The 72,089-nt window shown below is 33.8% G+C and overlaps 1 protein-coding gene across 1 annotated transcript; it reads right to left on the bottom strand.

The window, feature by feature from the left end:
• Window positions 1-41,880: 41,880 nt before the first annotated feature.
• LOC149083402 (uncharacterized) lies at window positions 41,881-58,352 on the bottom strand. The gene is made up of 7 exons (XM_089236684.1): window positions 58,190-58,352; window positions 55,476-55,538; window positions 46,994-48,517; window positions 44,007-44,190; window positions 42,915-42,978; window positions 42,494-42,620; window positions 41,881-42,092 (listed from the first exon to the last, which is right to left on the bottom strand). Exons 2-7 carry the CDS (start codon window positions 55,531-55,533, stop codon window positions 42,082-42,084), a joined length of 1,968 nt encoding a protein of 655 aa, XP_089092810.1. The 5' UTR covers window positions 55,534-55,538; window positions 58,190-58,352; the 3' UTR covers window positions 41,881-42,081.
• Between the last annotated feature and the right edge of the window lie 13,737 nt (window positions 58,353-72,089).

The raw sequence follows: 72,089 nt of genomic DNA, 5'->3' as shown, positions 1-72,089 counted from the left end.
CATTGGCTTGAAAACGTGTCGCGCGGGCTACTGAGCGATCTGTAAATGTGCCATAGGCCACTTAAGTGTAAATGTGCCGGAACTATGTCGCGGGTTAATCAAGTGATTTGTATATATGCCGCGGGTTACTTAAGTGATCTGAAACTATGCCGCTGGCCCTTTGAGTGATCTGGAGCGGTGTAGTGGGGTACTCAAGTGATCTGCAAATGTGCCGCGGGACACTTAAGTGATCTAGAAATGCTGTACAGATCACTAAAGTGAACTGGATATGTATTGCAGGTCACTTTAGTTATTTGGATCTACACTGCGAGCCTCTTAAGTGCTCTATAACTGTGCCGGGGTTACCCCACTCATCCGTAAGTATACCACGAGCCACTTAAATTATCTGTGAATGTCCCACTTGGTTCATTTCTACAAAATTAGATTTGAGATCACGTGCCACATCAGATGACTCGGAGAGCCATATCTGGCCAGTGGGCCATGGGTTAAGCCGGTGTGATGTATACCCTTCGCATGATCATCTGTTTTGCTGAAATAAATCTTTAGCATGTTCGACGTTGCAATATAAATTCATAATGGGGGGAGTTTTTGATGACGTAAAGATTCGCTATGTGTATTTATATCCAAATAACATTAGCCCATACAGGGTTAAGTAATTAATTACGTAAAAATATTACTGTAATACTTCTCTAATAAAAATCACCTTTAAATGTTGTTATATCGTTCACACAGTCCTATTTTTAACATCAAATACTTCTCATTTATTCCAATGAAAGGGATTTAAGAAAATAGTTTTCTCTAACGGAAAATTCACATTATTTCCTGGGAGAAAAATTTTAGCCATAATTCAGAATTCATAAAAATATCCTTTAAATCTTTATAAATACAAAATAAAATTTGAGGCATTCGAAATGCATCAGAGAAGATCCATTATAACATCTCACAGGACACGTATCAGTGAGTACTGTTTTGTGTAGGGTATATCTAAACTTTTGAGAAATCTTCATCATCTCGCCATTGTTTCTTTCTCTTGTATATAAAAGCTTTAATATCTTATTGTTTCTTTTCCAGTTATTTCTTACTTCATTTCCTTTTCTTTTTCGTCCTCTTTTCCGTCATTTCGACATCCACATTTTCCTTAAAAAGATATTCTCTTATCTACTACCATCGCCAGCAGCTAAAAATATGAAAAAATTGAAAAAAACAAAAGGCATTTATTTCCATAAAATTTTCGAAACTTTCTTCTTTTTTATGTGTCAGCTTGCAAGTTATTTCAAATTCAAACAGTTTTTTCTTTCTTTCTGCTCTTATATTCTTATAACTTTTTTTTTTATCTCAACTTTTGATCCTTTTTTTTTCTCTGTTATAGTATCTCTTTTATTCTGAAATGATCTTTTTTTTTTTTCCTTTCAGATTTTTTACGCTCTTTAAAAAAGGATTTACATTACATTTTCGTTATTCCGATATCATCACTTTTTTTTTTTGTTTCTGTTCTTTGAAAAATGAAGAAACAAAATATGTATTTTTTTTTACAGCATGAAATTTTTTTGAAATGTGATTATCTGTATCGGAATTACGAGATGATTATGTTTCATATTTTATGCATTATTTTTTTTCTTCTTCTTTCCCTTTCCTTTCATTTAGATATGTCGTTATTTATGTCATATAATTTCCATGCCGTGAGGTGAATTCATTTCAAAATAAGAGATGATCTTGTTTAAATTAGATATCAGTATTTTGATAGGTGTTTTTATTTTTTTTTCCCCTCTCCTCAATGTTCTACTATGACAGTTCACTAGAAAATTAGTTTCCTAGCTATCGCTATGTTTATTTCGAGACCATAATCATTGATGCTTGCGCAATTCGCATCTGATGAAATCAGTTATTCTCTAATACACGTCGTACTTGCAGGAATTTTTAGAAAATTACGAAAAAAAAAAATGTAATTAATGAATGTTTTCTTGAGTGATATTGTAATTATTTTTCGATATGATAAAATGTATTTTTGATCTTGATTAAAGTTAATTGGCTAGTTCTTAGGTATTTTGAATCACGAATGTCTCAAAATAATGAGTAGTTTAGGATATGATTCAGACTTATTTAGAAATTTATACATAAATGATGTGAAACGCGGTTTGAGGAGTTTTTTTTACAGTTCACTTGTTTTTTTGAATTTTTATCTCAGAAAATTATGCAGATGTTCTATTTTGATATTTGATATACAGTCGACGCCCGTTATATCATTTGTTATGTGACCGTTGAATTATAATGACCAGTAAAGTAAATCCCAAAAGTTTTCCCGTTCATTCTATGTTATTTGTCACCCAATATAACGACGAACAAAGGAAATCCATTCCAATACAACGTCCGAAATCAGCTCTGCCCCGTCTTATTAACAAATTAATAGGATCCGTCCTGAAGTTTGTTTGAAATTTGCCTATGGTATAGGAGTATTCAGTATAATCTGCTGATAATGGCGAGAAACACAATGGGGTGAGTGATAAATACCTGTGTAGGACTGTTGCATGCCTGAACATTCGGTTTCTCTAAATCCATGTGGAGAAGAAAGGATATGAAGGGTTCTCACTAGTTGAATTAATGATGTAATATTCAGACAAGCGAAATTGTTTTCACACTGAAAACCAGCACTTTCTTGTTTACATTCATTCAAAATGATTGTCTAAAATTATCGCTACGGATACCCTTAATCTGTACGTACATACTGCGTGTACGCAATCAATTATTGCAATTTCATTATTATTTATTAACCTCATACATTTTCATTGCAACTGTTTGCATTATAACATAATAAATAATATAGATTATCATTCCCGTCCAAATATGTAATTCCCTCTTCTAATTTTTTTATTTCAAACTTTCGATATATCAACCTCCCAACATAACGTGTTTTTTTTTTTTCGTGGGACAATTGTTAAGGGATGATTGACGAAGGTTGTTAAAACGAGTGACAACTGTACTATCAGTCAATTTGTGACCGTTGAATTATAATGACAGGTTACAGTTTCGCAACTTTTTTCTCCAATACGTCGTTTTCCTATACTCTGAAATGTTTGTGAATATATCCTCAGTGTTCTTAACTTCCCTATTCGAACCCGGGTCCTCGCGATGCGAGTCCATCTCTATGACTACTCGACCACCACAGCCGCACAATGATACCTCGGCTAACAAAGATAATTCTTTCCGGAATCAAGTTCGTTAGCCGAAACGTGATTTTCCATAGGTCCCAATGTAAAATCGTTTAATTCGTTCCAGAAGCGGCCCAAATTTTCAAGATAAGTTTCATAAAACGCTAAAGAGACACTGTAACGTAATACAAATATTCTGACCGAAGGCTAACATAAACAACTTCAAAAATGGATGAAGGAATAGTGATACCAAAAATATATTTTATTTTACACTATTTAGGCATTCGAGTTCGTGAGCCATAGTGAAAAAAAAGTGTGTGTGATGCGATAGGTGATTAGTGAAAACTCATACACCTCTCTTTCGCACACACACAGACATGCAGATATAAAAGATAAGTTCTTAGGATGTCGAGACTTCCGTTTGGCATTAAGTCTCACCGTATGCACTGAAACCCTTCACAAGTCTCATTCTTTCTCTCACTCTCTTTTTTTAATTTTTTTCTCTTAACTTAATCATTCATGTTTCATAAAATGGCTCGAGATCTTCTTGAAAAAGAAAGGTGTATTTGGGAAACAATTTTTAAAGAGATGAAAGTGAATTCATCTGGCTCGAGTATGATCGTTATTCATTTGATTCATTTTGATTGGCATGGAAATTTAGCTCACGAACAGACTGTTTTATGTTAGCATGTGCATCCATATCAACTTAAACGTTCAAATACAAATACAAATACAAATACAACGCCACAACAGGCAAATTGCCCAACGAGGTGGCTGACTGGCTGACTTAAGAACATCATGGATCCCCGAGGCATTTTTTGGAGGCCCTACCTACTACTGCTACACCACACATGCACCCCCCCCCCCCCGCGGAACCCCCCAACGAATCGGTACATGCGGGAATGTGCGTGTACGTGTAGTGCAACCTGACGTAAAGTTTGTTTCTGTGTAATGCTTGTTATGTGTAGTGCTGTCATCTGCCCCCAGTTTTTCTAACTATGAGTGAAGTGTTATGGTTGAATGATTTACCGTTGTAGGACTGTTGCTCTCTGTGGCGAGACTTTTTAACGGGGAGATCGGCTCGCATTTGCGCCTTGAAGTTGGGAACCACAGAAAACCAACTTCAGCCGACCAAAAATTCGTTAGCCAAAAAATTCGTAAGCCAAGGTATCACTTGTACTTCAATCAAAACTACCTAGTTAAAGTGATGGGCAAAAAATTGCCCGCGGACCAGATGCGCCCCATGAAATGGTTTTATCCGACTCGCCGCAGATTTCAAAATAATACTGCAGAAATTTGCAAGTTCAGTGTTTTAAAAAAATTCATTTAAACGGATGATTTTGTTTTCGTTTTTGAATATGGAAAATATACAGTGAAAATTTAAATTGAAATTGATTTTAAAAACTTTTGCATACGTAAAAAAATTACATTTATGCAATAAATATGTATAAAATTGTTAAAATATATTTCTTTTTTTTTCACAGTTGTAAAGGATAAACCATTGTGTCCCATTTGCAATGAAACCGTAGCAGAGTCCAAATAATACAACACATTCCGCCACTTCATTTCGAAACACAAAAATTCCAATTACCATATTCAGCACCCCCCCCCCCCGCATTAGCCCCGGCATATCGGGAAATGGCAAGGGAGACCAGTAATACCAGTATGCTGTGAATACCCGTACTTCATAGCAATCCGGGAAATTCGAGTCACACAGATGCTAGAAAATTCTTAAACATCTTTATTCTAAAAAACCATTGAATTGGCTGAATTCATACAATGACGCTTATTGAACCCTTGCTTTTCCCGGCATGCAGTGAACGGAACAGATCCCAACATTCTCAAAGTAGGTGTGATATCCCTCGAGTTTTGCGGCATGCCAGCTAATATGATATAAATCAATGTGCGAATATGTCCAGTCTGCCAACATTTTTTCTTTTTGTTTTTTTGCCCGGTGGTAAAAAAGTTTGCTCCTCACTCACCTAGTATACTTTACAGTGCCAGGTATAAATAAAGACTGATTTTAATAATATCAAATATCAATCCAGCAACGTCTTTGAACAAAATTAAATGATAATTCTTCGCATATAATCGTGAAGATTTACAGCTTCTTTTAATGAAACTAATTTACTGTCGCAATCTAGAAGAAGCAAAAAGAATGGATACGGGATAATACATGAAATTTTTCTCAGAAGAAACAAGAAAGAAAAGGGAATCACCTCGGTAGGCACACATGGAAATTACTCTTTAGCCTTCAACATCTGCCTTGGTGTAACTCGGTGTGCTGAAAATACGCAACAGCACCATACGGCTCTCACCTTTTGCTTCCTCAGCACCATCTCCTTGCATCATTATCTCTCTTTCTCCTGATCTCTCCTCTCAGTTACTAAAACAAAGCAAGTCATCTTCTATTATTGCTGACGTTACTACAGAAAAGGTAAAGAGGGGTCGTATCATCATCATTATCTCAGTTTATCTACTCCAGGCCGAAACATGCCATCATACGCGCCACCGTAGTCCATGAAAGAGAGAAAGTGGTGATCACAGAGGAAAAGGTTGTGTGTGTGTGCGTGTGTGAGTGAGTGTATGTGAAAAGATGCAGTTTTCGGGATGTTTCACTGTATGAAAGCTCTTCAGAAAAGATAATCTCGGCAGCAAATGGTAGGTGGATACAGTAGCTCATTATGATTCAGGTCTGCTCTTAATCGTTCCTTGCTTCGTTAAAACTAATAAAAGGTGGAAAGGCTCGGAAAACTCCCCCTTGTGATATTCGAAACCTCGGCAGAAGTATTTCCGGGGGTTCGCTAAAGTGCCAGACCAAATAACACCCGTCTATTAGTCGAAGGAAAAGGTTTGCCATAACGTCATTCCCCGTTTGCGCCTTTTATCTGGTAGTTATGTTCGAGAATCACACATGACGCATTCCAACGAATAAATATCTCAAACACAACTAGCTTCTTTTTGACTCGTTTCAAGTTGAAAATCTTCACGATGATTTGCATTATTAAGCGAGAAAAAATTTCGAAAATCAAAATTAAATATTTTACGTATCGTTATACGTATTTCACTTATCGTGTACATATAGGACTACTTTATTTCTCGGATTCTAGGTTGATATGATATAATATCTATACCAATTAGAAGCTGACTTTAAGTTGCTGTTATTTGTAATTAGTTGACGTCACTCAAAATGACGATGAAGAAAAAAAATAAATGATGAGAATAAAACGTCATATACAGGGTGCATAAGTAACAGGATTCATTTCATTTTGCAGGCGAACCGATGATCCTAGAGGCACACTTCAAATTAGAATTCGGCAACACGTCAGTGTCATCTAAAGCGTACATTTTGTAGCTCCGTTAAATATCAAATACAATCGATAATCTTGTTGATTGTATTTTGTTTTTTTCCTTTATCAAAATTTTTTGTATTTTGTAAAAGATCGTTTATCAACGAATCAACGAATGAATCGTTTATCAACGGGAAGCTGACAGGGCTCCATCTTGACACCTTCCTAGTAATTCGTATCGCGAGGACCGGGGCTCGAGACACGGTCTCGAACCTCACTGTCATCACGGTGGTGGTCGGAAGAAGTTGGTTTTCTATGGTTCCCAACTTCGAGGCGCGAATGCGAGACAATCTCCCCGTTAAAAATTCTCGCCACAGAGAGCAACAGGACTATAACGGTAAAATCTTCAGCCATTACACTTAACTCATAGTCAGAAAAATTGATGGCAGATGGCAAGCGTTACACAGAAACAAACTTAACGCCATGTTCACAACACCGACAAACTCGTTAGAAGTTCCACAGAGAAATATGGGCGAAGTGCATGTGTGGTTTAGTAGTAGTATCCTTCCTAGTATGTGATGAATGATATAGTAGGTTATGAATGTCTTTATTTATTTATGTTCACATGTTTTATTAGGGACCCCGTAAAAAATCCCTAGCCCATGGGACCGTGAAGAGTCTTTTATCCTGGTTGCGGGAGCTTTAGGTGGTATAGTGGCAAAGACTAAAACCGTGCAGGATAAATACTCCGAACTCATTGGAACCCCATCTGGCCACTTCAAAATATCGAGCGTGGGAGAACAGAGCGTCGTGACAAGTGCACTCTGGAGATTGCAGAAATATGTCTTGACTATCATAAAAGAAATTTCCTAGACGGTTATTCAAGATGTCAGACATGCTTTGCGAATCTACGCCACTGACTTAACCAACCATATTCAGTCGTATTTATTGTTTTTACCCTGTAGAAGAGGATATGCTATTTCACTAGGGCGAGCACAGAATAATTATAACGCTAACGAATAACGAAAATGCATCAAAATATTTTCAAACATTGGTGTGGAAAATCGTAGAATTTAAAACAAAAGTTACTCTTCCGAAAATACATAAATATATGTTTCAAGTGTTTTAGGGAAATTCTGTCTTGTTTTTTTCTTCAACAGATGCATATATGCATTGCAAAGTGCTGAAGAAAGGTCCATCACCATTCCCATGACCAGAGAACTTTTTTTTCCCTCTATGGCAAATAGGCTATCCAAATTCTGATCCAGATTCTTATATTCTTTTCGTTCTTCTTCTAAACAGGAGTGGGGGGGGGGGGGAGAGGAGAAAAACTTTATTCTACAAGCATTTTCTTTCAAGACATTTCGTATTCTTGTTCTTCATTCACGATATATAAGAAAGAAGAAGGCTGTGCGAAATAAAATAAAATATTAAAAAAAGAATATTTCTCCCTTTTCCTACAATGTATTCTTTTTTTCCGGCCCAACGAAATTTCCCTAAGCTGTCGTCCCATTTCCCTGTCATCATTTTCCTTTTTCCACGATATTTCCATCCTTCTTCCCTTAGTATTTCTTTATATCCCGTGTCTTATTCTCTCTTGCACCAGCCAGCCTTTCTGACACAAGCTTCTATCCCTGGCCTAAGCGCACGTATGAGGCCTACGTGGAAAACTGAGCCTTGGATGGTGACAGGTGGTGCTGCAACAACACGTTTTCCTTATTCCGACATGTCTATTCTGGTATAGATCCGAAAAAGAAGAATCCAGTTGCCCATGTTTTATTTATTTTTTCCATACATCCGAAAACTCTACGTTGATAGTAGCAATATTCAAATTTCATAATTAATGTGAATCATGTTGAAAATGACCGGGAAATTTTTTTAGCTGAATTTTAATTCAATTTGTTACTTTGAATTTTACTTCAACTGTCTTCGCCGCAATTATTGAGTAGTGTTTATCAAAGTTGGCCTGGAAAATCAAATGAATATTTTTTGGTTATACATGATACATTATACGTATTAGAGAATAATGAATAACTTTGTGAAATAAAGCATACAAATGAAAAATATTCATTTGAGTTTCAATTTTAGATAGATTTTCGAATTTATCAAAAATTTATAATTTTAATACAATTTTTAAATCCACCAAAAATTTTTAATATTGTAGTTTAATTTATAATATCAAGATTTACAATTTTACTTTAATATTAAAAATCATCAAAATTTACTATTTTGAAGATTAATGTATTTGAGTTTAACTTCCAAATTCATCAAAATTTACTATTTTGAAGATTAATGTATTTGAGTTTAACTTCCAAATTCATCAAATTTTCTAATTGTCGTTTAATTTATAATGTCATCAAAATTTACAATTTTAGTTCAATTTTAAAATTCATCAAAAATTTCAATTCCAGTTTAGTTTTTAATTTCACTAAACACTTGCCAATTAAATCAAATTTCGAAATTCATCAAGAATTCGTAAATTTAATTTAATTTTCAAATTCAGGAAACATTTCAATTTTAGTTTCATTTTTGAATTCATCACAAATACTCAATATTTCAGTTTAATTTTTAAATTTACAAAAAAAGTTCAAGTTGAGTTTTAAAATTTTAGTTTTTAGATATACTGTAGTTCCATTTATAAATTTATCAAAATTTTTAAATTTCTTTTATTTTTGGATTCGTTTAATATTGTGTTGTTCAAAAATACATTTTATTCCATAACATAACTCAATTTAATTTATTTGTCCCCAGTCAATTACAATAATACTCTACAAATTAGAGTTACAATTAAATTACATATTTTACAATATTTGAAATAAAATGCAAGAGGAAAGAAAAAATATTTGAATGTACCCGGTAGAACAGTTAATTCATAATGTGATGAAGGAAGCTGGGACAGGGAAGAGAGCTGCAGCTAAAAGCTAGTAAAATACTCTCGATCCTATGACATCTCTGTTCTTGCGATACACATAAATCTTCTTATTTCTTTTGACCTGGAAGAAAGATAAAAAGAACGAAGTATATCAGCCCAATAGGTGAATATATTTATTAATTAAATTAAAAAGTGAATTATGGAAACCAAAAGCTGATATAAGAGAATTTCATGCTATGGTTTTATTTCACTTTAATTCAATGACAAATTTTTAATAATATAGGAGGGAGAGTAAAAGCTAGACAAAAATAAAAATTAAAATAGAATGTACACTTGATGTTAACTAGCTACATAACCAAATTGAGTTATTGTTTCCATTTAAATTTACCTGCCGAATTATTTATTATTTGATATAGAAAATTTGATATCAGGTTAAATTAATTTTTCATTTCATAATATTTGTTTAAATTTCATTTATTGTCTTCCCATTCATTAATTTGTTAATGTGACATTGCTATTGCAGTACTTTATTAACCACAGTTAATGAAACAGAAGGAAAGTTGCTTTCACCATCAAAGGAGTTTATCTGAGTTTCTGTGAAAAGTTCTTAATTGGCTACAATTATGAAGAATTCTACTCAAACATGTGAATATTTTAGTGATAACGCATGGTTATCAAAATTTATGTTCTGAAAATAATTTTCCCCCTGCATGTAAAAAAATTACATGCAGTAAAATAAATATATATATATATAACAAATCATGTTACAAAAAACACAATTACTATACATACCGTGACTGATTTGATTTAAAATTGTCTTCTCTCATAATGGCAATACTTAAAATAACGAAAATGTAATTCATTATCTAATCAAATCCACTCATATGGCATGGCTATATATTTCAATAGCAATTATTCGTAACATCGGGAATATCCGATACCGAATACAAATAGCAGTTCCTTCAATATCTATTAACTTTCTGGTTTTATCTTGCTGTTAATAAACGACGAATTGATGATTTGCAAGTCAAGAACCTGGAGAAATATTGAATCAAAAAAAGATATCCTCTTTTTCCTGTCTCCTGGTCGTTTCAGATGCACCATCTCGAAGTGATAAAACGCTGCCATCACAAATATATCATTAGCATTTAGAGCACCGAATCTCTAGATATCACATGTTCTTATTAGTATCCAGCGCACACTTTCTTATTCCCTTTCCCCCCCCCCCCCTTCTTTTATGTGTTGTTCGTGGGTCGGTCGAAATGCCTCGAGGAATCATTGTCATCAATCCTGAAGGTTTTCCCCGAGGGACTTGTGCTGATGGCGGATTCGTGACGTACCGAACCGTTTGTTTCTCCTCTCCTGATGATAAGTACTCGTATCTACTTTTCTTTCTCTGCGACCCTATCAAGAAGAGCCCAGTCCATTTAATTCGATTCTTTGTTGGTGTATATTTTTTTCTTCCTCTACTGTGTCTGTCCTCTATACTCATATCCAGAATACCAAGAAGGAGAAGAGACGAAAGAAAAGGAAAGTTATTATGCTAGTGCCACAACTTGTCAGCCAAGAGTGGAAGTTGCCAACGATAAACGCATTGCTGAGTCCATTCAGACGAAGAAACGGCCTGTTTTTTTGCGGTAGTTATTTTGTATCTATTTTTTTTCTCCTCTTTTTTCCAGTCTTTCGTTTCCTAGCAAACGTTTTTCCTCTTTTCATATATTAAACCGGGAGGACGGGCACCATTTGTAGAGACACAAATGCTCACGCGGGGTTAGCAGTGCCAACTATATTTAAGATTTAATTTCTTTTTCATATTTCAGTTCGAGATTGTAGTGGATACTCTGATCAATATCATATATTATCGAAAAACAAATATTAATATCTATATAAAAATACTTTTAACTGTGCAAACCTTTCATTAACCACATTTACAGCCCCTTGTGTCCCATTATAAATGGTATAATCTCGAGTTTTTTTCATTTCACTAGTAGAATTATCAATGGCATCATCATCATCATTATACATAATAGATGGAAGATTTTTTTCTGAATGAGGAATGAATCTAGCTGCTGTTTTCCGCAAGTATTTTCATTTTTTTCTTAAATTACATTAATTTCATGCAATTTTATCAAGCACGCAAGCTGTCTTTATTGTAATTTTTAGAAACTTGTAAAAAATTTAAGTTTTGAAGACATGCAAAGTTTTGTACTGGCATAGGACAACACACAATCAAATGTATGTGGTAAAAATTTGAAATATATATCAATGGAAAATAATACTTTTAATCATATTTCTACATAAGAAAGTTGTTTGCAATGTTGAAAGGTAGGACACCTTAACTATTCAGAATATAATTCTAATCATGTTTAGCAATTATTTTCCAAAAAATAATATTCGTTTCTAAATTATTTAATTGAAATTACATCAAACTGAATTATTGAATATAAATTATGTTTCAATTAAATGATTGAACATTAATTATATTCAAATAAAATGTTATCCTGGAAAGTCGCACTTACGTTAGGCTCACAAATATTTAAGGTCTCGAATAAATTCTTAAATGATTGAAAAATTCATAAAAACGGAAGGTATTGGTGTATTTAATGCGGTTTGCGAATAAGTTAGTCTCACGAAAGGGCATTTGTTTTGTTACAGAAAAAATCTGGTTCGAAATTTCGACGACAGAGAGAGAGCTGCATGAAAGCAAATTATAGGTGATATGATCTGAACATTTATTCAATCTCTTCTGTGTCTAAAACGTTCGTAAAGCTTCAGCAGGTGATTCGTGGCTGTGATAAAACAACTTCAGCAGCGGTGTAAAGCAATTTAAGTGTCAGTAACAGGGAAATTTGGAATTTAGTTGATAATCGCATACCCTGCATTTTGTTAGACTCTTTGTTGGGCATTGCTTTCGCGTAGCGGTCATTATCGACAAATAAATAACCTAATAATTATTTTCTGTACCAAAATAATGTTCTTGCGTGTGAGAATAAGTTATCACAACCCACATTCAAATACACCTATTCCTTCAATTTCTATTTTTCTTTTTTAATTATTTACGAATTTGTGGGACACCATTTATTCAAATTTTTTTCCCACATGCTGAGCTTATTTCAATAAATATTGTACACGTGTCATGAATGTTGGAAAAGACAAATGTTGGGAAAAAAAGAGTTTTCTGCCCAATTTTTCTCATTATATTTATATTCTACAGGTTCTCAGGATATATCAGTATGTTTATAAAAGTTACTGTTGCATCTCGTTTTTTCTTTCTTTCTTTTTTTTTGTACCCACGAATTACACACATCAGAAACAAAACTTATTCTATGATCACTGGATACATATTTACCACAAATTCTATCGAAGCCACTAAAAAAAACCTATAAAAAAAAAAAATAATGACTTCGCTCGACTCATTTTAGCCGATCTCAATGAGTTAAATCATTTAGAATTTTTCAGGAAAGCCGACATTTTAAAAGTTTTCAATGTCGATTAATAGCCATTAAAGAACCGAGGGAAAACAAAAAAAAAAGAGAAACAATAAAAACACTTCAGTGCAAATATCAGAAATCGAATGATTGTAATTTTTTTAAAAAATCTTATAGTAAATTACCTACTATTCTTCTTTTTTCAACTTCTGTATCAGCGTTGTAGATATAGCATTTCAAATAACTTAGCGGGTTCGGTCTCTCTTCTGTTAATGTGAGGGTTTCCATTTTCCGCATCATTTAACCCTTATCCGCCTTCTCTTTCATTTCCGTGATTTTCCAATACACCGAAAACACTTAAAACGCGCTCCTTTTCTGATAATGACCATACGATATTTTATTTTTTTTCCAAAAAAGCACTCGATTAATGGCCGCGAGCTCTTCCCTCCTTTATTACGAGGCAAACGAGATGCATTCAGCAACGTGTTAAAAGTCGTTACTCTCTAAATGCATAACACTCTCTCTTCTCTCATTCAAACACACTGTTTTCGACGATTCTCCCTTCATAATAATTTTCCAAACGTATGAATATTTTTCCCCGAAAGAAAAATGTGATTACCACTCTACTTACGTAAGCCACGTTATGTGTGATGTTTACGGGGAGTGGAGGCGCCCCAAAGTGGAGATAACTTTTGAAACTGCGTTCGAGTTGAGAGCTTCAATGTCCTCGCAAAATATGTGAATCGTATTTTGTGAAATTTTCCTCTTAATTTATGCCTTTGAATTTTTCGCTCATACGAATTCGTATCTTTTCTGTTTTCGGCGCAGGGTCTAAAATAACTCTTAACGAGCTCTGTGGGTACGACAAGCCATTACGAAGGTGTTATCGCGTTTGTTCGTTTCCAAGGTACTAAAGGACGTTAAGTGTAATTGTTGATCTTATAAGTATTTGCTTGTTTAGGTGTTAGGTTCAGTTCAATTGGAGAGAATGTCTGTCATAAGTTATATTTTCATCGTTCAAATTATATAAATTACGTGTTTACATATAAAGCAAAGATCGAATAATGTTTAAAAAATTAATGATGTTCACCGTATTGATTTCGCCTATAAAATATATTGATAAATTTTTTAATGCAGGGCAATAAGGAAACTCCGTATGCCACACTTTACTGGTGAACCGTTGATCCTAGAGGCATACTTCCAATTACAAAAATATCCAAATAACATGTAGACCTTAGTTACGCCAGTCATATTAGAAAGGGGTTTCGTAATTATTAAAATATAAAAGAATAACTTTTCATACGGAAATCCTATCCTCAAATACCTAATTAGAAAATGTGCCTTGTCTGTTCTGCCCTGCTCTTCTAAGACCCACAAAAAAAATTACACGTTTCTAAGTGCAATATTCACAGAGATATTTGAATTCTAATATTTGAGAAAAATTGGGAAAGAATATTTGTCTCAAACGTTAAATTTTATATTTTAACTGTAGAGCCCCTTTCTAATATGAATGACGTATCTGTGAGATTTACACGTTATTTGGATACTTTTTTCAAATATGGCATATAAACTTTGCTTACTACCCTGTAAATGGAAAATTAGTATTAAAATTAATTATTACGAAACCAACACATCACTATCAGATCTCATTAAAACTCCATCGTTGTTTTCAGTCAGTTTATGATACAAGATTACATTTTGAACCTGACTCATCAATTTGAATTAAACCTTATAACGCGTATCATAGATTGAGGTGTGCTATATTAGCTGACACATCTCATGTCAATATCAAAACTATAAAATGTTATTAAAGCAAGTAATTATTTGTCATTTAAATTAAATTCTGAAACAATATTTAGACACGTTAATCACTCAATTTATAGCAATATTTTTTTTACAGATATGAAGTCTTACTTTAACAAAAAAAACATACAAACAAGGTCGAATCTGGTGAATCAAAACGATACGATTGTAATTTGATACGAATGCATACAATTACATGTAAGTAAACAAAGTGGAAAATAGAGGTTGTTCATTTCAAAAACTTAAAAAAATACACTCACACAATTTTATTCAGAAGAAAATTATTAAAAAGCATCTTATCAGAGTGCATATTAACGTATTATCTCCAGGAAAACACTGCTACACAGAAACATATGTATCGATAATAGAAAAAAATGCTAACTTACAAACACATGGGGTGGTGAACTATCTATCTATCGTAGTGCTTAACAAAGTAGGTGAAATCACCTCGGCTCGGAGATGCTGGAACGAATTGAAGGTGTTAGAACTTACAGATATAATATAGGATCCTGTGGGGTGTTTTTAGGGGAAAAAAAAGAGAACACTGAGAAAAAAAAAATTCCTAATTTAAGAAGTGGGGATTAACTAGGAGGAAAAGCATACAGTGGATTCCGTTTATAACGTTCCCACTTATGGCGTTTTTCCCGCTCTGTTCAACTCATTTTCGTGGTCCCACTGTTAACTAATACTCATCTAGATTTAGAGAAAACGTGTTTTTTCCTGTTTACAACATTTTTCATGATGGCTTTTTAAAGGGAAAAAAATTTTATAAGCGGGATCCATTGTATTTGAAATAATATGCTGTGAATTAAAGCGAATTTATCATGGTCGGCAATAGAGCTCGCATCCATGTTCAATTTTGGAAGCAAAACCATTTCAACTTGAACAGTGAGACAAAAGCTTAACGGATTGAGATTAGAAAGCTGCGTTTCTATTAGAAGTTCCTTTTTGGTGAGACCAAAACAAAAAAAAAACCATAAGAACCTAGGTGAGATCTCTTCCAACATAATGGCCAAAATCGGAATTAAAATGGCAGCACATGAAGCTTTGAAACCTTCCTATTACTGTTTCTGCTGTATTCTTCATGCAGAGATATGATGTGATGTTGTTTCTAATGGGCTAGCTAAATCAATAACACGCAGCAACAAAATTAAGCCAGCTGACTAACTAAACACGACCGTGTTTATTCCTTCCATAAATATCTTCTTTGAAGACGATGGTGAATTCCATGAAAATATTATGACACAATGGATTTAAACTCTGAAAAGTTTATTCGAAGACCACGAAATATCTGTAACCTTGCATTGGCTTCCTCCAAGTTCCAGTTCAAATCCTATCGAAAGCCCATAGGACTTGTTAAAGAAGAATTTGGGAGAAGTCATTTGGCCCATTTCTTCATTCACCTAAGATGTAGCGAAATGTTGATTAAGAAAGGCCAAAAATAATTTTATGTGGAACTATGTAGGAATTATGCTGTGATAAATTTGAGCCATTAATATCTACTAAGCTGCAAATGCACCTCGCAAGTATTCTTCTGAAGAACTTTTAACGATTTGGTACATATGCCGTGCTATGTTTTTGTGTTTTTGAATACGTATCTTTTAACGTGAATTTTGTTTCCGATGAATGCTTGCTATGTGTTTAAGAGAGAGAAGTGCACATATCAATATTCCGAATTTACAACGAAGCAGGTTATTTTGTCTGTTGTAGTGTGCGAAAGAATTTTATTTTTTAGGCCTGGTTTCACTTTGCGTGAAGCCTTTTGTAAATGAGAGATCTTCTCACTTTCGCTCCTGAAAAATGGAGAACCACAGAAAACCAATTTCATCTGACTACCACTATGCCATCAGGAGAACTCGAACCTGAATCCCCGTGATGCGAGTTCATAGCGATGTCGCGCAGTGACGACGAATATGAGCTGTAGATAATACTGGAAACGATTTAATAAAGTATGACTACATTCGGATTTTCTATACTCGGTGTGGTACTGTATATCTTACGGTAAATGCGATAAATTTGTTATTATGCATGATCACCAATCTTCTTGGTAAGTTTGATAAATTTGTCACTTTTTCCGGCGAATACGTATAATATCAAAGCGTTATTGTTAAATTTGATAAAAAAAATTAACACTTTTACCGGTGATTACCCATAATACCCAAATGTCGTTGTTAAATTTATAAAATACTAAAAAAATTTGCGTAATGATAATTAGATAAAAATGGTACGTAAATTCGGGGTGCTATCGAGAAATTTGTTAAATAAAAGTTTATTATATAAGGATCCGATTGTAGAGTTCGTCAAATAGGAGTCCGATTGTAGAAATCATAAAATGAGAGCTTGTTATATTTGGGGTGTGAGTGTATACGCCTAAAACTTATAAAAATTCGTTACATCAAAGTTGTTGAAGAAGAGTTCGTTACATCGGGGTGCAATCGCAAATTTTTTGAATTGGGGGGGGGGGGGGGTTGTTATATCGCGGTCGGATCTCAGAATTTCAGAATTTGTCAAGTAAGTTATTTTCGTTGTGTTCGGAAATATCCGTTACATCAGAGTTAATTATATTAGGTTCAGACTTTGGCTCACAAGTATTGTCATCTAAATAATAAATCTTATCACGGCAATAAGACTGATTTATCATATTCATCAATACGAAATGGCGATTATGCATAATACCGGCAAATGCGATGAATTTAGAACGATTCATCATGTTTACCAACTACGCTTACCATACATAATTGCCGGTAAAAGTGATAAATTTGGAGAAATGGTGGGCGATCATTGCTTAATAACTGGTTATTATGCATAAAAACCGGATTTATCACATCTACTGTAACATACACCGCAATTCTAAAAGCTTTGAAAATAATCGTTCTCTATTGAAACTTAGCATTCTGTATACATCACAATATGGTGAAACATAAATCTCATTCTTCTTTCTCCGAACTTTTTCCTTTCTTTAGAACTTTTTTTCTTCCATTTCAATATCTTATGGCTTCCCCTAATTAACCTTCCCAAGAAAGATGAACTCCCTTTCTTTATACTTCTTCGATATATTTCTTTATTTTCTTTATCAATATATTTCTTTTCCACTTTCCCTCTCAAACTTATAATCTTACGTGAAAGGAGCTCTTATATCTTTCTTCAAATTTCTACAAAGAAGAATGGGGGGGAAAGAAACAATGATTAAAAGTTTCAAATTTTCTAAAAAGAAGTAAAAGCAGAAAAATATATTTTTTTTAATAATCGAAAAAAAAAAAAAGAAGATTGAAATCCGAGATAAAAGTTTGAAGATACTTTCGATACCTTAGAGGCAGTCAACGATAATCACAATAAGAAAGAAAACTAAAGTTATCATAACGATAATATGGCAAGAATAAAAGAATGATGATTAAAGTTTAAGAATTTTAAACAAAATATTTTTCTAAGAAAAAGATGAGTTATTTTGGGGAAAATACTTATTTACATTTTCTGAAATAGTTTTTATTATGAAAGTTTTTTGAAAGTAATTTGAAAATTTGAATCACCGTTCCGAAAGAAAGAGGTTTTTTTTCCTTTTCTGACAATGCATAATTAGTTTCTGATATTATATATTTTTAATGCAATTTAGGTGAATGCCGATTTTAAATAATAATTTTTAAATAATGTCCGATTTGTGTTATGTCTCTTTATATTTTAGTTGTAGTTATGTTATAAATGAAGGATTAGATTGCTACAGACGCTCAATTTTTGTTTGGAATATGGTTTAATACTATGTGAAAGACTCAGAAATTCAATTTGTAATTCGCGATCTTACTGAAGTCATTGCTATTTTTTTTTCTCATTCAGTTTCGAGGAATTCTCACTTTGAGTGCTTTTTTCCATTTAAAAGCTATCAAAATTTACGAGACAAACTCATTTTAGCATGTATAATCAATCTAAAATATATATCATATGTCAAACTTTACATTTATAGTATTTGAATTGTATTTATTGAATTTATGTTACAATTTACCCATTAGTTAAAATTACTATTTAATAGAGCTATATCTGTTTATTGACTATGACCTGTCTTTAATGATTATGTATTTTTCGTTATACACCTGGATGTTGGGTTTCTATCGCCAAGTGGATTCCGAATAAGGTGTTAAATCGGTTAAGTAGGTTAAACCTCTCAGCTGAAGTCTTATTTTTCAGCCAAAATATTCAAACACACACACAAAATGTACAGTATTTCTTTTTACTCGAATGCAGCAACTTCCAAAAACAAAATTTCATTCTCACGTAAACAAAAATGCAATAAATATTTGTTATAAAATGCTCAGAACCAATTTTGAAGAGTTGAAAATCAATTCAATTAGTCATATAACATTAGCGTAGGAACCACAAAACTATGATCGCTGCACAAGCGCTAAAACTATTTTATCCTGCGTAATCACACTGCGGCGGATAGGCCAAGAAATACGGTGAATAATACTTGCTGAATAGGGAATCTCTGTCTTGATTTTCATGTCCACCTGTTCATGCGTAAGAACCATGTTCGTATTAAAAAAACTTGTAAAAAGCTTTATCAACGATCGGAATTCGGTAATGGTATACTTAGTAAACAGTATATTCTGCATGACGAGGAAAATTAAATGAACTGCCTTAGTGAAAACTGTGCTGAGAATTTCGACGGCGTTCATTGAATATCCAACAGAGATTGAAACAAATCAATTGCACGGATTCTATAAACTTATGCTATTGAATTCAAACCTTCTTTAAAAAACAGAGAGAGAGGAATAGATATTTCTGATAAGATTCTAAAATGTGCAAACTACTACGTTCAAAAAGTTCCGAAACTTATTTTATTACAGAATGAGTACAGATGGAACCTGTTTAATTGGTGTTTCATTCGAAGTAACTACCCTGTGCAATTATACATTTTTGCCATTGTTCATACAAAGATGTATGTGCGGATTGCAATCCTTTTTTTTTTGTCACATCTTCCAGTGTCTTCGCTTGTCGCTCTGTGGTCGAGTGGTAATAGCGACGGGTTCGCGAGAACTCGTGTTCAAACCCTACCGTCACCACAGTGGTGGTGGGCTGAAAGTCGTTTTCTGTGGTTCCTAATTTCGAGGCACGAATGCGAGCTGATCTCCCCGTTAAAAAGTCTCACCACAGAGAGCAACAAACCTACAACAGTACAAATATTCAAACATTATACTTCCCGTTGAATTTGTAATATAGATGCTACCATTAAAAATTCGCACGCAATACTATATGCGCAATCAGACTGTTAGGTACATATACACGTCCGTCACAATTCAATCGGTAGTAAATTGCCCATGGCGCTAGACCGGAATTGTGCTTGGTGTGAAAGAACGAAAAAAAAGGTTAGAAAAATTGATGGTAGTAATACCATACATAATAATCATTATACAGAAACAAACTTTATGTTAGGTTTACAACACGGACACGCCCATTCCAACATGTGCCAATTTGTTAGAAGTTCCGCAGAGAAATATGGACGACTTGCATATCTGGTTTATTAGTAGTAAGAATAATAATGCCTTCGTTTGCTCGCTGCATCTTTTCGGAACTTGAAAATCGCCGCCCCTTAGGAAATTCTTTATCCGAGGAAAAAAGAAAAAATAGGATGGGACAAGGTCAGGGGACTAACCTGGTTGTGAAAGTATCGGAATGTGATGTTTTGACAGGTAAATATGGGCCTGTGAGTTTCCTTAAACGTTTGCATAATTTAGAGAGATACAAATGACCAGTTCTTTGGAAGCATAAGCTGTGGGTGCTCTATCACGATAATGCGCAAACAGATCTCTCCCTTGTGTCAATATACGTCCCTCCCAATATATGTCCATTTTCGACGGGACGAGGGGGAGGGGGCGTTTTATATCGAGCGTCCACTGTATCATTATTTTTGGAGGGAAACACTTGGTGCATCTGCTCATTGAAACGATAAATCTATAAAATTTATTTTGTCTGTGTGTATTTTCTCTACCCAAATCTACAATTTTTGACCGATCTTCGCCAAATTTTGCATATATGTACCAAACGAGACCCGATTTGAACGATGGGCTACTTTAACATTTTGTCAGAGCTAGGCAAATGCCCGAAGTGGGTGAAAAACTATCCGACAATATTTGATCTTGTTCCTCACCAATGACTTTTGGAACGTTTACTTTGACTACCGTAGTTCCTTAAGAATTCTTTTCAGACACGTATATGCCTTTACAATGGTTGTCACTTCTTCAATGCTCCCAGTATATGAAGAAAACCCGGGCAGTATCGAATATTTTTGCTAGTATGGTATAAATTTTATGTCAAACTCTTATGAGCTAGAAGATTGGATTTTCAATGACTCTTTAGAATAAACTGTTTGAGATCAGCTCCAAAATACCGCTTGATAAGTAATTCAACGTTAAAAATGCGCGCTTTTCTCAAAATAGAAAATAAATCACTACTATCTAAGATATCGAAAATTCGAAACATGTCTCGTACGGAAGATCACTAAAAACTAACCCATTTGCTAACCGGAAATCGGAGATAGAGATAAAAGACGTAGAAAACAGGGATAGAGAGAGAAACAAAAAAGATGAGATCGACAAAGGAAAACGAATCAATGTCCTCTTATAAGTATTACCATCACGAAGGCTTTTGTTTCCCAGAGCCAAAGTATGAAAAAGAAAATATATAGAGAAGAAATCCACCTTTAAACTTCTATTTCGAAAAAAAAAACTGAAACATACAGGAAGGTAGAGAGAGAGAGAGAGAGAGAACAGTATACCGTGTAAGTGAGACTTGCGCCTCCCTCTCCATCTCTCTCCTTGTGAATGAATGTGCACACGACGAAATGAATTTGTATTCTATGGTAGTTTTCTGGGGCCTCTGTCTTTTCCAGGCGAAAAGCCTGAGGAATTCGCGGAAACATTTTCCCAGAGCTTAAGGCGGGGAGGATGGATAGAAAGTCAGTCGATCGCGTGCGATTCCTCTTCGCCACCAACTCTTATCCTCTCACGTCCACCCAACTCTTCCCAGGACAGACCCTGGAGATCCATTTCAGGGAAAGCGATCACGTTACACGTCCTCGCCATCGATTAATTCTCAAGAGGAAATTTCTAGAAAAGACGATTCAACCCAACACTAATTATTGGGAGAAGCATCTGAAGTAAGTGGTAGCAGTGGTAGTAAGTAATGTAGTGCGTACGGGCGCAACAGAGAGAGAGGGGGTTGGTCGAGACGGGATAAGAAATAATGATGGACTTTGCGTTCCATTTCGGCTGTTACAACACTATGTTGTTATAGAGGTGGTAGTAGTAAAGTAGTTACGCCGGGGCTCGAGTTAACTTGGTCAATGGCCACCCACTCCTCCTTCGACGCCCACCAATTATATTAACGACCGTGCATTCCAGTCATGCACGTACAAAGTGAAGTCTGAATTTAGACGTTGCAAGTCGACCATTAATTTTTGCCGCTTCTAAATTACACGTATTTTCTAAATCGCCGACTGTAATATCGTGTAAGAAAAGATTCGATGCTTCATTACTGACGATAAATTTTACTTTGCGTACGAGGATCTCGTATAGATTTGTAACGGACTAAACTGACGAATCTTTAATTTTAGAGTTAAATCAAAAGAAGACTGTCTCTGATCAGAAAATTACTTGCTATTTGATTCCAGTTTTTAAATGCAATCCCTCGTGGATCAATGATTTCGTTTTTCTACAGAGTTCTCTTAAATTTCTTCAGGTTCCATGGAATAGCTTTGCTAGAGAAACGTTTACAATGTACGCCGCTTAATGTCATCAAATCGGGACTCGGGGTTTTCTAACGACAATAACCGATTGATAACTGTATACAGTAAAACCCTTTTTAACGGACACCCTCAGATGCGGTCACCCCTGTTTTACGGCCAAATAATATTTTCCCCTTCTATAATAAAGTATGTGTTTCAAACCCCTGCTCTTTTACGGACGTATTTTTTTGTCCCGACAGTGATCATAAAAAAGAGGTTTTACTGTACGAAAAAAATTCCGTTTGTAATTACGATGGCCATATGTCCCGTTTGTCAACCGGATAACTCCAGTTTTGCTCCCAAAATATCAGGTGTTTCAAAATGTTAAATCGTGCATTTTTTTCAATTGTTCTATGTGAATTCAGCGAAAGTGATATTTTTTTCCCTTTAGCAAAAATCTTTTTTTTTTATGATTCAAAAATTGTGAGGAGTTGGAATGGAAGTGTCTAAATGTGTATGACGAATCACGATACGTTTTATAAATTATCTTGTCAAAGTCGTCCGTCTAAAAAACTGTAAATGTGGTCAATTGAAAGAAACTGACCGAGAACTGAAGACAGGGACTATTTCCACACATGTCTTCACTATAGGAAAGAAATTGCAAAAGAAGCACTAAACGAATATGAATCATAGTGAATAATATTACGGTCAAATCAAGACATCGTGAACCGGAATACAGAAATGTTTGTCGATAAGGGACGTTGTTTGAGGATGTTTGTCAATAAGTCTGACCTCCTACATAGTCTTGCAGTAACAATAACTTATAACTTCGTTTTGGTAAATTGTGCCCACTTATAAAATAATCGGATGCAGTGAAATAGTTAATATGCTGTTCCTTCTGCCTTAATAAACCAGAACCATTAGAAAAACGTTAAAAAACTTGATGCTCATTGCAATTTACGAGTATTTTTTATTGTTTATGCAGTTACAGGAAATTCATTGAACGCAGTCAATTTATTAGCTAATTTACGGACCCTTAACATCGTAGCTTTTAGTTACGTTTCTTTTCTAATGCTTTTTTAGTGCCTATTTAAGGAATTTTTAGTGCCTGTTTGCCTGCCTATTTTGACCATTTTATGAGCATAAACTTCCCGGCTCTAGTGATAACAATACCCAAATGATAACATTATCCATGATTCTAATAAGAGACGTTCACTGTATTTATGAAATATATTCTCATAGATTGCATACAAGGTATTTCATAAAGAGTGTCAGAAAAGAATAAGAATTCTACGGCTGATTCTGAAAGTAAAAGGTATAAACTAAGATGTCAGAAATAAAGGGCAAGTGAAATGTGATAGTTTCACTCCCGTGAAATGGCAATAGGAGGATACGGAAAATCAATATATTTATATGGCTCCCAATTAGAAAAAGATTTACCTAGCAACATTTGAATTGAAGTACGTCCAAATACCGATAGTTTATATTTTTTATTGTAGTACATCTAACGCACCAAAATAACCATAGTATGAAAAGGGATTCGAGGATATTGTGTAAAAGTGGTAAAAATTAAGAGTTCCAACTATCGTAATTACGACAAAGTTTCTTTCAAATTTCACGGGGTAAATTTCCATCTAAGACACAAAACTTACTCGTTGAAAGAAGAATGTATAAAACTTTTGATTATAATTATATATTTTTTACAGTGCAACTATCAAAGTTAAATTTACCTTGCTGATGTTTTTTTAAAATTTCACTCCAATTTTAGAATCAAACATCCATAACAAAAAATAAAAAAAATAAAAAAATTCAAATCATAAAAATCAAGAGTTTTTTATGGTTTTCATGAAACACCCCGTATATCACTGCAATGAAATCAATATCGCTCCAAATCTTTTGGAACTTTTTCTCCCAATAACGTTAGTTGCCCAAAAAAAATCGTTGAGTCACCATCATTTGATTCTTTTCGGAGTCAAAAACGGAGCGGTTACAAGGTGCAATCAAAAAGTCCCAAACTCTCCTCCCGCAGAAAGAAAAGGTGTCAAGTTACAGAGACACCCCGTTACGGAAAGTTGAGAACCGTGTGAGTCATACTTAATTTTAGAGGTATTAGTTGAAAGAAAATTCGGCTGCATTGATTATTTCAATACTTAAATATAATCAGACATATTTAAAATGTATAAAACTTCAAGGATCACACCTATCTAGAAAAATCGAAACATCGATTGTTTAAAACTCATATGCACAGCAACCACAGTGTTTTTCCTTAACTCCTTACCCATAGTGTATGAGTAGAAAACATTAAAATATTTAAAAACATAGTAAATATTTGTGTTTCAATAAAACCAAAAAAATGAAAGAAATTCTTCAGATAAACATTTTAAATGTCATTTTTCATCAAAAACAAAAGTAGTCGATAAATTAAGTGCATCTCAGAGAAACAAAATTAGGGTTTCGTATTTCTAAAAAGATATATTGTTACTAGGTGATGATGAATTTAAGTTTGTTTATAATTTTAACTTTTTTGCGACAATGTCTTTCTTATCTGAAATAATGTTTGGACACACTTCGTGGTACATGTTTAAAAAAATCGAGAAACGCAAAAAATTTTGTTTTTTATTTATTCAAAGTATTATTTTCTTTTGTATTATTCACTCATATACTTTTTGTTTCAATGTAAAACTATTTTTATTTTTTTTTTTTTGTATTATTAATATTTTTATTTCTTTTGTATTATTTAGTTATTACAAATTTTCAGAATTTGAAGTGTAGTTATGTTTTTTTTAATTTTCAGAAATTTTCAAATTATTCAATTATTATTTTTGTTACAAAAGAAATTCAATATTTGAAAGCTTTATACTGAAAAATAATAACAATAATAAAATGTCTCTTTAGTCATTCCTCAACTGGAGAAGCCATGATCATGTATATATTTCATTTCCGAGAAAAAAAAATGGATTGGATGAGTTTCAAAAAACTTTCTCAAATTTTCGAGCCATTTTTTTTTGTTCTGGTATAAATAAAAAAATTCCAAGAATATCCAATACTCCACGAAATAAGAAAACGAAAAAATGCGAACTTCAGGCTATACTCTCGTATTACGAAATTTAAATATATATGTATAAAAATCCATTCAATTTCTTTCAAGAAATATTAATTTCAAATTATTTTCTCTGTCGAAAAAAAATATTAGAAATAAATTTATTATATTTGACTGAAAACGATTGCAGAAAAACAATATCCGGAAGAAAATGGGAAAAAACACCTCGGTAGAATATGTCTAAAGATATTTGCGATCCATTTATTTGCGGGAGAAATATATTATTTCTAATTCAAGATGACAAGGTTTTCTATCTGCTTTACGTCATTCCACGGCGGAACTTAATGGAATTTTGTTACGACCAAAAGAGATTTTGTTTTTATCCCGGACGGGAAAATAAAACAAACAAAAATTATACGGTTCATGATAAATTGAGAAAGATCAATAAATATCTGTATGGAATTACGTGCGTGCACTTGAAAACTTAAATATGAATAAATCACTTCAGGGCTTTTTTTTTTCAATTACGTAATTGACGATATTAACCCCATCCATATCACTGAGCATAAAGTGGAGACAAAGTTATAAATACTGCATTCGTCTAGATAAAGATACATCCATATCCACAAATGATTATGAGTTGAAATTCCATAGAAATCATGAAATATCCGAGAAAGAATAAAATTTTTATTTTTTGTCGATAACCATTATGGTTTCATATTATCTGATCAGCTTAACATTTCCATTGGCCCACTCAGATTTTAGCACTTGTCGGAGAATAGAGCCTCGTCAGCTGATTGACTAGGGATTATAGCGCATTGAAATAATGCATTTTCATAAAGAAGATGAACAAAATTAAATTAGCTTGAATGTTTCTCATAACAGAAAAACTAGAACATTTCTCGTGTATGTGTGGTCCCGTGTATATTTGGATATAAAAGGCAAATACATGGTCAAAAAATCCCGTTGTACCAATTTCTTTTCTAATGTTTTTGGTATTTTAGAAAGTATATCTCTTAGTGTCAGTACAAAATATATTGAAGGACAGGCCACGCCCCGCTTATCATAATACAAAGTACAACTATATTAGTGCAATACTTTTTCATCTAGAAAGTGTTGATTCCTTTTCGATGTTATTTTTCGAGAGTTGATTAAATTTTACATGTTCAGCGATTTTTTTTAAATCCATCAAATTGATTGGATTGGAAATAAAAACTTGAAGATAAAACTATTCACTTTGTGAAGTAAGATTTTATCTGTTTATAGATAACATTTAAATCAAGGTAAACTATACATTTTACTATTAATTAAATATATATTAGCTAATTAAATAATCGCCTCTAATTAATTAAATTGTTGTGGGGGGATGTGTTTTTCGATTAAAAGTGTAATAAAAGCACCAATTTGCATCCATTTTTCTAAAAAAAATGCAATGCGTTTTTATGGAGGCGTACTATAGAGGGTTTGAAACTAATGATCATTTATCGAATTTTTATTGAAAAATTGCTTGAAAAATATCCAGATTCCATTCAGATGTCTCTTTTTTTCATTCGAATCGTTTTAGTTCTCGACAAGTTTTCTTAATAATGTTCAGACACAGTACTGCATGTAACATTGGTTTTGTAGAATAATGCTAATAACGTTGCTGACGACATTGTGTAAAAATATTTCCTTTCACAGATTCCATCTTCCACAATGCGCATTTAAATTTTTCTTCTCTAAAACATGGACCTTTTTGTACATTGTGAGATTATCTGTCGTAAAAATAATGTCAGATCTATCACGCATATAACATATTGAAATATATCGTGAACGTTTTCCAATACTTTTTGTATTGTTCAAACTGAAGATCAAAATGTATCAAAGATTTTGATATTGATAATGCACAGAAACACGCCTTGTTTGAAAATTTTTCCACCTTGCATGGATAAATACGGTTGGCCCAATAATGTACTTGAATACTTCAAAAATTCATAAAAATGAAGTAATAGGATCATTTTGTAGCTATTTGTATAGAAAATTGTTCTCAAGAAGGATTTTTTCGCTGGAGAAAAAAATTAAGCTTTGCCAACACAGAGGGTACCTCACTGAATCCGATCACGAATTCTAAAATTTCAATAAAGTTTGAGCATCTATTTTTTTCCACCAAAAAAAATCAACTGTGGTAAAAACAGTTTCTTCGACAACAATGACTTCAATGTTTCAGGAGTTTTCGAAGTATTTACAGATTTGTGAGGCACCCTGGATGTCTATAAAACTCAAAAGAAAAATTCCAAAATTATTTACCATGTGACATGATAATAATTCATAAACTAATATCTTTACTTAATGACAATAATCTTGATAGGGTTTATTATTTAATAAATGTGCGAAGAGGAAAATTATAAAAATGGCGAAAAACTTTGTGATAAATAATTTTTGATAAAATTTCAATTGATAATTACTTGGGCGATTGAAATAGATGTAAAATCACATTTCAATGCGATGATAAATCACGAATTTTTTAATATCTCATTCTTTGACGTAAATGCAGATAGCTAAGGAAGCTTTAAATAAGAAAAATATCTTATAGCTTTTCTACTACTTCCCAAGAATCCATTATTTTATTTTTGATAAATTAACGTGCACAATGAAAACTTCCGAAAGAAAAATTCTATTAATATGAACAAACATGAATTTTTCATGATTTTATAAAAACGCACAAGTCCTATCTCTTATTAGCGACCTAGCTTATTATGAAGCCCATGACTCTTGACAGCCAAATTTAAGGCTATTTTGCATATTTATACACGGATTGGTTATTTTAATGGCTAGTTTTATTACCGTGTCAAATTATATTACGCGAAAAAAAGCTAATGTGGATAATCAGAAAGAAAATGAATATCTCACGAATAAAACTTAAAAACAAACACGGAAAGATAGGCGTCTCAAAGTAAATTTCATTATAGCCATCTTTTTCTATTGGTGGATTTTATTATGTTTTCTCCAACCCCGGGTTTTCCTTTGGGAAAGACACTTAATATTACCATTATTGCCGTTATTATCAGAGAAAAGGGAAGGCTTTTCTCTTTTGGCGTTTTTTTTTTTGTGCATCCGCCACATATTACATGATCTCTCTCTGACTGGTGCTCTTCATTTTCCGTTACTTAATACAACCCCGGCAGGAAAATTTCATTTTCGTGAGTTCTGCAGGTTTTTATCGCCATGGTAACGGTGACTATGAGTCGCGTGTGGCTTATCCAGTTTCAGATTATCTAAGATGAAAAAGAAGGGCAAGAGGGGCCAAAAAAAAAAAAAATCCTCCCTGAATTCATCACAACATAATCCGAGAAAATCTTTGCCGGAATCTCTCTATTCTTCCCGCATGAGAATAATCTCACGTGTTATGTCTGAATGAATCTACCGGAGGTAATATGATGGTTATACAATGGACAAGGCGCGCGCGGTCGGTCTCACATAAGGAAGTGCTTATTTTCCTTATCATCAAAATAAATCAATTGTACTAATGAACCGTAAACGCCGAGACAGACATTTTGTGTAATTAAGATTCGTGGACTTTCGTCAGTCTTTTAAAATTGATGAGTTACTAATATCTATGTAATTAATTTTTATTGAACAATTGGCAGTTTCAAAAATTTGAAGTCCGTTACTTTCACAAGTACAATAGACGCCACTTATTAGAATCACGAATAATGTTATTCTTCGGGTATTGTTATCACTTTTTCCAAGTACGGAACTAGCCAATATTACATCGTGGGAAAAATTCGTTCATAGTTACCATGATTTCGGCTTATGTTATCAATTTATTTTCGATAAAATTTTTTTCTTTTTCCTTATTTTGAAGCTAAGGTTGAATCGGACTCATTTTACGATGAAAGGCAGTCACAACGGATCTGTTGAATGTATCGTACATTATAGAAAGTATCTTAATTCGTAATCATATGCAAATAATACTTATTATTATTATTATTAGACAGTTACATTCTAACTCCTCATAATTTCTGAATTTTAAAAAAAAAGATTTTACCTTGGACAGAAATCCTGTTTTACAAAAGTGCACGATTTAACATTTTTTAACCTGCTATGTTGAGAAGAAAAACTGAGTTGTTAAGATACCATATGTCCCGTTTCAACAAATGGGACATATGGTCACCTAACTTATAACTTGGTTTTTTACCAAGGCATTTTTAACCAAGGTTTAAAAAATGCTCCAAATGTGTTTTGGAATCACGCTGTACCAGTTTCGGGAATAAAAATACAGTGTGTCATAAATTAAAAAATCTAAATTTGCATACGGCCCCCCTTGCCCTATAACTTCCAGTCAGAGAGTTGTTGGTCCTGTCTGTGCTAAGGTAAAAAAAATAAATTACTATTTCCAAGTGCGATTTTTGCTGAGATATTCGAATTCAAAAATCGGAGAAAAGTTGGGGAAGAACAGCATAAATGATGGAAAGAAGAATTGTCCGTTATTTTACGCTGTTGTTTCCCAGCTTTTCTCCAAATTTTTGAACTCAACTACCTCAGCGAATACTGCAGTTGCGAACACGAAATTTATTTCGATTGACCTCGTGACAGACAGGAAAACAACTTTCTAATTTGGTTTTTTAGGGTGGGAGGCCTGTATAAACATTTAGATTTTTCATTATATGACACACTATATTTTCACTCTTTAAACTAGTACAGAGTGATTTCTTAACACATTTTTAATATTTTTCTTAAATTGAATTCATATCTCTACGACGAACGGTTGATGAGATAGGAGTCGAATTAGGACACCCTGTATATATATGCTCACAACGCGTTTTTTACATGGCAGTTACTTTCAACTGTTACATATATTTTATCTTGTCTTGGCTCTCGTGACCTTTCCATTCCACCAACCCTTACATAAATGAGTACTTTACTGGTATATAATTAACACTCTGGTTCTAATTAAAAAAAAACTTTTATAATGATTGAATTTGTCTAAAATCCGATACCAAAGTGGAAGGTGTGGCAAATTTTTAGATTTCTAAAATATATTGTTATGAAAATACTTCCCAGCTTTAGAGGTAAATATAAACATTGATATCTAATATATGAACACAAATTTATGTATCATATATCGTTAAAATGACAGGCATACAAAGAAGCTTACTGAAGAAATATGATATTCTGAATCACACTATCGATATTTTCCATCCCCAAAACCTTACTTGGCTTTTGGATTTTCCTGCGAAATATGTAGGTTATGGCGTGTGTGTGTGTCCTTTTATTCCTCGAGCCTTTTGGAGGGAAGAGGATTATCTTCCCTTAAAACGATAATCCGATTTTCTTTCCTTTGTCCTAATTCCAGGAACCTATGAATGGAACGAAGTTGTGTAACTTGGCAATGGCTCTCAGTAGATCCTTATGACAACATGACCCTGTTGTTCCTACGGATGACCGCGTGCGGTGGAGTAGACGAAGCTCTCGACAATGCAAAGCAGGGCGAATACACACACAACACGTTGAGAAGATATGGTTATCGGAGATTTTCTAAACTCGTATGGAAATAGACGAGTTCTCCTTAAAACCACCAAAGAATAATATTTTGTTCGGGGCATATGTGTCGTATTATAGCTTTAATTATAATCCGTGACGAGCGCTGAAATAACTCATAAAGTTTCCCAACAAGCAGTCATAGCTTAAATAATGCATAAAATTGGATTCTACTACAGTCTAGACACTTAATATGATCACTTCGGGACTCGGAGTTTCTGATAACAATAACCCAATGATAACTGTGTCCGAAAAAGTCCCATTTGCAAGTACCGTGACCATACATCCCGTTTGGTCGAACGGGACGTACGGTGAACGGGTATTGGTAAAACGGGACACCTCTGTTTTCTTTCCAATAATTCAAAATGTTAAAAAAATGAATCGTTAAATATTTTTTATATTCTAAAACGAGAATATTTTTTTCCGTCGAACTGAAATCCTGCATTTCTGTTATCTAGCCATTGTGAGATGTTAGAATGGAACTAGTTAGACAGGTCCATTCTGTCTAAACTAATAAATTTTAAAAAAAATAGCTGAGTTTTTGACCATCAGGTGAGAAAATGGCGCTTTTTATCAAAATTATATTTTTCCCATGGTTCAAATAACGTATACATATACCAAGTTTCAGTGAAATACGTCCACCACAATGGACGCTGTATTCGTTGGAGTAGTGTCAGTTCAATTATACTGACACTACTCAGCTTTAATGAGTAATGTTTGAGTAATAAAAACGAATCAATAAACCCTGGAAATTTTTTTTAATCCGGAGTGTCCCGTTTCTCGGAACATATATTAACGTGATCCAACAGTTGATTTCAATCTAACATAGATAAATGCAGGGTGAACGAGGTCAGATTTCAAATATTAATAACAATATGACGCAAAACGATTATAAGACAAGAAAGGTGCGGTTCATACTAATCATGGCCTAGTTATTTTTTTTTTTTTTTTGATAAAATAAAATAAAAAAATATTCAAATTTTATTCACAGATTGCGCTGCAAAAGGAAAAAAACTTTAACTCACAAAATGAAGACTATATCATCACACCATAATCAATGTTTATGACAACCTGCTTTCCATAAAAAAACTACGATATTTCCACGTGAGCACCCTTTCACCTGTTTACATGCAGTCCAAGTAGAAAAGGGTACTCAGTGATAGTTTTATGTGAAGTAAATTATAATGAACATTAATCATTCATTGTTTGTGTTGCATTTTATTTATATGTTGAGTTTCCGCTTTACAGCGTTACCTGTTAGTGAAATTTGAACTTTTTCATTCATTAAAAAAACAACCAAGTATTTCAGTGCAAACCGCATTTTATGTCAATTGGTGATTTTTTACTAGTTTTTGAAATGTGTCCAGGACTTTTCGTCCACCGTGTATTTCTTATAGTATTTAATACCGTTTTGGGCAGATTTTGAATGTGTTGTCACCAAGCAGAGAGGGAAGGAAGATTTTCTCTCGACTTATGTACGACGGTACATTTTTTTTTTGTCTTCAAAGTGCTCTCGTCAGGTTTCGTGTGTATTCTGAAATGGTACATAACTGTTCATCTCCCAATGTGTACTGAAGTAGTTTTCTTATTCCAATATGACCCATAAACCCCTTCCCCCACCCCAAAAAAAAACGACACTTGTTTTAGATATTCATTCGTAATACTATTTTTCTTTTTAAATAAACCCTTTGATACTTATTCCCTTGCAATGCAAAGGTGAAATTTCAATGGCGTACACACATGTACCAAACTTGTGTTCATCATAATATTCATATATGTATTTACGGGAAATTTATTCATGTTTTTTTCAGTGATGCGGACAAAAATGCATCTTTTCACGACAAAAATCACCGTTCAAAAAAACAAGATATGTTTTCCCTACAAGATCTCCATACAGTTTCAACAAGTATCATTCAACAGTGGAAAAGAAAAACATAGAATATGTATTACCAATGAACGACACAAAAGAATAAAAATATCCCGCTACTAGTAAACACTAAACTGAGTAAAATATTATTTTTTTTTATCGCTAAACACGTTCATAAAAAAAATCAATTTGGTGGAATTTATATATTTTCTCCGTAAGAGAAAATTGATATTTTACGCCTGACTCCCAACGCGTTCCCCCTGAAAGTTTGGGGGGAAAATAAAAAAACAGCCTTTTAAAATGATAAACAACGCCCCAAAAAAAGCGTCAGAAACCGATATTTTCCGCGCGTTGGGTCTTCAATTTATTTTTGTCTATATATGTATAAGAAAAAAAAATATATTTAAGGTGTATAGGGCTTCCGCGTTCAGGGAAGGAATTGCCTTCATCTGTCTTCATATCTTTCTTTTCTCTCTCTTCGCAAGAAAAGAAAAGTCAGATCTCGCACATATACTCCATATTGCGTAGTCCCAAGAAAAAAAGAAGCATGAATTTATGTGTTTATTTTCTTTTTTTTTTACCTTTATTCGTTATATATATCAAAGTGTTTGAATAGCGTTTCTACGGAATGGATAAACAAAGGATGATGCCGTAAATGGAGGGATTTCAAATAATACGAAAAGTTTAGAAAAGGACTTTATGCTCCTGCACTTCTTATTCTTCTTCTTGTGTGAAAAATATAAACAAAAAGAAATATTATTCCGAAACTGATCTCTCGCGATTTCTCTTTTTCGATTTCCAAAAGGATATAAATCTGTGTGTGTGTGTGGGGGGTATGAGTGTGAAAATTCTCAGGAACTGCTTGTAGCTTTTATACGTATCTCTTCTTTCCATATTTCTATGATTTTTCTTTTCTCTTTGAGAGCTTCATTGTAGTTATTGTGGTGGAAGGATTATATATCTATAAATCGTATACTTGTTATTGCGGTAGACGTCGAACGAAAAAATCTCATCTTTGAAGAAACATCTTCTTTAAAGGTGTTGATTGTAATTAGAGTTGGGAATCATCGATTAAATTTTTAAACTAGTTGATAAAATTTTTTATCGATGAATCAAAATGTTTTAAACGATAAATCAAAAATTTCTATCATTAATAGACTGACAAATCGAATTTTACTCGAATATTTTCTGTAATTACATAATATTGATTCTTTGATATGCTAAACATATTTCGTCAAAACCTGGAATTTTTTCACTTGGATCTAGTGTTTTTTTATATCGGTTATTTTAAGTTAGTCACTGTTTTTTTATGAAAGTGACAAATGAGTATATAGTTACTGAGACAATTAAGGACATGAGCTTGACTGCACACTTAACACTAAGGTTATTTCTTTAAATGGTTAGCATCACTGGAGACGTGTTTACTCTGATGAGGTGACATGGAAATATAACCCATTATAGTGCCTATTATCACAAATCTTCTATGCAGTAAAAAAAAAAATGTACTAAAATAAGAATTATGCCATGCGGAAAATGCCACAGCTTTTTTTTCGATTACTACACTCGCCACTAGCAATAATTTGCAAAATTTAACTTACTAAACCACTCATTCATCTCGTAAATATAGTTCTGAAGAAAACTAATCTAGAAAGTGTTGCTTGCATGTGTATTCCACCAAACGTATTTATGACTGTCTGAGCACCTTTTATACAGAGTGCATAGGAATATGGATATAACTGGAATAACTAATAATGGTCTTAGAATAACTCAAGAACCATTAATCCTAGAAGCATACTTCTAGTTATAAAAAATACCCAAATAACGTGTAGACCTCAGATACGTAATTCATATTGCAAAAGGTTGTATAGTTAATAAAACACAAAAAGTTACTTTCTATTTGGTCACCATATCTTAAAAAACACAATTGGAGAAAGTTGTTGTCCTTTCTCTCCTGAGCCCAACAAAAAATTCTGTTTCTGAGATCAATATTCGCTTAGATATCTGAATTCAAAAACTTCCGAAAGTTGGGCTGAGAAACGACAGGGCAACAACATTCTTATTTTGTTTTTCAGGACAGAGTGACCAAAAAAATTAATTTTAGCATTTTAATAACGGTACAACCCCTTGCAATATGGTACAACACCTTGATATATATCATTTGCATACGTTTTTAATCAGATGTATGTTTATAGAATCAACGGTCCGCGAGTTATTCCAGGATAAAGGGACTTCCCTATGCAAACTGTATGCTCGAAATGCTCCAATTTATACTCAAAATTTCAAATGAAATTTACTCATGAATGAATAATAGCGATTGTAAGAAAACTTTATATGTCTGAGAGTCTGCCTCCTCTCTTCAGATGGCTTAATAGATGTGAGAGTGGCTCGTCCTTTTGCTACTGAAAAATACATATACACTTGGTTTAATCTCTTGAAATCACCTATCACAATAATGATCCATATTTATGTGTAAAATAAGAATACAAAAAGTTTACTTTTCAAAACAAACTCTTCTTCATGTGATCGTTTGTTTCTTTTCAATTTCAACGCATCATATATCAGTTAGTACATGTTATTTCCATGATTCACGTTGTCACTGGCCAGTGAACTCGAAACAAGAACCGTAACCGAAAATCAAAGCGAACATACGTAATACGCGAACGTATAATAGAAAAGAGTAGAAAGACATAATTAACTTTAAGGAAGCCAGGCGCAAGTCCCCTAATGCGATTACTGATCTCTCTCCTCACTTCATGACATAATTTCTAATTAGCGAAAGGGTGCTTCGCTTCTAACCTCTTCAAATCCCTCCTTTTTATTATTATTGTTATCATTATTGTTCTTCATGTGCAGTTTTAATAATTTGTGAATTCCCTCACCCATAAAAGTTCCATCAAGAATTCTTATTGCCTTGAGAAATGTGTTTGTTCTCTGCATCTTATTGATCAGCTTGATTTTTCAGGCGTGCAAGTATCCTTGCGTGATTTCAATCAAAGTTTTTGCTCATTCCATGTTCGTTGATCCATGGAAACGTCCCATTTTTATTACTATTTCTGTGTTCCATAAAAATCATGTTTTCCTTGCTTCTGTCTAATTTATTCCCCGTGTCAAGAAGCGAAAAAACTTACGCATGTTGTAGATGTGTACGAGAGTTATCAAAGTTTTTCTTCTTTTGGAACTTCAACCGACATATGAACGGAATAAATTAATGATGTTGAAAGACCGAAACATTGTATCGGTTATTACACAATTCATTTCGATTTTTATGATTTTTTTGTACACTTTTTTCATCAATAATGTCTACTACACCGCGATCACTAAAATTTCCAGTAAAAAATTCTTGTTGGATCTAGAACTGAAGTGCTTTGAGAGATTCTTCACAGAACTCGTCCAATCACTTCAGCTAATAAGAGTTTCAAAAGCCCTTCAAAAAAACAGTATATATACACTATAAGATAGGTGTTTCACGAAGAGCGTCCGAAAAAAATAACACTCTTCTCCGTTTGATTCCAAAATACGGAATCCGTTTGAAGTCGAAAATAAAAAAAGGTTACCAAGAAAAGACAAATTCTTTTGTAATGGTAGCACCTGCGTTAAATAATAATCAGGAAAAATTTAAAACTTTTATATGGTTTATATCAATTATTAAAATTTGTCGCTTTTTTTTTTTGTATTGAAGAAAATTCACTCTACAACTTTGGAATGAATACTCGCCACGATATAAGTGATAAAATTTCTATATTTTGGGAACTTTTCATGTACTAAAATAACCGAGTCTGAAAGTTCTTTTAGTTCGATTTTCCAAAAAAAAATCGAGAATTTCTTGTAGTTTGTTTATAAATTAAAAACCTATTTCTTTCAACATAAAACGCATGCTAATTTGTTTTCATCGAAACATTCCAAAATCGTCTATTAAAAATGTATCTCCTCCTTTTACATATAAGGAGAAAATATATTGTGTCTGATCACCGTTATGGGCACGTTACTTGGTAAAACTTTTCTCACGGCATCAAATCTTACAGAGAAATAGCAAAATATTCCCCAATCGGGAGAAAAACAATTCTGCTGAGAGAGATAATGGATACGTGGTCTAAAAATAGCGAAATGAAAGGAAATAGGAAGTGTAAGAGGCGAAAATCGAACATAAAGAAACATAATGTTAAAAATTCCAACTGCCAACTCACGCAAATTTCAAAATCGATACGATTTCCGAATATTTTATGTATTCAGCAGAGTATCTATCTTGCGAAAGAAGGGTAGCAGAACAAGAAAAAAAATATTCGACAGGATAAGAATCGGAATAAGGCTCCTAATTTTGCATTCGCCCCCTCAGATGTCACTGAGAGACGAATCTCGTTACGCTACTGTGACGTACGTTAGGGAAAAAAAGAAGAAAAGGATCGGTGAGACACGTTGCGTATTTTGCTTGGAGCATTTCAGATTAGTATAATGCCAGAGGTGTGAACAGCTTCAAGGAATGACTGATATTCAGGACAAAAAAAAAAGACTTTCGGCATAAAACCTTGTAGTACAAGGAATACTTAGGATTATACTTGCCAATGACATCTCTGATATTTCCCGAATGGTCAAGAAATGCAAACAGTTTGAATCGCGTCGTAAATAGGAATAGAAAAATTTGAAAAACCTCCTCGTGCTACCATCACAGTATTTGACTGGTTTTTACATTTCTCAGCGGAAATTTTCAAATCAATGGATAATATTCATCATTAATCTAATTCATCAATTTATTAATTTCAAAAATTTAATGTAACTTTATTTTTTTTCAATTCTTATTAATTTATTATAAATTTACATCGAGATATAATTTATTGTCATTTATAAAAGTTCAAAAGCTGCCCTGTTTTAGGTTATTTTTAGATAATTTATTTTTATTTTTAAAAAATTTAAAACCTACACTGTTTTACGTTATTTTTGTATAATTTATAGTTATTTTAGAAAACTCAATAGCTAAGCAGTTTTGTGTTTTTATAATAATTTATTGCTATAAAAAAACTCAAAAGCTTTAATGCTGTTTTATATTATTTTTCGATAATATATTGTTTTTTAAGAAAAATTGAAAAGCAGAACTGTTATATAATGTTATTTTGATAAAAAAAAATTCAAATGCTGAACTACTTTATGTTATTTTTTAGATAACTCATTGGTATTAAAAGGCAATTTGAAAGCCACCTTGTTTTATGTTATTATTCGATGGTTTATTGCTACTTAAGAAAAATTCAAAAGCTGAACAGTTTTGCGTCATTTTTAGATAATTTAATTATTGGCTTAAAACAATTCGAAAGCTATTGCTTCTTAGCATGTTTATTACGTCACTGCATAGGAAGTTCATTCTATGCATACTATAACTCTATTTGAAGTTAATTAAAGAAATTCAAATACTATAATTTGGTACACAACTTATTTTTTTTCTTTTGAATAGTCAGAAATCATATGAGAATAATCATATTGTTACCCATCAATACATACTAACTCGAGTGACACATTTTATACTTGTAGGGCTTTAATGTCTTATAGTGTTACAGAGTTCGAGGAACGAAGAGCTAGGTAATACTTCAGGGACCTCGGCATTGTTCCAAAGTTACTGTATATGCCATAAAATAAAAGTTTCTTCGGTAATGTACCGTTTCTCTCGAACTTGGTTTGTGACTGGAAGCTAAAATAAATTGCCTGATTGTTTGTCGCTATTTCTGTGTCCCTGCTTACTTTTAAGACAAGGACCATCGTTCGTGTGGTACACGTAGTTATTTTCTCCCCAGTTGTACATGGAGTAACTATCTCATCTTTCCGTGATAAGCCAATTATTTTCGTGCCCGGTCGGAAAGACAAGGGGTAAAAAATACTACAATGAAGAAGTGAAAGTGGGAATTAGGAAAAAAAGCATCAAACAAGCAATAAGAGATAAAATAAGGTCTGATAGAAACTCATATACACAATAAACTTACGAGAAATACAGCTCCAGATGATATGAAATACTTATAAGTTCTTGTCTTTGCAATTCCCTGTTCAAATGGATATGTTATGCTCGGTAAATGTCAAAAATCCAGTTATTACGCATAATCGCCGACCATTTTGGTTAGTTCGATAAATTTCTTCAAATTTATCATTTTTGCAGATGATTATGCATAATTCCCAAGTTGGTAACGGCGCTTGGGTATGATGATAAATCATCGCCATTTCGCATTGGTAAATGGGACAGATCGATCCTATTGCCGTGATAAGATTTATTATTTTGATGACTGTACTTGTGAGTCAGAGACTGTCTGAAACAGATGTAATGAATTCTGATTTAACTAAATTTCATGAACATCCCGAAATAACTCTTATTTAACAAATTCTGAAATCCGACCTCGATATAACACACACCTATTTGACAAATTTCCACTCTCATACCCCGATATAATAAACTTTCATTTAACGAACTCTCCAATTTAACGAATTTTTACAAGTTTTTGTACGTGTGCAGTCAGATCCTCCCCCCCCCCCCATACAACAAACTCCTGCTTAACGAATCTACTCTCGAAATTATAAAATTTACCAACGACGCTTGAGTAATATGAGTAGTATGAATAATCGCCGGTAAAAGTGATAGTTATTTTAGCATTTATGAAATTTAGCAACGACACTTGTATTAATCATACATAATCTCCGTCAAATGTATAACTTTTTTAAGTACTTATCAAATTTATCACTGACACTTGGGTATTATAAATAATCACCAGTAAAAAATTGTTCCAATGTTTAAAAAATTTGCCAACGATGCTAGGGCATTATGAATAACCACCGGTAAAAGTGATAAATTTATCAAACTTACCGAGACGTTTGGTGATTATGCATAATAACAAATTCATCACATTTACCGCAAAAGATATAGCAATAGCAAAGCTTCTTCTTTTCATCCGAAGTGTCCTGGGATTGACAGTATCACTTCAAAAGTTTATTCAGTGCTTCTACTCTCTTTCTTTTAATAAGGGCTTTTAGTTATCTTTGCCCTGACTCTATATATAACAACAGCATTTCGGTGGCGTAGTTATTACATAGCTTACGTTGATGGCTCGTGATTTTTTTATGATTACCTGCTGTCGATGGAAAGGACATACGTAATGAACGGGTTTTAGTTGGAGATCATCCAATAAATCACTGTTTCTGTGTATTAAACTAGACCCTCTACCAAATTTGTTCTTGTTATGGTTATGTGGTTTGAGTAATTTCCCCATGGGTAATGAAAAATGGATATTCAGTTCAACAGGAGATATTGATATGATTTCCCCACATTTTTCTTTTGTTATCCAAGCATGACCCATTTGATAGCTGTAATCAAATGCTCGTGGATCTGATGTTGATTGATCAACTATTATACTCTCCTATCATAATTCTGTCATTTTACAGCTGTCGATAATCGATGAGGAATCGAAGGTTTAGCTATAAGGGGTCGTTCAAGTATTACGTCAGCAAATTTGTAGTCATTTTTGACCTCCTCGCACTTCTTGGCAGTAAAAATCAGCAAAAGTCTGCCCACTCTACATCCCCCTTGTCAGCTCTGCCCTCACTAATGCATATTGGTGGGATCAGAGACGAACGCGGGGGGCATGGGGCGCGGGGGCTCGTGCCCCCCCCCAGACGATCAAAAATTTATTTTTTAATGCAAAAAAAATATTTAAAAAAAATTAATTAAAGTTTCGAAAGAAAATAGCTTTATGTTATTATAATCAATTTCTGTTAATTTCAATGCTATTCAAAGGGGATAAGTACTCAAAATTTCTTTTTAAGGAATTCATTGCGACTTACCCTCTAAGATATATATGCCCGTGGACCAAATGTGGCCTGACCCTTCAAACCTAATTTTGTAAAAATAAACTAAGCGGCACATTTACTTTCCAGTTACATCTGATCGTAAAAAAGTATGGGGTGAAAGAGCCATGGTCGACTCAACGTTATCATCAGAATGTTATTTATTATATTGTTTATTCATTTCCTTCTTTTAGAAGCAATTTGGCTACTAACACATTTTTTTTTTTTATTTCTTGTTACCGCAAAACAGTTTTTGGCAAAGTGGAGGAAAATATTTTATTGCATTATTAGCCAAGTATGGGAACATGAATTTTCCGAATTTCATTTCTATAACTGTTGGTATAAAGATAACACAGTAGAGTCTCGATATTCGAAGTGAACGGGACCGAGTCCACCTCGGATTATAAAAAAAAAACAATAGAAATCACCTTTTTTCGGAGGGAGGGGGCTTCAAATCACGTATTCATAATTACTCCTTACTCTCACCTAGTTTGTTTTTAATTTAACCACTTGTTCAGTGGTTCTCAAACTTTTTCCACCTACGACTCCCTTGGTCTTACCATTGTTTATTCCAGAATAGTCTAGAGAAGAATCTCTTCAAAACCTGAATAGGCACAATTCACTACACCAGAGTTTTCATGGCCCGCGAGATATTTCTGGCTCACCGAGCTCTGTGATAACATGTGTGTAGTTTTGTCCAGCGGGCCTGGTAAAAACATCAAATGTGACCGCGATGTGTCAGCGATTATGACTCCTGCACTTCACCAACTGCTCTCGACACCCTGACAGAGGTACGTGACGCTCCTAGAAGCCACGATGCACACTTCGAGAACCACTTGTTTCATAATTCTCATTTAACGCTGTAAATTCTCTTTAAAAGGGCCTGAAGAAAATTCTGGCGAGTGGGGGTAGACCAATCCTAGGGATAAGAACCCCCTCAAAACTGCAATCACTCGCATTCGTTGGAAGAACTAATCAAACGAAATACATAAAGTGCTTTGAGAAGGAAATTTGAAAAATTCCAGCCTCGGATTATCCGGAACCTCGAACGTTCAGGGTTCGAATTGTCGAGACTCTACTGTGCATGTTTTCTGCGAAAGAAAAAAAAATTGTTTTTTCCAACGGTTTTTTTCACCGACTTTAGTCCGCTAGGGATATGGGTAATGTTCACGATCCACACTAAACGTGGCTATAACTATCTGCAAAATAATGAATATTATGGCTCACGGTGAGTCTTTATACGAGTATATGTTCATACACTTTATACTTAGTACAACCACATTATCCATACACTTTATACTCGTATGTCTATAATATCCCACTAGTCAGGCATAAACATATATGTATTAAGACATCTTATGAGCCGATAGAAATAAACAAGTTAACAATCGATAAAGTATATGGATTTTTTTTTAATACATGTGCTCAAAATATTACTCCAATTTGATTCTGGGTCGAAAAACTGAAGTCCTTTACTTCTTCTGAATATATGGTGAGAAATGTCGAATTTATTACACATTTTTTTTTTTTTTTTGAAATTGTAATAATGGTGGGTGTATGCCTGAAATTATGACAACTTTTTGGAACATCTGTCCCTACGCCAGAGCTATAAAAATGGAAAATAGAACAAATTATAAGTAAATGAGACGAAAAAATCAGAACAGTTAAAATAATTAAACTAACATAAAATATTTTTTGTAATAAAATATTGTTTATAATTGACAAGAATAATTTAGGTTTTATATTACAGTAAAACTTGTCTAAATTGGACACTCATAGTTCCATCAAAATATATCCAAATTAAAGAATTTTCAAAAGATATAGAGGTATAGTATTGTGAACATTCTGTATTATGGGATCTTAGCTGGTTCCATTCATAACCGTCCAATGCAAGGAGGTGTCCATGTTGACAGGTTTTACTGTGCATCGAAAAATTATTGTGTAAGTTATATAAATGTAGTACTGCGTGTTTTCAGTATATAAAATGTATGATATTTTTTTACTCACATGCAATGACTTTCCTGAAAAACTCAGCAAGTCTCTCTCTGCCTCTAGGGCCAGTCAAAATAGCGAAGCATATATCACTGAAGCGAAAGTCCATAGCTCTCGCAAGAGTAGTATACAGGATTGGAAGCTGATGGCCAAAGAGAAAAGTGTTAATGAAACCGTCACAAAGTATCTCAGAACGAAAATAATGATGTTTTGACAATATTGGATGTGAATATTCAATTTTTTTTTTCAAAATTAGTTTCATTAATCTTCTATGTTTGCTAGATGTGATGGTCAAATTTCTGAAACATTGGGGATTGGAATATCAGACGTCGTGAGGACGTAGTTAATAGGATTAAGCAAAAGTACGTATTAGGAACTTTGTTATAATAACTATTTATAACGTAACGTGATCAGCAACTAGTAACAATTTACTTACCGGAACGCTTGTTTCAACCATGTTGTTGACGGTCGTCACCTTTGACAAGACGAGTCTGATAAAGCTGCAGAATAATAGAAATGTATAATGGTAAATGAAATTGTTACTCATTTATTTATTTCTTTATTGGTTATTCGACCTCGTCAACATTCAAGTAATTGTTTACAATATTATATTCGTATGCTATTCATGGTTATAAATTTGGGAATAGTTCAAAAATTTGTAAAAATTGAAGGAATTATTATAATTGAATGCAGTTTGCGAAAAGTTATTCTCAAAAAAAGTGGGATTTTATTTCTATACAAAAATAATTTAGTTCAAATTTTCGCCGACACAGAGCGCTGCAAGAAAGCATATCAGAAGTGATTGGACCTGAACTTTAATCTCTTCTGCGTCCGAAATGTTCGTAAAGCTTCAGCCGGCGATTCTTCCCTGAAGTGAAACAACTTCACCAACACCGCTTTAATCCACCAACGAAAACCTTATATAAGCGTCAGCAACTGGAAGATTCGAAAATGAGCTGTTAATTGTACACCCTGCATTTTACAGGACTCTGATTTGCATATTTCCAGTAATTTGCTTTCGTTCAGTGTCCTCTATCGACAAAAACCTGAACAAACTGTATGTGCAACAAAAAAAAAAATCCTTCGTGGGAACAACTTTTTCGCACAAACCCCATTCAAATATACTCATTCATTCAAATTTTTTATGAAATTTTAAACTATTTACGAATTTATGGGACCTCCTGTATATACAAGTGAGCTACTGTTAAATTTTAATAGTTTTTTATAAGGTTCAAACTTGAAATTTTATTGATTAATTTTTTTCCAATTTTTTCAAGTTTAATTATTTATTGCTTAGTGGATGGTTTTTTTTTAAAGACTTCTCCCTGGTATCTTCCGTTATCATTTAAACCCAGCTTGACGCGATAATTAGATAATTTTCTATCACGAGGTTAATTATATTTAATAATTTTTCTTTTATCATACATATATATAAAACTGGTGATCAAGCACGAAGCGAAATGAATAGCGCATGCTTTGTCTATTAACACATGATTACAACTTAATAACAAAAAATTGCTAAAGATACCTTGGTCTTCCGACTAATCGGGCACCATTACCAACGTTGCCAACGGTATATCCGATACTACCGCCTCCAATACCGCCATAATTGTCATAATTATTTACCACTGCTAATCCATCAACTGCGTAGCCACCACCGTAACCACCACCATAGCCATAGCCACCGGCGCCGCCATAGAATCCTACTTGAGCTGGAAAAGAAATATGACATATATGACTTTTGTTTAAAGGCACACATGTGTTGCCAGAAACATAATTCAATACAATAAATAAGTTTCATATCTCTCTTTCACTTATATTTTGCTAGATTAAATCTCTTGTTTTTTTTCAAGTCCTTTATATATATTTCTATCCCTACTCAATAATGGTGCTAATCAACAGCAAAATGTTAAAACTAAAATATAACTGAAACAGTATTTTCTGTCTCTCTCTTCAATTCTTCTTCTTATTTTAAATAGCGATAAACTTTCAAAATGTAAGGGATCTGTATTTTGCATTTTAAAAGTTCGTGATTCATTTGAATTTTACAATTTAAATGACGGCCATAAAATATGATGAATTGAAATATCATTGGCATTTTAAATGCATGATTGAACAGAAAAAAATACCGGTACCTCCATAAAGGTCCCCCATAAACTTTACATATCAAGAATCCCTCTTTAGATAAGATGAAATCTGTTGAAAGAACCATGCGTGTTTAAAACTGGTGTGCAAAAGGGTTCATTTCCTTGTATTCGAGGTTTTTGCCATCTTATTGTACGGCACCTAAACATGCAATAATCCCCCAACATTCGTGGTGGATATTTTGAGAACGTACTTGTGTGAACATCACATCACGCGCATGTCTCCAAGTTTCCCGCAGCTTGATAAAACTCATTTTCCACGAGATATTATTACTTTTTTCATGTTTTGCTTGAAAACTAACAGTTATGGTTTTACAATTTTTTATGATTCTATTCTAAAAACTATGGTTCTTTAGATTTTTTTTATCTACTCCGAATGAAAATCATTTTTCTGTGAAAGCCTTTTCGAGTCACGCAATATAGTTTTGAGTTTCGAGCAATAGAAACAAAAATATAAAAATGATATTGAATAATTGAAATAAAAGAAGAATCTAATCTTGATTATTTTTCAGTGATTGAATCGAATAATTCGATAAACCAGAAGAAAGAAACCCAATTCCAGAAGATGAAATGAAATAGAATTAATTCGAATGCATTGATGACCCTCTGTACATCTAACCGGGCATTATTATTTGAAAAATATCTAATTCCACTAAAACTTTTTTCGGAAACTAACAATATCATGTGTGCCATGGTTTGCAGAGAGTTTGTATTTAAAAATTTTGGCGAATGGTTCTCACATATGGAAATTCTCTCTCAAAATTATCAGCAAAATTAAGGAAATTATTTCATTATATTTCATTATTTCATTGTTTCATTATTCATTATATTTCATTGTTTCATTATTCATTATATTTCATTGTTTCATTATTCATTATATTTCATTGTTTCATTATTCATTATATTTCATTGTTTCATTATTCATTATATTTCATTGTTTCATTATTCATTATATTTCATTGTTTCATTATTCATTATATTTCATTGTTTCATTATTCATTATATTTCATTGTTTCATTATTCATTATATTTCATTATGTCATTGTTTCATTATTCATTATATTTCATTATGTCATTGTTTCATTATATTTCATTATTCATTATATTTCATTATGTCATTGTTTCATTATATTTCATTATTCATTATATTTCATTATTTCATTTCAATCATATAGTGATATCACCATAATATTTTAATCGGACGAATTAAAAAATTAAAACTTCGATAAACAGTCCCAGTCTAAAATGTCAGTTTCCAAAATTTATGCCTCTCTTCATTGTATTGTTCTTAAAGAGAAGTTTATCCCATTACATTTGAATGAAGATTCACCGAGATATATCTGATTGAATTCTTGATTTTTTCCCTACTTCTCGGGTCTTTCCGAAATTTTAAAACGTTTTGAGACTGTTATTTCAATACCTAAAAGATGAAAAAAAAATAAAGGATTTAAATCATGTTGTTGAATTTTCACACCAATTTATGGGCAAAACTTAGCATCTTTTGATAGCGAGTCATACAGATATTAAATTTTTGTATTTCTCTCAACTACGTATTATTTCACGGTAATGAAAAGTTGAACTTCTCTGTTTTTACCGATGATTTTCCACATTTTATTTGTATTCTAGAATCAACGATAGAAGTTTAAATACTTAAGCCGATCCTTGTGAAACATCCTTCACGATAAAAATTTCAAATTTTCGATAATTAATATTACTAATGATGTTTTTTACCCGTATTCGATGAATATTTCATTTGATATACTGCATTATTATTCCTGATTATCTGATAAATTGCATTACTTCTAATTGTTATTATTCCATTATTATTCCTACTTATTGTTATTCCATTATTATTCATAATTATTATTATTCCTACTTACTGTAATCTATTGTTATTACTATCTGATCTACTATTATCCATAATTATCTGATATATTCGATTGTAATTACTAGTTATTTTTTCTTTATTATTATTATTCCTTTGTATATCCTCCCTCTTAAAAATGTGGTATTGCTATGAGATACTATACATACAATTTAGTGTAATAGTTGAAATAAAAATACCCCTATTCCTATGGCCAACTTTTTTTTCAGATATTGCAAGAAGTTTATGATGGTTGGCTTCAATATTTTTATTTAAATTTTCGTACCAATATTTTCTTTTCCTTGACATGCAGGATTTCCAACAACAATTCTGTATATTTGCAAGATTTTATGTGAAAGCATATACGACATTTTTTTTTGTTTATATCCAACTGTTTACTGACATATATTTGCGTGAATAATATGAAAATAAGCTGTTAGGAGAGTTTATTAATTTTTTTTTCATGTTTTTTAAACTTATTTGTATATTTTGCATTTTCAACTGTACCTGGACGGCGTTCGTTGACTCCTCTGAAACCTGTGTCGAGTGGTGCAGTATCTAAGATCTTCGCAGATGGACTTGGCTGAATGTTGACTGTTCCAACTGGCCTGAAACCTATTCCGATTGGTATTCCATTTGTTGCAGGAATGATACCACCATAATCAGCAGTGAGTCGAGGTCCTCCTGGATATATCTTGAGGCTAGCGTCTGCTCCAGTCCAGTAAGCTGCATCTAGCCCAGTTCCGAGATTTTTATCGAGATCTGATGTTATGTCTACATCAACACCAGCTCCAGGGCCTGCACCTACGTCAAAGTCTTCCCTAATATCTGTATCGACTCCGTCATCGTTTCCAAGAGCATCATCAACTCCGTCATCGTTTCCAAGAGCATCATCAACTCCAAGATGTGCTCCAATTCCATCACTATTATCTGGGGGGAATCCATCTTTTCCAAGAGGTGTTTCAAACCTTTCACCATTTCCATGTTCTGCTTTATCTTTTAGATCTACATCAATATCAGCCTGAAAAACTGGACTTGCTCCAGTTTCGGATTCTGCATGATATCCATCAGTGTTTTCTGAACTTGCTTCACCTACACGCTTAGCATACCCATCCTTTAACCCAGCGAAATATCCATTCCGTAGGCTAGGCAGAGAATCGTCAATATATGTTACACGAGGGAAAACATAACTATCAAGACCTCTTGGTCCTCGAGTATCAACAAGAAATCGCGGTCCGGTATCACGAGGCCCATTCCAACTATCAAGACTTCTTGGTCCTCGAGTATCAACAATAAATCGCGTTCCGGTATTACGAGGCCCATTCCAACCCAAACTAACAGGATATATTCCTAGAGTACCTCCATAAGGTACTCCTCTAGTTCCACCAGGAGCTTTTGAGTTAGAAGTAGCAGGGCTTTTTCCTTTTGTATTACCTTTTTTGTGATTATTTGCGTTCTTATCAGTACTTTTATTGCCCTTTCCCTTACTTCCGTCCTCATCAGCATTTTTATCTCCTTTTCCATTATTTGCTTTCTTATCAGCATCTTTATCTTCTTTTCCCTTGTTTGCGTCCTTAGCATCTTTATCACCCTTTCCATTATTTGCGTCCTTTTCAGCATTTTTATTACCTTTTCCATTATTTGCGTCCTTATCAACATCTTTATTTCTAGTATTACCACGATCTTTTCCAGAATCCTCTTCCCCGCTCAGATCTTTTCCAAGCTTAGTATTCTTATCCGGATTCTTTCCACTTTTCGAAGGATCACTTTTTCCGAGCTTTGCAGCAAAGTCAAGATTAGCATCAAGTCCATTGGGTTTATCAGTATTCCCTGTCTCGGGTGGAGCATTCTTACCCGCATCAAAACCAGGATTTTTTGGATACCCTTCATTGCCACCTGCAGGACTGATAAAATTCTTATTTGGAGCATTGCTAAGAAACGCATCTGGTCCACCTGGTGGGTTATTACTCCCCAAATCTGACAAGCTTTTAAGTAAATCCTCCATATCCAAATCGTCGTCGTTTGTGACACCTGAATGATGAAAAATCCATTACGAATAAATCAATGCTTCTTATCATTTTAAAATAAACTCATGAACCGTTTCTGTGAAAATATTCAATGTTTGTTATTTTTAGTTGTTTTATTTTCTCTCTCTCTCCTATTTTAGGATTGTTAGAGTGCGCTGGACCCGTACTTTGTATGCAAAAGTAGTCGCAATAGTATTAGTGAAAAAAGATATTATCAATCTCGACGAGAGCATTGGCAAAAGTGCAAAATACTTTTGACTGGATTTTCCTTCAGAGGTGAAAATTTACTAGTCAAAACAATTTTAAAAACAGAAATAGATTGAAAAGAAACCAACAGCCTGCGCGCGCGTGATCAAAAATCATTATATACATAGTAGAAAAGGAAACGTTAAAAATTGAAACCATTTAAATTGCGTATGTTCATATATTTGAATTAGGCCTATTTCCGAATTTCATATTTCTTTTACAATGAAGTTCATCCAAGTTACAAGGACAAGTAACCAAAACCCTGTTGATCACTCCTTTTTCTAAATTCACGTTAAATCCGGGTTAGTGGCTTTCTTTTTCAAATGATATTGCCGCTTTTTTTCATACACAACGTCGAATTCACCAAAAATCAGCGATAATATTTAATGAAAAAATTACATACAATTGCGTACACTTAATGTACGCGTGTTTGGCCATTTTGCTATTACTTTCAGAAAAATTTACAAAAAAATCACAATATACTCTTCAACATGAATGACCTCTATCGATACTACACGTAGGCAAAGTGCGGCAGCTTTGGTAAATTTGAACCCTCAAACACCACGTTTACGTCCAAAAATTGCGGTCGTTTCCGCTTGTGCGCGTTCAAAATTTCTTTATCGTATTGTTCATTTTCAACAAAATTCAAAGGAATTTCCTTCAACAATTTCTTCACTTGTTACTTTAAATAGTAATTAAAATTTTAATGATTAATTTTATCAGTGAAAAATATTTTAAAGGTAATTTTAAGTCATCATATTCCATATTGTATATGTTGGTACATTCTTAGATAAATCTTTCACTGACCTTTTTCTATTCAGGGTGTCCTATAAGTCCTAATGCGGCCTCTATCTCATCGACCGTCCGTGGTACAGGTATGATTCCAATTTAAAAAGTGCTCAAAATATGTTCAGAAATCACTCTATATAAGTTTCGAGAGTGGAAAACAGCGCCATAAAATAAAAAAATCTTAATTTTTATACGGTCCCCCGTTCTCTGAGTTCGTGTTAGAAAGTTGTTGTCCTGCCTCTCCTGAGGCCACCAAAAAGAATTATGTTTCTAAGTGCAATATTTGTGATATTTGAATTCACAAGCCGAAGAAAAGTCGTAAAAAAACAGTATAAACTAACAGACTACTCCTTTCCCTCATTTATGCTGTTCTTCCCCACTTTTCTCCGATTTTTGAATTCAAATATCTCAGCACATATTTCACTCAACAACATTTTTATTGGAGGTCAAATGACAAGGGGGACCGTATAAAAATTTTGATTTTTTTTATTCTATGATACACTATATTTTTAGTCCCGAAATTTGTCCACAGTAATTTCTGAACACATTTTTTCAGCATGTTTTTTTAAATTAGAACCATACCTCTACGACAAACGGCTGATGAGATAAAGGCCGCATCAGGACTTACAGGATTCCCTGTATATTTCTTTCATATGGGAAAAAACTGTATATGCTTATCAGAGACTTCAAACGATAGCATTTACCACAATGAAATAAATCACTGTTTCCAAAGACGCGAATACTTACCAAACAAGTACGTGTTTGTTTGTTATTTTTATCAATCATTCAAACAAATTCATCGTAAGATCATGTAATATGATATAAAAGATGCCGTACATAAAATGATTTAGATTCTACGCTCAAGAGAATTGAAGAAAAATAATAACTAAAAACCGAAAAGATCGCTATAATTGAAATTGTGTCTTGAGATAGAACAAATTATCATATTAAAAGAAAATGCAACATAAAATTTTTCTAAATCCACCGGTCTGTGAATAGTGTATCTGGAATCAAACATCACAGAACAATTTACTAAGTAATATCATGCATTAAAAATTGTAGAATTCAAGATTCTCTGGGAGACCATTAAACTTCCGATAGAAATCAACTCAAAAAATAGATTTTTCATTGTTATTTTGTGGGAAGAAATTTGTTGAATTTGTTCCTACATATTATGGACGAATTTTGAGCGTCAGTTTTGAAACGTGAGTACCGAACGGAAAGACTCAATTTAATGAATGTGTGAAAGCGTCTCTTAACTTAATGATAAAAACACGTCAAGGACACCCATATACAGTACACAAATTATCGAAATTATAATGCATTTTTACCAATTGTTCTGAATGTTTCCTCTATGGAAATAATTTCCCTACACACTGGTTATTTCAAATTTTAGAATTCTTTCTTACGAGCCTACAACTGTTCACCATCAATGGCCTCGTGCAACACCACCTATAGAACAAGGCCTCCGCACGAAGGTTGTGACGTCAGTGAAGAAGGTCATTTCTCCTATTGCCATTGGATATACTGCAAAAAAAAAGGTAAAGACATCGCATGAGTCAGCCTTCTATATCCAATTGCAATAGGTGAAATGGCCTTCTTCAGTGAAGTCACGAGCTTCTTGCGGAGGCATTGCTCTATAAGTGGTGTTGCCTCATGCCGGTACAAGGAAGTGATATATTTTCTATGTCTCTGCACAACAATTTTTCATTCACCAATACTAACAAAAATTGATACTTTAACTTCTCTTCACGTACAGGCTTTGGCAACAAATTTGGATGATCTCTGTATCGGTTTAAAACTGATTTGGTTCACGGATAGCGTGCGGAGCCTTTATCTTGAAAAGAAAAGAGCATTCAGAGAGTATAAAAGTGGACGAGGTGACCTATCATTGTTTACTGATAAAAGAAGACTGTTGAAGAAAGCGATAAGGGATAGTAAAAAGGAAGTTGAATCTAGGTTGGCAGATAACATTGGTTCTGACCCAAAATCATTTTTTCGATACGTCAATAATGGATGTAAGGGGACAGTTGGCCCGCTCTCGATAGGAGGATCTAGGGTAGAGAGCAATGTAGGCATGTGTAGCGCTTTCAATGACTTTTTCGCGTCAGTTTTTAATGGAGATAATGATATTCGATATACGGATGTTGCATGGGGTAATAAAACCCTCAACGATATTCAAGTAGAAGACGCGGAGGTCCTAAATCTTCTAAGAAATGTATGTGCAAGCAAAGCACCAGGACCAGATGATATCTATCCCAGGGTCCTCAGGGAATGTGCTAATGAATTATTGAGGCCAGTCGCACACATATACAGGAGTAGTGTTGCTGAGGGTATCGTCCCAAGAGATTGTAAACTTGCTAACGTTGTTCCGATATTTAAGAAGGGTAGTAGAGAAGCGGTGTCAAATTATCGTCCAGTGAGTTTGACGAGCTCCCTCTCGAAAAGTTTGGAAATTATCATCAAAAGGCAGTTTGTGAAGTGGATAGACGAGAATAATGTATTGTCGGCATAGGTTCAGGAAGGGAAAGTCATGTGTAACTAACCACCTTTGCTTCTATGATCACGTGACTAAGGCTTTGGGTAAGAGCAAAAATGTCGACGTTGTTTACCTTGATTTCCAGAAGGCATTCAATCGGGTCCAACATGGCAAACTCTTGAAGCGTTTACACGAGATTGGAATTGGGGGCAACTTGCTGAATTAGATAGAATCGTGGTTAAGAGATAGGTCGCAACGAGTTATGGTGAACGGGGAATTCTCTGGTTGGACAGACGTCACAAGTGGAGTTCCTCAGGGAAGTGTCCTTGGCCCCATACTTTTTTCACTTTTTATAGATAAACTCGATCAGGGTATCGATGGGATTACTAGCAAATTCGCAGATGATGTGAAGCTAATGGGGGTAATCGGGAATGAAAGCGATAGGGAGTTGCTCCAGACCAACTTAAACAGGATTGCAGCATGGGCAAATGAATGGAGCATGACGTTTAGCGTTGATAAGTGCATGGTCACTCATTTTGGTTCGAACAACCCACGGTTCTCTCACGAGTTGAATGGTGTCACTACCCCGAATGCAACTAGGGTCACCGATTTGGGAATTCTCATTGACGAGCGGCTAAGGTTTTCTGAACATTGTTCAGCGGTGGTCAAGAAAGCGAATAGAATGCTTGGTCTCATTTTCAAAAAGGTCTCTTCGCGTTCTCCTAAAGTCATTCTTCCGCTTTTTCGAGGCTTAGTTCGTCCTGGACTGGAGTATGGTGTAAGGTTTTGGAGACCATACCTACAGAGGGACATAGACTTGGTTGAAGGGGTGCAGAGAAGAGCTACGCGTGTCCTTATTGGCACACAGGGCTTGAGTTATGAAGAGAGGCTTCATTTTTTGAATATGTTTACATTGGATGAACGCAGGTGTCGAGGAGATATGATTGAAGTGTTCAAAATTTTCAATGGGATGGATAGGATGGACCATGAACTTTTAGTACATCGCCAATCGACTGCTTTTACAAGGGGACACCAGTATCGATTGGTGAGGGACAATGCAAGGCTATGGTGTCGCAGGGAATTTTTCTCTAATAGGGTTGTTAATAAATGGAATAGCTTACCCCCGGAGGTAGTAAATTGTAACACAATTGACACGTTTAAAAAGAAATACGATAAACATGTTGGGGTAAATCGAGAAGCTATCCATTCTTAGAATACGACAACCATAATTATTCTTTATAGGCGTTGTATAATATTTTATCATGTGTATATATTGTTTATAATTTGTGTTAATTGCATTTTTAATTGGGTTGCTGTTTTTTTGAAATATATGACAACCATATTTTTATGGGCATCTTTTTATCAGCCACTTCGTTGGGCATTTTGCCTGTTGTGGCGTTGTATTTGAATTTGATTTCCTTGTTCGCAAGTTACAAAAAAAGAAGAAGGGGGAAAAATAAATAGAAGGAAAAAAGAGTGCAGTATAAATTTATCTTCCACTCTCACCCCCCACTACAAGTTCTCTAAAAATATAAACATACATTATATATATATGGGGGGGGGGAATCACTTAACAAGAATACAGAAAGATAGAAAAAAGAAACAACTTCCGTTCATAGGGTTAGAATGAAGTTAAGCGATGATAAGTACAGAGCTTAAAAAAAGTCGGGGAGAGATGGAATGAATTTCTCTTCCATTTGCGTTTAGACGAGATATCTCGTCCGTGGCCATCAAGGGGTTACATAGTTAAATGATACTACAGTAATATTACTGATAATGTACATGTGTAGATGATGTTCATTGTTTTCACTTTGAAGAAGCACTCACAGTATCTACTTAAGTTTTGCATACACAAAGTACAGGGTCAGCCAAGCAACACAAATATTCTAGTTGGGGTGACATAAAATTCTAAAAAAAATATTTTCACAAAAGTGACTTCATTTTGAAAACAATAAAAAAATATGAAAAACATCAAACATAAAAAAATGAATAAGAAATTTTGATATCAGTTCAGACGAACTCAAATTGTCTATACGCTCGAATTTGAGTTTGAGGTGTTTATTAATCGGAAAAGTCTATCTGAAACCGGGTACGATGCGAATGAGTCCACAATGTCTATACATTTACTTGAATTTCGATACTTGATTTAGTTTACTCTATACAGGCTGCCCCAAATTTACTTTGCACAACAGATATCTCTGCAAACGTTGATTTTAGAAACATATTTTCAATTGCAAAAAGTTTTCAAATGACGTGCAGTAACGTAAAATCTCGAAATTTGTTTCAGGGTCATATTCATAAAAAAAAGAAATCAACTTTTTATATGGCCTCAGTTCTGATTACTGAGATATGGATCCCGCTCTGAAAAGTCATTTGCAAAAAAACAATACATAATAATCAATACATCTGATTATAAAAATGAGACTTACAGTTGTAACACAACTTAGGTTTTAATATTCAACTACGGAACATTATTAGTTTAACGTACATATTAGCAACGCAACGCCAGTGCACGTACAGGCAAGTGAGAAGTTAAAAGTAAGTAGCGATCATAGCTCGCTACTTATATACAGTGAAGGTTGAATGACGTCACTCCTTGGCTTCATCTGCATGATGCCGCCATAATATGTTTCTAAAGTCAACGGTTGTGGATATATTCGCTGTGCAAACAATTTGGGACAGCCTATACACCCAACTGTGCAACGAAGAACCTACGCAAACAAATCTGTGAGCACCGTCATTCCCACCCATTTATATACAAATTGTATGGGTCACTTTCTTATAGACATTCGTTGTCAATTACTCTAGTGTCATCAGTCGCCCGTCGTCTTCCCAAATGTTCATGTCAGTGCTGTGTCAGTCGGTGAGAAATCGATCAGAAACTCTCAGACAGAGGTCATATTGAACTTGAGCGCCCGAAGGAATCTTCCCATCAATTACTCATAGTATGTGTGCTTATCGGTGTAATGAATGATGTACATAACGACACGGCACAATGATTAGCCGCGGTATAATAGTCAAGCAGCTTGTGCATTAGACGTGTTAGCGGGAGTAGCAGCTTGTTACACGCAAAGACCATGCATATACTAATCGTAATATTACTGTAGTGTCATTCACTCAAATTTTGAATCAGATAAAATCGGCTTGTGTCCCTTTGTCGAGAGAGATATCAGCATGAACTTAACTATTTATGACTCCTTTTACGCATAGGATTCTCGCGGAAAGAAAAGAGACTCAAAGCAATAAAGCGTTGCATGGAATCGTAAAAAAGAAATCCGAAAGGTTTAATTCATTTTTATTTCTTAAGTTTGAGTTTAGATCCCGGAGGGAAGTAAACTTGTGTAGAAGCGAGTCTTTCGGAAATTATATCGTTTTAAAGCGGTAAATCTTTTTTTATTACCGGTGGGAGGGATCATCGAAATATACAATGGAACAAAAATAAACTTACCGGTAGTGCATCCAAACAGAGTCAAGGACAAAATACTGGCCAAAGTAAACAGCTTCATTTTAGCTGCAAATAACATGGAAATGTTAAGATTGATTGAAAAAAATAAATAAATACGAAAAAGAAACTTTATTACATTTAACTTAAAACAAACAATAAACAAATTAATATTACAAGAGTGCATATAAGTAGTTTGGGTCGTAGATTCAAGACTAAAGCGAAAAATACACAAAATTACAGTTGAATGTTACACGTATGTATGATGTATACGTATATTGGAGAATCATTGTTGGAATCGGCATTCATTTCGTAGTGCTTTCTAGTGGAGTTCGCAGCAAATAACTCATACAAATCTCACTTCTTTCATTTGTTTCTTGAACAGACGTACCTTAAAAAGTACTTTTCGAATAATTCGTACTGAAAACCAAACAAATTCTATGATTTAATACCTTATTTCAATAAGATAATGCATTACACAAAAGTTGTAAATCTCAAATATTGTTTCTCTTTCTTTGTCTATTCCATTGAAAAAGTAAGAAGATAGCTTATGTATGCATATTCTACATTAGCGAAAGCACTACAAACTTAGGAATGTTTTATTAAAAGCATGAGTATCGTGTCGTTTTATCCGCTTAATGTGGTTTCGTGTTTTTACCTTTATGGTTTATGCTTTTAGCGTTATTTTAAATCTTGCAAAAACAAATAAATTTGACATAAGATGTTAGATTTTCTCTTCCTCATATGAATTAAATCATGTATGTGTGATAGCAAATGTGCTAAATTATTGTGCCTAATCCACTGACCATTTTGATAAGATTGATAAATTTCCCTGTAATTATACATTATACCCTAGAGTCGTTGGTAAACATGATAAATCGTACTAAATTCATCACATTTGCCGAATATTATGAATAATTGTCATTTCGTACTGGTGAGTATGATAAATCTGTCCCATTGCTATGATAGTATTTATTATTTAGATGACCGTACTTTTGACCGGATATGATGAACTCTGAATTAGCGAATTTTCTTCGTACATCCCCGAAATAACTCATATAAGTAACTCGTGTTTGGCGAATTTGGAAATCATACCCCGATATAACAAACCTACATTTTACGAATTTTACAATCACACTACGATATAACGAATTCACATCTAACAAATTTCAAGATCGTACCCCGATATAATGAATCCTATTTAACAAATTATGCGATTTAATGGAAATTTTTACAAGTTCCCATTTAACAGACTCGCACGGGGACAGGATTCAGAAAAAAATCGTTACGTTATGGAATACATTAAATAGGAGTTCTACAACCTATAGGAGAAACCAATAGGAGTATGCAACCTATGCAGACTGATATGGCAATGTTTTCATATTCATCTAATTTGCCAATTATACTAGGGTATTATGCATAATCATCGGTAAAAGCGATAAACTTCAGGTATTTATCAAATTCACCCTGTACGCTTGAGTATAATTACCGGTAAATGTGATCATTTTATTTAGTATTTATCAAATTTACCTACGGAGGGGGGGGGGGCCTTGGACATTAGGTGCAATCACCGATAAAAGTGACAAATTTTTCAAACTTACCGAGACGATTCGTGATTACGCATAATAACCTGTTTATAATATTCATCGTAACTATATACATTTTGTATATAGTGCATTCGGGTAATATGGAAAACCACTTTTATTTTTTCGATTGTGTCAATTTGAAACATGGTAGAGAAACCGGAAACCTGTATTTCTATAATATATGGTTGTTTGGCTTTGCACTGATAAGTGTATTATATTTAAAAATTAATATTATAACTAATGTAATTAAAATAAATACTAATTCAAATTTATCAAAAACAAGATTTGACATGAAAAATGATCCATGACAATGAAACATGAAAATTTCATCGCTTGTTTTTGTAGTTATGATACGGTGGTGTCATAGTCTGTTTACAAAGATCACAAATGCAATCTTTCCAAAACAGTTAAGGTGAGCCAAAGAAAACAGGACACACATTATTTCTCTCTCTAGACCTCTCTTCCCTCTTCTATCTTACTAAGCTTTCCATCTTAGAGAGATATTCTAGCCGCGAACTTGGATAATACTTATAGTATTCTATAGACTCGATACACCATCTGTGAAAAAATGGAGATCCATCTAATAGGAAAGAATCGCTAGCTAAAAATGAGCACAGCACAATGAAATGCGGCACTTGTGATGTGCTTAGTTTCAAATTATTGGATATATTTTCCAATAATTAATAAACACTTTTGAAAACTTGCCTGAGTTCATTTATGAAAGTTGAGAAACAAATATTCTCCTACGGCAACCGTGATAATGGTGACGATCGAGCGACACTGACCGTGTGGCATCATGGGTACATTTGGAAGTTCCTTATCACTGTTCCACTTAGAGACCACACCTGATGGCAAAGAAAACCTGGTATTCCATATTACCCGAATAATGTATACGTTATGCATTTTTCATATTTCATGTTTAAAGAGACGAGGATATACTTATGTCATTTATGAAACTCATTCAGACCCTGCGCGGTTGCGAAGACTTTTCCTGATCCTTCTGATATTATTTATTCTATTAATTAAGAGGTATATTCGAGACTTTGATGATTTACATGGACAAACGATGTTTTAAAATAGATTTCAGAGCAAAGTCGAGTTTAAAACGATGTAAACGAAATGAATGTTACTTGCCAGAATAGGTCTTGTTGAAATGGTTGTCTCTGCTCCAAGTAGTATATCGGTGTATATCTTGAAGTAAAAGAATCAGCTTTAAAACCTAAATATATTGGACTTTTTTCCCCCTTAAAAAAATTAAATCAAGTTTTCCATTCAAAAAATAGAACTGAAAGAAAAAAACTCGATCTTTTCTCTTATATTTTATAGCTGTAATTTTTCCTCAACGTGACACTATATTTCTTCTCAAACCAACAAAACCTTCCAGTATTTTATGTCTTAGTACAATTTATCGGCATTTGTACAGCTTAATATCTTTATCGAATGAGAGATCGGCGTTTCAGATATTGTGTGTGCGCAGCTTTTTTTTTTTATATTTTATTTCATTCCTTCCGAGCTAAGGAAAATATGATATACCTCATGTAAGAAGATGGTCATTCCATCGGGCAAGATATCACAATAAAATCCTTCTCTGTAGCAGCGTTTTTTGCCATAACAGTGTGATGGTGGTTATGATCGTTTTCCTGAAAATCAAAATATAGAAGTGACGGAAAGTGCGCCATTTTTTTTATAACGTGTTTTTATGTGTGATCGAATATTTCGAGATTTTGAATGTTATAGATAAAAGTACATAATAAGAAAGAAAGGTTGAATGCACTGAAATATTTTTGGCACGTCATTAATTTTACAATTTAACGTACGTACCAACGCTGATACATTATTCACATACTTTTCTGTGTATATCCATTTCCATTCAATTAAAATTGATCTTATCAACTCTAATATATTCAAGCTTTCTATTTTTTCCACATTTTTCTATAAATTCCATATTCGAAACGCAGCTACGTAATGTTTAATATTTAGGGTAGGTGATAATGTTCATAAAGACTTCGTTCTCGTCACTTCATCAAGAAATTATTACTCTGTTCAACTTTTCTTTTAATATAATACTTCTCTTCTAAAGTGAGAATCTTATTTTCTTTAGGGAACATTTTCCCTTTTGCTGAATTTACAAAAGAAGGAAAAAAAAACGGAATACGTGTGCTTTACAACGCGTAGCATATAGGAATGGCAGAAGACTATTTAAATACTATATTTCTTGATCAACATTCAGGAGATTTACCTACATTTGAATTTTGGAAATGTTCCGTTGTGAAAGAAAATTAGTAGGAATGTTACCTTTTCATTAAAATTTGAGCTTATTAAGTATGAAAAATCAAAAATTTCTACCTCACCCGTTGATTCCAGAACGGTTCACCCAGCCAAGAAAGCTACCCTTACTACTCTCTCGTGAGCAACATAAGAAACATGATCATTTTAAAGCGGAACCTCCCATAACAGACGCACTCGTAACCGGACAATTCTACTAACGGACACTTTTTTTTTAATTTACGTCGATGGGACCCAATGTATATTACTATCTATTAAAACGGACACTCCTCCCTAACGGACAAAAATTTAAGTCCCATGTGTGATCGTTATTGAGAGGTTTTACCAAAAACTACCGAAGTGAACGAACAGGGTATTTTATTTATTGTGTTGTTCCCTTTTTGGTAGAAACGACAAACTTTACATTTTAATTTTTACCAAAAATATTTTCAATCAGATAAACCTTGTGGTATTATCCGTGAGAGCTCATCCTAAAGATTCAGAAACCGTTGAAAAATTAATTTCGAGGGAAAAAAAGATGCGTGTGGAAAAGTTCCCTTTTGAAAATAAGCTCCTCAAGAGAGAGCTTCATTATGCTCACTGCTAATTATTTCCTTTAGAAAACATCACATGTTATAAGCTTAGAGCTACTAATTCTGATGTAAAAAATATTAAAACATATTTCCTTTCTGTGTTGTTGAAAGAGGAAGCTTTTTCATTTGTACGTCCATTCACATTATAATTATTATACTATACAGAGTGTTTCATTAGGGATGTCCAAAATTAATAAAAATTTCTATGGTTGATTCTGAATTTGTAGATAAAATATGAAAACTTTCAAGAAATAGAGCAAAATTCAATTCAATTGTGACAGTATCGCTTCCAAAAAAAATTATAATTGGGGAAAATATAAATATTAATTTTTTTCAGACGTAGAATATTTTTCCTCTCCATTTTATACGGAAAGAAATTCACCCTTTAACATTTTTAAAAAAATCGCCGAGTTATTGGCGATTGGAGACTTCGATCTTGTCCCTTTTCACGAGATGGAATAAATAAGTCTAAGAAAATAATATGGCGATAATCGTAAAAAAATTTCAAAAATGTGTGTGTGTGTGAAAAACTTCATTCATGAATATTGAATTTTTCTTCAAATGCGTAGCGAGATCATTTTTTTTCGGTACAATAAATGTTTTTTTCGGTACAATAAATGTTTTTTTTGGTACAATAAATGTGTACAAAATTTGCTATTTGGCTTTTTTTTCCTATTAAAGTATAAGTGATATGTATTTGTATAAAAATTTTAATTTTTGTATTTTTACTAATTATTAGTGCTTCATGGGGATGTTACTATCACGGTTGAACATTTTTTGTTATTTTACCGATAAAGTTTTCATAATAATGTAATTTATTTTAATGTATTATTCTATGTATAGTTCAAACTATTAAAAATTTTTCATACCTTATTGAAAAATATATATATAGAAACACGCAAATATACAAAAAAAAATGTGTAAACTTCTAAAATATTTGACGATATAAATTCTCAAGATGGTGCAAAGAATGTCCTTGCAGCACGATTACGTTGATAATCCTCGCAATAAACTGTTGAAGTATTAGGCTCACAGTGGAAAACATGCAAGAAAAGTCGTTCAAAAAAAGCTATAAACTAAACGTGTCGGTATGATCGTTCTGCGTCAATAAAATGACGGTGGTGTGACAAAAATTGTGTTATATCATGTTATCATGCTGTTATTCAATGTGCTATTCTGTATGCTATTCACTTTATGTTTTTTCGTGGAAATCAAGGATTATTCTTTGAGAACCTGCAAATAATTTCAAAAGAATTTTTTGCCGATATATCGTGAGACTTTTGATCAGATATCGCTATGACGAAGTTAGAAATACGTTATCAGTAGTTATCCAGCTGTCAACATAGTATGTACGAGAATATATAGGTACAAGTGCTGCCAATTTGTCCCAACTAATAACATATAGCAGGAGTAATTTTTTTATATTTTTCCATCAACTACTTCGTGCGTCACTTTACATTAATCTACGCTTCGACAACTTCATCACTATTCTTCCGCGTGTAATAAAATGCGTTTATCTCATGAGATTTTTAGCATCACATATTATGTGGAGATTATGGAAACATAAATGTTCGAATGATATTTGAATATTTAATATGTTCCCAAAAATGATGTTAAAATATGATATAGAAAGCTATTAAGGGGGCAAACGCTGAATATGCATGTCAGATAAATTCTGTCGAGATTCATTAATTTCGTATTTAAGCTAAAGACCTTCACATGAATATATCAGACACGCGAAAGATTATAAAATGATTACCACAAATTCGGAAAAACACTCTTTTGTTATAACTTTACAAAGTTTTTTGTAACTTTTTATTAAATTTATTTATTTATTTGATAGAACAGAAACAGAAATTACATAAAAGTTTAGACAGCTGGCTGATGAGAAGATGAGTTCAGGAAAGAAAATTCAACTTCCTCCCGGGAAATCGAACCACCATCCTCTCGCAATCAGGGCAAGTGAGCTAGACTACTACAATACAAAAACAATAAACATCTTTCCTTAGAGAAAATGTTTTTTAACCAATGGTTCGCATGAGTACTCTGTAAGGGGTCCGTGTGAAATCGTTTTCATTCTCTACGATTGCATGAATGACACGTTTTGTGCTGTGAAATTGTAGCTTATTGCTTCAATTTTTTTTTTATGACATGCAAATTATAAAAAACAATATATTCCGGATTTTATGGGAGGGTGGTGTCGAAATGGATGGCTGCATGGGATACGCGCAACATTGATCGCAGCTACCGAGGTTTGCGACATCAGAAAGGTTGGGAAACACTGCCTCAGAGCATGTATACGCTGAACGGGATCGCACATGTTCAGCTAGACCTAACTCAGCCAATGGCGCTCATATATAGCGCTCACTGCTACTACTTAGCCGCACACCAACTCCGGTTATATCGCCATACAGTAATTTACCACCAATAGAGTTGGGTCGGAAACAAAAGTACCATTTATCGGTGATTGCCTCAACTTCTGTGGGATAAAAGATCGTTAACCTCGTTTATACTACTTCATCAAACACCAACTCTTGCCATATCGCTATATTGCAATTTACTGCCATTAATGAGATGGGTTGGAAATGAAGGCGCTGTCTATTGGTGGTCACCTCAAATTCATTAGAGAAAATATATTATCTATAGGGGCCGTTCAAGTATTATGTAAGCAAATTTTTAGCCATTTTTGACCCCCCCCCCCTTGTCAACAAAATTTCGTCATCAGATCTGCCCCTCTGAATCCTAACGCATACTGGTGGGATCAGAGACGCACACAGAGGGGGGGGCACAGGGGGCATCGTCGTCGTCGTCGTCGTCGTCGTCGTCGTCCCCCCCCCCCCCCCCGATGACCAAAAATTTATTTTTCAATGCAAAAAATATTTTTTTATTGAAATTTCGGAAGACAATACTTTTATGTGCTATTATAATCAATTTTTGTTAATTTCAATGTTATTTGAAGGCTACGAACTCAAAATTTATCTTTAATAAATAAATTGCGACCCACCCTCTAAGCCATATAATGATAAATCGCATAAAGGCCCTTGGCCCGCGGACCAAATATGGCCCTGGGGGTTATCTGATGCGGCCTGCCTTCTTCAAACCTAATTTTGTAAAAATGAACTAAGCGGCACATTTACAGATCGCTTAAGTGTCCCGTGGTACAATCCCAGAACACTTAAGCGGCCCGTGGTACAACTCTAGAGCATTTAAGCGGCCCGTGGTACAACTCTAGAGCATTTAAGCGGCCCGTGGCACATTTTGAGATCACTTAAATGGCCCGGGGCACAGTTCCAGAACACTTAAGAGATCCGTGACACATTTAGAGATCCCTTGAGTGACATGTGACTAGTTTTACAGCGCTTAAGTGGCCCCCAGTGCGGTTCTACATCACTCAAGTTACCCGCGGCACTTTCTCAGATTATTTAAGAGATCCGCGGAATATAATTACGGATCATTAGAGTGACGCGTGGCACACTTCCAAAGCACTTAAGCGGACCGGACACATTTCCAGATCACTTGGATCCGCGAAACATTTAGAGATCACTAAAATGGCTCTGTAGGGCACTTATCAATAGGGAGGAATGTTACTTCAAGTGCCCACAAACAAATCGATAGGTTTTTCTCGTTTTTGGCGCATCGAGTAAGATGCCAATAAAAATTATAATTTATTATAAAACTATATTTATTATAAAACATTTATACACAGGGCCTATTACTTTAAAATCTGTGGCGGTCCGAATAGAACCTCTAAGCGGGTTACGTCTGGCTCGTGGACCGAAATTTGGCCATGTGTGGTCTACTACATCATTCGAACGATATTGAGTGAATGGAATTCGCGCGCGTGCCATTAATACAAGTGCCACGACGTCAATGATTGGACGTGATCGATTTAAAACCTCTCGTAATTAGGCTGTAAATGAGGTTAGTTAATTATAATTACTTCACAGGTATAATAAAACTAACAATTTGGTTTCGTAAGTCAACACATATTAAGGAGATTATCTAAGCGAGGGAGGAATTTTAAAAAAAAAATAGTTTTTTGTAGCGATCAGTTGATTTGTCTTCTTGATTCTAAACACGACACCGATAACTTGAAAGATAGATGAACCTTATAAGTTAAAATTCATGAATATTTAAATAAAATTTTACGAAAAAGAGCACGATCGCATGTTTGATATAATCAAGAAATACATAAAAGCAACTGCAAGACGTGACTTCAAAAAATTTTACGCGTAGTAACATCGAGCACATTGATATCATTTGCCAGCCAAAAAACAACCATTATATTTTTTCATCGTAACTACAAAACGTGTCTAAAAATAGAGAATCTCTTTTGACAATAACAAAACACGTTTAAGGCTAAACGAGCGAGTCTTTAATGCGATGCTCTTTCATTAGACGCCGAATTAAATACGAATAACTCAATCGAAAAATCTTTATTATTAAAAGAGAAGGAAAAATACAAGTGTTTTTTTTCTTTTTTTTGGAATTATATTTAAGTAAAACACAATTGGAAGTTGACTTCAATTTCAGGAATTGCCATTCGAAGCGTTCACTAAAAATAGATTTATACATAAAGTTATGAACTCTTTTCATTAGATATTGTGTGTGAACACCCTCTTCCATTTAATCTAAAAATTAAGAATAAAACAGTTTAAATTATTAATTGAAAAAAAAAACTGGAATAATTCTAGACCCTTACACTTGCTTTCCATTCGAGTACAGTGATACCTTGGTTAACGAACGGGGTTCGGCTAACGAATATTTGTTCCGTGATATTTCTGACTCAGCTAAAGAATGCGGATTAGGCTCACGAACATTTTCATTATTGATATATATGGATGCATCAGCGCTCATAAAACAACCGCGTCGTGAGCTGAATTTTAGCGCCAATCATCATCAGAATTATTAACACTTGAGTCCGATTAACTCGTGCACAAGTCGGAATCTTTTCCAGATGTACCTTCACTTTTCTTTGTGAAGGTTTTTGAACCATTTCATGTGTGAAATGAAAGATTACGTTAAAATAGCAAATGCGAGGAGAAAAAGTAGCCTATGTATTTAGAGCACGCGTTCTTTCAGTGCAAGACTTGGCATCAAACCGAACAGTCTGAGCATTCTAAGATAGCTTATCCTTTCCATTTGCATGTATGAGACATAAAAATGAGCTAACCAAATCGCAAATGAATGGTGACACCTACGAACCCGACTAGGTTGCGTTGAGCATAATAGTTGAGCATAAATAGTGTAAATTTTAAAAAAAAAAATTATTTTTGCATAATATTTATCTAACGTAGCGCATCATCTGTTCTGTCATCTGCATATTCACTTATTTTGCACAATAAAAAGGGGATGGAGAAAAGAAGGGAAAGAAAACAAAACAAGAAGTGAAGAATAGACTGGCAAAACGCGTGGCGCACGACGCATTTGACTCTTGCAGAAGCGGTCCGCCAATCACGCTCGACTTAAAAGGCTGACGTGAGGCGTTTTGAGCTCTGTAGGAAAATAGTTGCACTGCTTTTCCTATTGGTGAGTGGACGGCGAGTCACGCTGGGCAATACACGTTGCACGCGGAGCAGAAAGAGCTGCTCCTAGGAGAATAACTGATCGCATTTAAAAAACCATTCGAGCCCACCAACACAATACGATCGTAAGGCGAACTCATCCCAAAACACCCACAAAACTTCTAAACTCGACCGAGACTCAGGTGTTGGACGTCAGACATATACTGCAATTTTTATTATGCACCATCTGAAATTTATGTATTTTAAAATAAAAGTAAAGAGTGAACTCGGATCACTCACTCACTCTCTTTGATCAAGGAAGGGGGTGGGGGGAAGAGCCCCGAATCAAATCCTTCAACGTCAATTTCTCTTACCCGTGACAGCAGATGAGGAACGAAAACAAGAGTTCGAAAGTTTTTCTTGTAGGCGCGTCCATATTGATCGGAACCTGCAAATTCTCATTAATGTAATGAAAGTTTTTCCCAAGGATTTTCCTCTGAGGCCATGGCTTTGAAAGCGAAGTTCTTTTCTCTCGTTCCTCATCCTCCATTATAGTCGTGCGTGGAGGGAAGAGATGCTTGAAATACGCACGATATTGCGTTGGGCGAACGGTGGTGGTGGTGGGTGAGAGATAGTATCGAGGGAGGAAAAGTCCTGTGTGTGTTGTGCGTATGCTTTTTCTCAATTACTCGAATAAATAAAATAAAATAAAACTCGGGAGATGCTTCGAAGAATCCCTTGCTTTAGAGAACGCTTCTCGAAAGGCTAACACACATAGAATTTACAGTGGACACTTTAAAGTCCGCGTGCTGGCTGCTCTTGCTGCCGTTGGTTGTTTGACGACCGGGAGGATGGTGAAATGTCTAGGATATTTTACCGGATTAAACAAACCCTCCCATCGCTTTCACAGAATATAAGGGAAAAAATAAGAAAAAGAGGAGAAATCTCATTTGAGATCGTTATACGAGATTCGTGGGAAATAAATTTTAAAGGTAACAAAAAATCTCATTACAAACAAACACACGACAGTTCCCCGTTGATGATTTTATTCATTACAAGTTGTACTTTCAAAAAAAATTAATCTTTCTTTTGGCCTTCAAACACTTGAGAAACAATTTAACATTTCGCGCTTTCATTAATTACTTTATAAGAAATTAAAAGGAAACCCATAAGTAGCACGTTGAAAATAATTTGTTGGAAAAATCTTCGATTGCAATTAAATTTTTTTTATTTTCAGACCAAATATGGATATGAGATTTTATTATGAATGTTATTTATTTAATTAATCAAATATAAATGCAAATACCGCAACAGACAAAATGCCCAACGAGGTTTTTGAAAAGAGATGCCCATAAAAAATATGGATGTTGATTATATATTTAAAAAATCAAAAATATAGCAACCCAATAAAAGTAGTAAAAAACCAATAATTATGATAAAATATAAATATACTGCCCACAAAAAATTGTCTCATAATCATTTTTTATTTATTTTTTGATTTATTTTTCAATTTACTTACTTTTTATTTCAATTTTTTTCAAGCATACTAAAACGACAAGATAAGATGACATAAAGATAAGATTCAACTACCAATTATTGGTTGTTTTTTTTTTTAATTTTCATCGAGAAACTATTTCGTCTTTTTACTCTGAATAATGATCAACTGAATATTGATTAAAAAAGAAAAATCTGTTCACCAAATTCATCAATAATCTGTTCCTATGTACTCAAAAGATATTATTCATAAAATATAAGGAAGTTTAGTCGATCACAATATTTTTATATATTCAAAAAGCTCAATTAATTCATCAATAAAATTAAACTCATTTTATTAAACTCATTTTATTAAACTCATTTTATTAAACTCATTTTATTAAACTCATTTTATTAAACTCATTTTATTAAACTCATTTTATCAAACTCATTTTATTAAACTCATTTTATTAAACTCATGCATATAGCCCTTATATCAACTAATACGATAACATGAAGAGACATCACGCAAAAGACGTTCGCGCCCGAACCAGTATAATGGATAAATTTTCGGCAAATTTGACCGATTGTAGCTAGAAGGTTGTTTGCAGAATTGACGATTAAAAATTTTGGCGACAATTTCATTTTGAACTTTGCCAATCTTTCAGCACTTGTGTAGCACGCCATTAAAACCAGATATTTCGAAGTTGATGTCACCTTATAGCATTTTTCTGTTCTTTCCAAATGTGTGCTTAGTTTGTGTATAGGTCTTTCAGAAACTTCACAAATTCCGGTTTTTTTTAGATTTAACGCATTCTTTTTTCCATAATCGATTGATTATCCACCATAGCTCGAAAATGGTTTGAGATATCACAGGGTTGGTGGGGTGTTTCATGATCCACTTGGGCTCGTCTATCAACCCCTTTTGTTTGGCAGCATAGATCGGATTCACCCTACATATAAAAGTGATTTTCTGTCTGTCTGTCTGTCTTCTATACAAATCTGCAATTTCAGAAAGATCTCCGTCAAACTTAGCATATACACTAGGGGTTCTCAAAATTTTTCCACCCACGGTGATCCTTTCCCCTTTTCAATGCTTATCCGTGAACTCCACCAGCTCCACGGAGCTGTTTAACAAAGAATATTTTCAAGAAAACTTTGTCTGGATCACCGCTCTGCGGCACCCCTGACAGGTTGGAGACGCACAGTTTGAGGACCCCTGTTATATACTAAACAGAATCCGACATGAACGATAGGCTATTTCAAAAGTTCGTCAAATCAGGGAAAATGAAGGAAATGGGTGAAAAAATGGCCCATAGGCGTCAACGATGACTTTCGGAATGTTTGCTCTGACTACCGGGGTTCCCTGCATTAATTGTAACTGTTTCCTGCAACTGTGAGAAAAAAATCCACTTTACTATTTTATCTTTAAAGATTTAATATTTTTCTCAATAATATACAGATACAAAAGCCACAACAGACAAAATGCCCAACGAGGCCACTGAAAAATATACCCATTGGATGATCGGGGATCGTTTTATTTTTGTTTTATTCCTTTTAATCGATTATTCTCAGTATTACTGTTTGTAATATGGCAATAGACAATTATTCTGATTATTAATGTTTGTAAGATGGCAACAGTTAGTTACGTTCAAAACACCGTGGTAGCAAGTGGCACATGTATGTAGCTCATGTTTTGTATTTGAAGGAATTAAATCTAGTTCTAAAATGTCGTCTCATAATTCCGAACTAGCGACCGCGAAGCAAGCCCCAAAGAAATCAGCAGGCGCATTTTGTGAAGCGCCACCCATAAAAAATATGGATGTCGAATATATATCTTAACTATATCAAAAATACAGCAACCCAATAAGACGCAATAAAAACCAATAGTTACGACAAACTACAAATATACTGCCCATACAAAAATTATGGTTGTCTCATCTAAGTATGTGGATATCTTCTCGATTTATCCCAATATATTTATCGTATTTCTTTTTAAACGTGTCAACTGCGTTAGAATTCACTATCCCCCGAGGTAAGTTGTTGCATTTACTCACAACCCTATTAGAGGAAAACTCCCTGTAACACCACAACCTAAAGTAGAATTGTCTCTTAAAAATCGATACTATGTCTCCTTGTCGAAGCAGTTGATTGACGAAGAGTGAGTGGATGAGTGACCATAGTATGAATGATTGAGTAAGTGAGCGAGTGATTAACGTATGAATAGCAGAGTGAATGAGTGGGTGAGTTACCGTATAAATGACCGAGTGAGTAACCGTGTGAATTATCGAATAATCATATAAGTGAGCAAGTGAGTGACCGTATGAATAATTGAGTAACCGTATGAGTGATAAAGTGAGTGAACGAGTCAGTGAGTATCCATAGGAGTGATCGAGTGAGTGGGTTAGTTACCAAGTGAGTGGGTGAGTAAGCGATTGAAAGGACCGCATGAGTGAGCTGGTGAATGAGTGAATACTGAGAGTGAGAGAGCCGCCAGTGACGAGTGAGTGAGTGACCGAGCGAGTCGGTGACCGTATGCGTGACAAGTGAGTAGTTGAGCGACGGAGTGAGTAAGCAACCGTATGAATGGGTAAGTGACCGAGTATGTAAGTGATTCAGTGAGTGACGGTATGAGCGACTAGCTCACATGCTCTCTCTCTCTCTCATTCGGTCATTCTTTCACTCACTAAACCCCTAACTTTGAATCATGCACTCACTCACTATATCACTTTATTAATGAATTTTCCGCTCACGATTTGGATTGTGCCTAGTAAATTTGAACTAGTATTGATATCTAAAATATTTGACTGGGTATTTATTTCAAAAATATAATTTATTTACTCAACCTTCCAGTTCTCATTTAACTAAAAATTTATACAAATTAAAGGATAAATTTTTTTTAGCACAGTTAAAAGTGACTCCATGAATATGAAAATTTTGATACGCATTAAATATACGAAATCAATTTAAAATTAATTTTATTTTCTACAATGATACCACATGTAGCGTATTTCTAATACAAAATGGCATGTTATATTCCAGAGAAAAAAAATTAAAGAAATATGAATTTACCAAAAAGATAATTTTTCATAACATATTTTTTTATATTACTTTCAAAGTATTATAGATAAGGCGTATGATAAATATACGTATTTAGATTTTTATGGAGAAACTTTTGAAATGTTTTTGAGAGTGGATGAAAATTTCTCTTCTAATTTATTTTTGTTAAGAAACATTTAAATTATGTAAATGACTGTGTTGTTTTTTTATATCTGAAAATAATGTTCTAGTAATATTTCACAGAATATTTCAAATAAAATGAATTTTTATTTTTCGTTCGATCGATACTCGTAGTAATAATTTATGAAGAATTTTATTTGGAATATAAATTATTTTTCTTACATGTGATTAAAATTATTCATCCTTCCTTATTTTCAAGGTAAAAAAACACAAATACCTACACTTTTAAATATAAAAGCAAAATAGTTGTCGACACTTATCAGAGAAGAGCATTAATGGGAAATCAAAGGTTTGCTTCAGAGTTATCGGTGTATGAAATGTAACAAAATTACTGCCTACAAATATCAAATATCATAAATATATTGCACGAATGTTCAACATATATTGGCATATATACTAAAAAGAACTATCGATTTCCAGAAGTTTTTACCGGAATTCTAAGATTCTTTTAATTTGTTCCAAACCACAAATCATTTATGTCAAATTTTCTATACAACGAATATTCTGATGAGACCAAGTAATTCGTTATGCGAAGACTCGACGCATATGCCATTCACATAACTATATGAAAGTAAATGGCATGTAAGTAATGTAAACATTGAATAAACTGAAATCAGATTCTTATACCTGATCCCTGTCTATCTTGAAAAAATGATTTCACACTTTCAATAAGGATTTTTGAAATTCATTTATTCAAAAGTATTGAACCATGATTCTTCATCAACTCCTTATATTAAAAATAGTTTCTGGAACCAGTTTTTGGCATTCCCAGGGAGGAAATTTCATGAAAAAAAACAACACGTAATTATGTGTTGGTTGTAATACCCGGCGCTTGCCCGGGTTTTCTCAATATACTGGGAACATTAAAAAAGTGAGGGAAGAAACATGTCTGAGACATTGTTAGGGCAAATATGCCGTATTCCTCCGAATTAGCTGGCATGCCGTAAAAATATGTTGTTGTTTTTTTTTCGCGCTTTTAGGTTGTTGTGCTTGAAGTACTGCTTGGGTACTTACCCGGGATTCGCCAGCTCATTCCATATTCAATACTGTTTGACAGTATCCAAGCAAAGTAAGATCAGTAAAATCTGGAGAAAAAGCATCTCTTGTTTTCCTCATCAATAATGTGCGCTACAATCTTAGCGATTCGACATAAGAAAGAATTGTTCTCAAATTTGTTATTGATTTATGCATAAATTTACATCAACGGGTTTTCATGATGCGGCGATTTGATGTATATAAATTTTTTTCTGTCAATTTATATTCCTCGTTTTCCCTGACATTATCCAACTTATTGTAAAAATCTGGGGGGAAATCTGACCAGCTTTTTCAATGTTGGTGTCTGGTTCATTCCCCATATGGGGAAAAATTTCCGGATTTTTCAATAAGGATCACAGAATTCATTCAAAAGGCCGTATCAATCTACATTAAATGATGAATAAATACGCAAATCGGAATAAATTAATGGTATTTCACTGTTGCTAACGCGTTTTGTCTAAGAATCTGATAACGGTAAGGAAAATTAACGATTTACTTATCGCTCTAACCTAATTATCGGCAACCTGTATCGAAATACAGATACAGTGTTTTGAAGCTTTTTTTTTTTTTAATGTTCAGAGATTAAAGAAATATGTGCTGCCGCTTTAGTATTACAATATCATGTTTTGCTATGCAATTCTTTAATTTTTTCGCCTTGCTTACTCAAATTTTGAATGCATGATCAAAGAATACGAAAATACTTTGCAAGCTAGCAATTTTTCCATTAAGCTCATGTAATCTATGACGAAGAATATATTTAGCATATATCCGACATTTGTAATGAACTTAAATTTATAGTAGCAAAAGCAAACGTCGCATTTGAACTTTCGCCAACGCTGGTTCGCAAAACACAAAGGATCCTAAACTGCTCAGAATAGACGAATCTGTCGGTTCAATCGATTCTTAAAATGCAGATATTTAGAA

The sequence above is a fragment of the Pholcus phalangioides genome, unplaced genomic scaffold (assembly GCF_987345545.1).
Source record: "Pholcus phalangioides strain wild (caught in Gottingen) unplaced genomic scaffold, Ppha-v1.0 ptg000009l_1, whole genome shotgun sequence".
Classification (NCBI taxonomy): Eukaryota; Metazoa; Arthropoda; class Arachnida; order Araneae; family Pholcidae; genus Pholcus; species Pholcus phalangioides.
Note: the sequence above shows the minus strand (reverse complement) of the source record. Positions and strands in the feature narration are given on the sequence as shown.

What these genes read in the sequence shown, in the direction of transcription:
- LOC149083402 (XM_089236684.1), bottom strand. Translation starts at nt 55,533, where the DNA reads ATGAAGCTGTTTACTTTGGCCAGTATTTTGTCCTTGACTCTGTTTGGA. An exon ending in CGATTAGTCGGAAGACCAAG is followed by an intron (nt 42,979 to 44,006) that starts GTATCTTTAGCA and finishes ATTATTCTGCAG; the next exon opens with CTTTATCAGACTCGTCTTGT. An exon ending in TGGTTGAAACAAGCGTTCCG is followed by an intron (nt 42,621 to 42,914) that starts GTAAGTAAATTG and finishes TTTGGCCATCAG; the next exon opens with CTTCCAATCCTGTATACTAC.